This window comes from Coturnix japonica, chromosome W (genome assembly GCF_054131305.1).
Source record: "Coturnix japonica strain WE chromosome W, WE-NBRP24, whole genome shotgun sequence".
NCBI lineage: Eukaryota > Metazoa > Chordata > Aves > Galliformes > Phasianidae > Coturnix > Coturnix japonica.
Window position 1 is genome coordinate 8534963 of NC_140701.1, and position 72089 is coordinate 8607051.

The 72089-nt window shown below is 49.1% G+C and overlaps 1 protein-coding gene across 1 annotated transcript; it reads left to right on the plus strand.

The window, feature by feature from the left end:
* Positions 1-38352: 38352 nt before the first annotated feature.
* On the plus strand, positions 38353-39462 carry LOC146754473 (uncharacterized). Its single transcript, XM_085527580.1, has 2 exons — positions 38353-38645; positions 38703-39462. The coding sequence occupies exons 1-2, from the start codon at positions 38353-38355 to the stop codon at positions 39460-39462; spliced, it is 1053 nt and encodes a 350-aa protein (XP_085383706.1).
* The last annotated feature ends 32627 nt before the right edge of the window (positions 39463-72089 follow it).

The following is a 72089-nucleotide window of genomic DNA, read 5'->3' on the forward strand; positions in this document are numbered from 1 at the left end:
GTGTGGATTCGGTGGCCTGGCACATCCGAACCACAAAAATATAAAGCACTGGTGGATACTGGTGCACAGTGCACTCTGATACCCTCAGGTTTCGAAGGGACAGAACGGATACATATACATGGGGTGACTGGGGGTTCGCAGGAACTGTCTGTACTGGAGGCCGAGATAAGCCTCACTGGTAGAGACTGGCAGAAACATCGTATAGTGACTGGCCAGGGGGCTCCTTGCATACTTGGAATAGATTACCTAAGAAGGGGACATTTCAAGGACCCCAAAGGATACAGATGGGCTTTTGGAATAGCTGCTATAGAAACAGACAATATTAAGCAGCTGTCTGATTTGCCTGGCCTATCAGAGGACCCGTCTGCTGTGGGGTTACTACGGGTGGAAGAACAACGGGTACCAATTGCCACGAGAACAGTACACAGACGACAGTACCGTACTAACAGGGATTCCTTGCTCCCTATCCATAAGCTCATTCAACAACTAGAAAGTCAGGGAGTAATTAGTAAGACCCATTCACCCTTCAATAGCCCCATATGGCCAGTGCGCAAAGCCAGTGGAGAATGGAGGCTGACAGTGGACTATCGTGGCCTTAATGAGGTCACACCCCCATTGAGTGCTGCAGTGCCAGACATGTTGGAACTCCAGTATGAACTGGAATCGAAAGAGGCAAAATGGTATGCCACCATTGATATTGCCAATGCATTTTTCTCTGTCCCTTTGGCCACAGAGTGTAGGCCACAGTTTGCCTTTACTTGGAGGGGTGTTCAGTACACTTGGAATCGTTTGCCCCAGAGGTGGAAACACAGCCCGACCATCTGCCATGGGCTGATCCAAGCCACATTGGAACAGGGCGGTGCTCCAGAGCACCTGCAGTATATAGATGATATCGTTGTGTGGGGTGATACAGCGACGGAGGTTTTTAAAAAAGGAGAACGGATAATCCAGATCCTCCTGTCTGCTGGTTTCGCTATTAAGCGAGACAAAGTGAAGGGCCCTGCCCAAGAAATCCAGTTTCTTGGGGTGAAATGGCAAGATGGGCGTCGCCACATCCCAACTGATGTGATCAACAAAATTACTGCAATGTCTGCGCCCACTGACAAAAAAGAGACACAGTCCTTCCTGGGTGTGGTAGGCTTCTGGAGGATGCATATCCCAAATTATAGCCTCATTGTGAGCCCCCTCTATCAGGTGACCCGAAAGAAGAATAGCTTCGCGTGGGGCCCTGAACAGCAGCAGGCCTTTGAGCAAATCAAGCAAGAGATAGCCCGTGCTGTCCCCCTGGGGACAGGATGTGAAGAACATCCTTTACACGGCTGCTGGGGAGAAAGGTCCCACTTGGAGCTTGTGGCAGAGAACCTCAGATGAGACCCGAGGCCGACCCCTAGGATTCTGGAGTAGAGCATACAGGGGGTCGGAAGAGGGCTACACTCCAACTGAGAAGGAGATCCTAGCCGCATATGAAGGGGTCCGGGCTGCCTCTGAGGTAATTGGCACCGAAACACAGCTTCTCTTGGCACCTCGACTTCCAGTGCTGAATTGGATGTTTAAAGGGCAGGTTCCCTCCACTCACCATGCCACAGATGCCACATGGAGTAAGTGGGTTGCACTAATCACACAGCGGGCCCGGATGGGGAACCTCAACCATCCAGGGATCCTAGAAGTGATCATGGACTGGCCCGAAGGTAAAAAGTTTGAAGCACCACCAGCAGAAGAGGTGTCACGTGCCAAAGAGGCTCCCCCGTACAATGAACTTCCGGAAAACGAAAAGAAGTTCGCCCTGTTCACTGATGGATCGTGCCGCATTGTTGGGAAACATCGCAGATGGAAGGCTGCAGTGTGGAGCCCCACACGACAAGTTGCAGAGGCCACGGAAGGAAGAGGAGAATCGAGTCAATTTGCAGAGGTAAAGGCTGTCCAGCTGGCCCTAGACATTGCTGAGCGGGAGAAATGGCCAGTGCTTTACCTCTATACTGACTCATGGATGGTGGCCAATGCCTTATGGGGGTGGTTGCAGCAATGGGAGCAAAACAACTGGCAGCGGAAAGGTAAACCTATTTGGGCCGCTGAACTATGGAAGAACATTGCTGCCCGAATAAAGAACATGGTCCTAAAGGTGCGTCACGTAGATGCCCACGTGCCCAAGAGTCGAGCAACAGAGGAGCAACAAAATAACCACCAGGTAGATCGAGCTGCCAGAATTGAGGTGGCTGAGATAGACCTGGATTGGCAGAATAAGGGAGAGTTATTCCTAGCTCGGTGGGCCCATGAGACCTCAGGCCATCAAGGCAGAGATGGAACACATAAGTGGGCTAGAGACCGAGGGGTGGACATAACTATGGATGCTATTGCGCAGATCATCCATGATTGTGACACCTGTGCCATGATCAAACAGGCCAAGAGGATGAGACCTCTCTGGAGGGAAGGGCGATGGGAAAAGTATAAATATGGGGAGGCATGGCAGATTGATTATATCACCTTGCCAAAGACTCGTAATGGTAAGCATTATGTACTCACCATGGTGGAGGTAACCACCGGGTGGCTTGAGACATATGCAGTACCCCATGCCACTGCCAGAAACACCATATTAGGCCTAGAGACACAAATCCTGTGGCGACATGGCACCCCAGAGAGGATCGAATCAGACAATGGGACTCATTTCAAAAATTCACTGGTGAGCACTTGGGCCAAAGAACATGGCATTGAATGGATCTATCACATCCCCTATCACGCACCAGCTGCTGGTAAGATCGAGCGCCACAACGGTTTGCTGAAAACCACGCTGAAAGCGATGGGTGGTGGAACATTTAAGAACTGGGAGAAACATCTAGCAGAAGCCACCTGGCTGGTAAACACCCGAGGATCAGCCAACCGAGACGGCCCTACACAGTCCAACTCCCTGCGTACCGTGGAGGGAGACAAGGTTCCTGTGGTGCATGTAAAGAATATGTTGGGAAAAGCGGTTTGGGTCCTTCCAGCCTCTGGAAAGGGGAGGCCCCTCCGTGGAACTGTCTTTGCACAGGGACCTGGGTGCACCTGGTGGGTGATGCAGAAGGATGGGGATGTTCAGTGTGTGCCACAGGGAAATTTGATGCTGGGGGAGTGCAGCCTGTGATTCCATGTGTGTGTATATATATATATATATATATATATATATATATATATATATCTGTATGTACATATGTAATTCATGTTAACTACTGTTCTGTTTATATGTTGATAAAAGTTAGGCATGATGTGATGATGTGTAATAAGGGGTGGAATGTTATGGTTTTGCAATTTGGTTGGTGTTGGTATTCCACATCAGAACACCATGCTAATAATGGGAGTAAAGGGGACAAGTATTTTTTTCTGTGGGCTGCCTTGATGGGCATGTGGGGTGGGGCACCGGAAGGGAAGTGAGGAAGGGGACGGCGTTGCTGGACCGGCTCCCTGCGAGGAGACAACGTGGTCAGAGCTTCCTGCCTTCCACAGCTCCATCGGTGAGATTTGGGACTTGGTATTCTCTTTGTTGAAACTCTCTTGTTGTTGTTTAGTGTTATTAGGTTATTAAACTGCCATTCGTTCTCAGATCACCTTTTTCCTCCCTCATTTTTTTTGTTAGACCTAATCGCAATCTCCCTTCCCTTCCCCTCTCCCGAAACGCACGTGGCCGGGCCGGGCCACGCCGCACTTTGCCGTACCGTACCGTGCCGTGAGAGAAAAGGGGGGGGGGCTTTTGTTCCTGCTGCCCTGGGTTTGTGCACACTGTCCCGGAGTGAGCTCTAGAGAGAACCCCGTGACAGAGTTGCACCCATATCTGCCAGAAAACAAATACCTTTGCACTGCTGTGTGCACGTTGCATTCAGACCACTGAAGGTAAAACTCATCTTGGGATCTTCAGGTTCCGCTCCAGTACAGCTGCCACCGTTCCTAACTCCCCCACTACAATTCCCCCTCCATACAATTTCCAAGCTCCATCAACAAGTCCGTCCAAGTCCCCCACCCTAGTTCCCTAAATGTGTATATTATTGAGAGAAAATGAAGACATTCCTGCCCGAACTAGCAGGAGACCTTCAGAGGTGCAAACAGTTCAGCAGACAAGGAGGGAGAAAAACCAAAAGACTGTATCAATTCCTGCCAGACAGACCTTCTTGGCATGATCACGGGACGTCTAGCTTGTGCGCCTGGCATAGGTGTGAGCAGATACTATAAAGACCATTGGCAAGACCCGCCAAAACTGAGGCGGCTTGGAGTGAGTGGCAAGAAACCATGGGTTCATGTATGAGCAAGGAGCAAATGACGAATACAGAAGAGCATACAGCGGATAGCCAAATCGTGGAAGAGGAGCAGAGGGAGCAGACCGCAGATTTTCAAATCACGGACACCCCCATAACCTACGCGTGGAACCCGCTCTATGACATCCCAGCCTGGAGCAGACAAGGAAGACGACCTGTGCAGAGGGAGGTGAACCCCAACATCAATTGGCATCTCACGGAGGAATGGTTCCATGGCAGGATGGGAGCAGGGCGCAGTGGGCGGCACATTGCTGAGCAGCTGATGACGCCGTACTGCACTGTGATGAGGGCTCCCGATGGCTCCTTCCTTGTTAGGGAGAGCGGGACATTCATTGGGGACTATGTCCTGTCCATCTGGAGCAATGGAGAGGTGCAGCACTGACGCATCCAATGGTGGCAGGATGCCAGCAGCCACATAAGTACTTTCTCATTAATAACCGAATATTTGACAGCCTTTACGACCTCATCTCCTATTACCGGGAGACACCGCTGAGGTACAACAACACGGATACGAGACTGACAGAGCCTGTGCCTCGTTCCAATGCTTGTAACAAAGACTGGGTGCCGCAGGACGGCACCGGATGCACGAGCGCAGCTGGGGTCCCACTTATGGGTCACACATATGGGTCTGTGTTCACAGCTATGGGATTGGGGTCACACTTATGGGGCTGGAGATGCAGTTATGGATCTGAAGCCCCACTGATGGGGCTGGGGTCACACTAAGGAACACAGTTATGGGGTTTTAGGTCCCACTTATGGGTCCAGCTCCCCAACTTATGGGCCCAGCCCCCCACTTATGGGTCTGAGTCCCCACTTATGGGTCTGGGCCCCCACTTATGGGTCTGTGGTCCCACTTATGGGTCTGTCCCCCCACTTACAGGTCCCACTTATGTGTCTCAGGTCTCACTTATGGGTCCAGCCCCCCACTTATGGGTTTGATTCCCCCCCAACTTATGGGTCCCACTTATGGGTTCAATCTCCCACCACTAATGGGTCCCACTTATTGGTCCAGCCCCCCACTTATGGGTCTGAGTCCCCACTTATGGGTCTGGGTCCCCACTTATGGGTCTGTGGGCCCACTTATGGGTCTGTCCTCCCACTTACGGGTCCCACTTATGTGTCTCAGGTCTCACTTATGGGTCCAGCCCCCCACTTATGGGTCTGTGGCCCCACTTATGGGTCCAGCCCCCCACTTATGGGTTTGATTCCCCCCCAACTTATGGGTCCCACTTATGGGTTCAATCTCCCACCACTTATGGGTCCCACTTATTGGTCCAGCCCCCCACTTATGGGTCCGATTCCCCTCCAACTTATGGGTCCCGCTTATGGGTTCGAACTGCCACCACTTATGGGCCCCACTTATGGGTCCAGCCCCCCACTTATGGATCATACTTATGGGTCCAAGCTCCCCCCCTCCCACTGTCCCATCCCACTTATGGGTCTCTGGCCCCACTTATGGGTTCGGTCCCCCCCCCCACTTATGGGTCCAGCCCCCCACTTATGGGTCCCACTTATGGGGCTGGACCCCCACTTATGGGGCTGGGGATGCAGTTATGGCTCCGTGGTCTCACTTATGGGGTCTGGCCCCCCACTTATGGGTCCCTCTTATGGGTCCAGCCCCCCAACTTATGGGCACCACTTATGGGTCTTGCCCCACATACCCATTGTTGCCCTCCATGTTGCTCTCTTGCTCCAGCTCCTTTGGGTCTGGACCCCCACTTATGGGTCACACTTATTGGGCTGTGTTCCCACTTATGGGGCTGGGGTCCCCATTGGCCCCTATGGGGTCACACTTATGGGGTCCCCACATATGGGTCCAACCCCCCACTTATGGGTCCCACTTACGGGTCCAGCCCCCCACTTATGGGTCCCACATATGCGTCTGGCCCCACATACCCGTCATTGCCCTTCACGTTGCTCTCCTGCTCCAAAATCCACGTTTTTAAGCCCAAAATCCACCCTCCCCCCCCCCCCGCCCCATATTATTTCCCTTTTGAAGCACAAAAAAAGACCAAAAAATGCCATTTTTAAGCCCAAAATAAGACCCCCCCCCCCATATTACATATGGTGTTTGAAGACCCCAAAAACCTCATTTTTAAGCTCAAAATAAGCCCCCAAATCCTTGTTTTTAAGCCCAAAATCCACCTTCCCTCCCCATATTAAATGACCCATTTTGAAGCACAAAAAAGACCCCAAAGCCCCGTTTTCCCGTTTTTAAGCCCAAAATCCACCCTCAGCCCTCATCGTGTTGTACCTCTAATACCCTACAAAAAAAAAAACCCAAAAGCACTCCCCAAATGACCCAAAATCCCCCATTTTAAGCCCCAAATCCACTACCCCCTATATTATATACCCCCTTTTGAAGCACGAAAGAAGACCCAAAAATGCTGTTTTTAAGCCCAAAATCCATCCCCCCCCCCCCCCCCCCATATTACATAGGGTGTTTGAAGACCAAAAAACCCCATTTTTTAGCCCAAAATGACCTAAAATCCCCGTTTTTAAGCCCAAAACCCACCCTCCCCCGCCGCTATATTATATACCCCCTTTTGAAGCACAAAAAAAGACCCAAAAATGCTGTTTTTAAGCCCAAAATAAGACCCCCCCCCCGTATTACATAAGGTGTTTGAAGACCAAAAAACCCCGTTTTTAAGCACAAAAAAGCCCCCAAATCCACGTTTTTAAGCCCAAAATCCACTGCCCCCCCACCCATTTATTATATAATCCCTTTTGAAGCACAAAAAAAGACCCAAAAATGCCATTTTTAAGCCCAAAATCCACCCTCCACCCCCATATTAAAAACCAGAATTGAAGCCCCCCAAAAGCCCCCCAAACCTTGTTTTTAAGCCCAAAATACACCCCCCCCCCCCCGCCAACTGTCACGGGTTACTTAGATTTACCTATGCCCGTGACAGGGGAAGCCACCCCACGGCCCCCCCCCCGGGGCCCGGAAAGGAGGGGGAAAAGGGGAGTGGGATAAAACAGCGACAATCTAAGGAGGAAAAGCTTATTTTACTAAATATGATATCGAAATACAAGTGTCATGGTTTTGTAATTTTGTAATTTTGCTATCAGTATTCCACATCATAACATCATGTCAAGTATGGATACTTCTGTTGAATGTGCAGTCCACAGAAGAAGACTACATATCCCAGAGAACAACAGGAGTAACAATAAGTCACGGGACCAGGACTCTATATAATCTCGTTCCCAGGCTGGAGTGCCCTCCTTCTTCTCTCGAACTTCTCGGAGAGTGGGAAGCGTTCCAGCCGTGTCGCCTAGAGTTCACAGTAGGCCTCTCGGTTTTCGGAGACTCTCTCTCTCTCTGTTTCGTTCGATTTTGTTAGCCTTAATTATATTATATTGTGTTATCTTGTATTTCGATATCATATTTAGTAAAATAAGTTTTTCCTCCTTAGATTGTCGCTGTTTTATCCCACTCCCCTTTTCCCTTTCCTTTCCGGGCCCCGGGGGGGGGGGCGTGGGGTGGCTTCCCCTGTCACGGGCATAGGTAAATCTAAGTAACCCGTGACAGATTTTTTGGTGGAGAATGCGGGCATAGAGCTTTTTAGCTTTTAGAACAACTCTCTCTTTGCTCTTAAAGAGCTTCATTACGGGAGTGTTGGGAGTGTTATCTTTCCGTAGCTGCTCACGGAGAACGTGACCTTGAAATACCAGACAAATTGTCAACATTAAGGGCTGCTGCACATTCTCAGCACTGCTATCTAACTTTTGTGTAGAAAACAAAGGGATTTCTTTCTCCCTTAGAGCAAAGCTAGCTAGCTCTGACTTTTACAGAGCCTGCCAGCTATGAATCCACTCTTCATCCCAGTTGCTCTGTTTAAGGGATTGAAAGCAATTATGATCTTCTTAAAGTATTGGTCAACTATTAACACCATAATTTGGTGTTGTGGAATTGTGCAGATATATAGCCTAATAAGGTGGATACTGATGGAGACACCTGCCTGGTACTTTTACGAGATGTGGTATGGTCAGAATTTTGGCATCTACACCCCAGATGGAATTGTGAATCTTACAAACACTTGCATCCCAGATGGAACAGGCAATTTTACAAATACTTGCATCCCAGATGGAACAGGCAATTTTACAAACACCACCATGTTTAATTCATTGTACAGGCTAAAAAAACCCTTTCTATTTAGGTTGTACTCTCAGATTTCCACACGCTTTTCAATAACTGAGATAGGGTTCATACTTGCATTCATGTTATCACTATCAATGCATGCATATATGTTCCTATGCATTCGTTCTATGCGGAAGTCTCCTCCAGAACCAGAGAATGATGACTGGCAGGGAATATGGAAAGGTTTAGGAAAAGTCTTAGAAGCATGGGGACCCGCAGTGTCATGGGATTTCACTCTTGAACACCTAAGGGGCCCTAAGAAATTAAGTGAGTATTTGGGTCAGAGATCTAAGGAGGTAAACCTTATGTGGGGTTTGGCTTATGCATACCGTGCTTTGTATCATACTATTCTGGAGAGAGAGAGTTTCCGATCTGAGATTCAAGCCCAAGTTAATTCTGATCAGTCACAGGAGGCATCAGTAGCAATATCAGTTGCCCCTGTGGAAGGCAAGAAATGGAAACGGGTGTCCATGCGTCTAGAACGAAAAGAAGGAGAAGCACAGGGGGGGGCAGCAGAAGACCCAGGTGCCGGGCATGGAGCAGTACCGAAAAAAGCAAAGGCAAAAACCAAGAGGCATGAAGAAGAGACTGATGATGAGGAGGAAATCACCTATTGTCGACCTCTGAAGCTGACTGAAATCCAAGGCTCAAGAAAGGAGTTCACACGGCGTCAAGATGAAGGTATCCTTGCTTGGTTGCTTCGCTGCTGGGACAACGGGGCCAACAGCTTGTCTCTAGATGGTAATGAAGCTCGCCAACTAGGAAGCATTGCCCAAGATGCAGGTATCGACAGAGGGATTAGCAGATGTTCGGATGGAGCTGCCACTCTCTGGTTGCGGCTGTTAGAAGCCGTGAGAGAAAGGTACCCCTATAAGGATGCTTTGAAGCCTAAATTTGATAGTTGGAATACCGTCCAAAAAGGTATTCAGCGCCTGAGGGAATTGGCCATGGCGAAAATGTTGTACAGCCCTGATCCAAGCGAAGTTGACCCTGAGTGAGGGCCGATCCTGACATGTGGCAGAAAATCACAAGTACAGCACCAGAGAGAATTGCACAGTCATTGGTATCAGGATCTAAAGGATTCGTGGACAGATGGCCCCGAGTTGTTGAGCTGATTATAATGCTTCAAACCACCGATCAGCAGCTCCCCCAACTGCATGCCGCTGTTTCTGCCATCTCACGGCTAGAAAACCGAGTAGATGAAATGTGCAAGAAATTGTTTCCATCAACTAATTGTAATGATCCCGTAATAGTATCAGAAACAACTGATGAAGGTCAATCCTCGTACGTGCCACCAGGTCTAATGAAGGATCTGATCAAACTAGTCCAGTCCTACTCCCCACCTGCATCATCAAAAGTCTCAGCTGTTAAACGCACACGCTTCCCAGCTCGAGCAAAGAACAACAGTACGATTGCACCGCGTGTTTCCATGTGGCGCTACCTACGTGACTGTGGAGAAGACATGAGGAAGTGGCATGATCAGCCCACGTCTGCACTACGAGCACGGGTGAAAGAACTACTAGACATACCAACCACCAGTGGAGTTGCTCCAGTCATCACAGGTAACCAATAGAGGGGCCCTGCCCTCAGTCAGGGGAGGGAAAGGGATAATAGAGTTTATTGGACTGTGTGGATTCGATGGCCTGGCACATCAGAACCACAGGAATATAAGGCGCTGGTGGATACCGGTGCACAGTGCACCCTAATGCCCTCCAGTCATGAAGGGACAGAATCAATCCATATTTCTGGAGTGACTGGGGGCTCTCAAGAATTGACTGTGCTGGAGGCTGAAATAAGCCTCACTGGCAAAGACTAGCAAAAACATCCTATTGTGACTGGCCCAGGGGCTCCATGTATACTGGGTATTGATTACCTCAGAAGGGGGCATTTCAAGGATCCTAAGGGGTATCGATGGGCCTTTGGGATAGCTGCTGTAGACATGGACAACATTAAGCAGCTGTCTGTTTTGCCCGGCCTGTCAGAGGACCCGTCTGTTGTGGGGCTGTTACGAGTAAAAGAGCAGCAGGTACCGATTGCTACAAAGACAGTGCACAGACGACAGTATCGCACCAACAGGGATTCCTTGCTTCCCATTCATGATTTGATTCGCCAGTTGGAGAATCAGGGAGTGATCAGTAAAACTCACTCACCTTTTAACAGCCCCATATGGCCAGTGCGTAAAGCCAGTGGAGAATGGAGGCTGACAGTAGACTACCGTGGCCTGAATGAGGTCACACCCCCATTGAGCGCTGCTGTGCCGGACATGTTGGAACTCCAGTACGAGCTGGAGTCAAAAGCAGCCAAATGGTATACCACCATTGACATTGCCAATGCCTTCTTTTCTATTCCTTTGGCCGCAGAATGTAAGCCACAGTTTGCCTTCACCTGGAGGGGCATTCAGTATACTTGGAACCGTTTGCCCCAGGGGTGGAAACACAGCCCAACCATTTGCCATGGGTTGGTCCAAACTGTACTGGAACAGGGTGGTGCTCCTGAACACCTGCAGTACATTGATGACATTGTTGTGTGGGGCGATACAGCAGAAGAAGTTTTCACAAAAGGAGAGCAGATAATCCGGATTCTTCTACAAGCTGGCTTTGCTATTAAGCGAAGCAAAGTAAAAGGACCTGCCCAGGAAATTCAGTTCTTAGGTATAAAGTGGCAGGATGGACGTCGTCACATCCCAGCAGATGTGATCGACAAAATCACTGCCATGTCTCCACCAACTAGCAAGAAAGAGACACAATCTTTCCTGGGTGCAGTGGGCTTTTGGAGGATGCACATTCCAAACTACAGCCTCATTGTAAGCCCCCTTTATCAGGTAACGCGGAAGAAGAATTATTTTGCATGGGGCCCTCAGCAGCAGCAGGCTTTTTAACAGATTAAACAAGAAATAGCCCGTGCCGTGGCCCTGGGGCCAGTACGGACTGGACAGGATGTAAAGAACATCCTCTATACTGCTGCTGGAGAGAAAGGCCCCACTTGGAGTTTGTGGCAAAGAGCCTCAGGAGAGACCCGAGGCCGACCCCTGGGATTCTGGAGTCGATCATATAAGGGGTCTGAAGAGTGCTACACTCCAACTGAGAAGGAGATCTTAGCCGCGTATGAGGGGGTTCGGGCTGCTTCCGAAGTAGTCGGGACTGAAACACAGCTCCTTTTGGCACCTCGACTGCCAGTGCTGAACTGGATGTTCAAAGGACAGGTTCCCTCCACCCATCATGCTACCGATGTCACCTGGAGCAAGTGGATTACGCTGATTACACAGCGAGCGCGAATGGGAAACCTCAATCGTCCAGGAATCCTAGAGGTAATCATGGACTGGCCTGAAGATAAAAAGTTTGGAACATCACCAGCAGAAGAGGTATCACGTGCTAAAGAGGCCCTACCATACAACGAATTACCAGAAAATGAAAAGAAATATGCCCTATTCACTGACGGATCATGTCGCATTGTAGGGAAGCATCGCAAATGGAAAGCTGCTGTGTGGAGCCCCACACGACAGGTTGCAGAGGCCACTGAAGGTAAGGGAGAATCAAGTCAGTTTGCAGAGGTAAAGGCTGTCCAGCTGGCCTAAGAAGATCATAATTGCTTTCAATCCCTTAAACAGAGCAACTGGGATGAAGAGTGGATTCATAGCTGGCAGGCTCTGTAAAAGTCAGAGCTAGCTAGCTTTGCTCTAAGGGAGAAAGAAATCCCTTTGTTTTCTACACAAAAGTTAGATAGCAGTGCTGAGAATGTGCAGCAGCCCTTAATGTTGACAATTTGTCTGGTATTTCAAGGTCACGTTCTCCGTGAGCAGCTACGGAAAGATAACACTCCCAACACTCCCGTAACGAAGCTCTTTAAGAGCAAAGAGAGAGTTGTTCTAAAAGCTAAAAAGCTCTATGCCCGCATTCTCCACCAAAAAATCTGTCACGAGTTACTTAGATTTACCTATGCCCGTGACAGGGGAAGCCACCCCACGCCCCCCCCCCCCGGGGCCCGGAAAGGAGGGGGAAAAGGGGAGTGGGATAAAACAGCGACAATCTAAGGAGGAAAAACTTATTTTACTAAATATGATATCGAAATACAAGATAACACAATATAATATAATTAAGGCTAACAAATCGAACGAAACAGAGAGAGAGAGAGTCTCCGAAAACCGAGAGGCCTACTGTGAACTCTAGGCGACACGGCTGGAACGCTTCCCACTCTCCGAGAAGTTCGAGAGAAGAAGGAGGGCACTCCAGCCTGGGAACGAGATTATATAGAGTCCTGGTCCCGTGACTTATTGTTACTCCTGTTGTTCTCTGGGATATGTAGTCTTCTTCTGTGGACTGCACATTCAACAGAAGTATCCATACTTGACATGATGTTATGATGTGGAATACTGATAGCAAAATTACAAAATTACAAAACCATGACACCCCCATATTAAATTCTATATTTGAAGACTGTCAAAACTAATTTTGGAGCCCAAAAGAAGACCCAAAATCCGCGTTTTTCAGCGCAAAATCCTCCCACCCCCGCTGCTATGTTATATACCCCCTTTTGAAGCACAAAAAGTGTTACCTCCGATCTGGTAACCTGGAAAGTCAAGTCCCTTTGTGAATGTGTATCGACGGCCCCGACCAAGTCACAGCTGTTTGTTACACCATTATGGTGAGCTGTAAAATGGCGTTTATTGGAATGTGAGGGTCCCTTATATAGGTATCCAGTTTCATCCTTATCTTTTATACATATGCATGACCCAGCAGGGGAGGGCCTATCACGTTACATCCCGAGGGTCCGATTTCGCCTAATACAACATCTCCCTCTCCCCATGCTTAACAAAACCATGCCCCGTTACAACGCAAGCGCCAATCCTAATCCTAGTATATAAAAGTGTTAGTACTTATATAAATTTTTGTGGTGAGTTATTTAAAAAGTGACGTAAACATGCAGAGGTATGTGGTGCAGTGTGTAATAATGTTAGTGTTTCTTTAGTTAGTATTTTCAAGGCATCTTGGGCTATATTATACAGTTCATCCTTCTGCTCAAAGCTTCTCATATATCTGCTGGAACTCCATTTTCTCATTCAAAGTCCTTGCACCTGTGCCTCTTGAGCCAGCAGCAGGAAATCTATTGCAGCTCTTTTCTGTAAAACAGCATGCCTGAAAGAAAAGTACTCAGCTTTCGATTAGTTTTCTGTTTCTCCCAGACCGCCCTTTTGGGTGATCACTGCATCAGGTTTTACTTTTCTCGATGGGACCCATAAAATTTTTCCTGATTCTCTGTCCTTTACTGCGGCATAACCTCTTCGTTCAAAATGATTGATTGCATAATGTGCTGTGCCAATACTTCTGCCTGCTGGGCTATTGGGATCCTACCACTGTTACCTTTCCCTCCCCAAGGACACGTATCTTGTCCTTCAGGAGACGGTTGGCCCTTTCCACAATGCTTGTCCCTGGGAATTCCCAGCGATGCCCGTCGAGTGAGATATTCCCCAATGCTCCTTGAGTAGATCTTGAGATGAAGCACGAGCCATTGTCTGTCTTGATGTGTCGCAGCACACCAAGGACCATGATGGCAGTGGCCCAGTGTCGCTGAGCTGCAGGGGACTTAAATGTTAACATAACCATCACTCAATCAAAACCTTCACTGGTAATACACTAAACAGAAGATTACATGTAACGTCATAATTTTTTGAGTTGACATATACACACTCATTCCAGCATTCATTTTAGACAATTCTATAAATGAAAATTTCTAAGCTAATGTATTATTACTTATCGACAACTATGAGGTGGCAAACCACCAAAAGGAGAGAGAAGGAACACAGTAGTGGTGGATGCGATAGGCAGTGCCTGCAGGGCGTCCCCTGCTTCAAAGTGCACTTGCCTTTCTCACCCATCACAGATTCTCTCCTGTGCAGGGCTTTTTTCACATGTACTCCATATATGCATGGCCAGTGCATGATACAGAGCCCAGGTGGAACACCTGCTCTTAAAAGATAACAAACCACTATATTAGATCTCTCTACAATACAAACTACTCAGAAAAGTTATTAACAGGTATAGTCACTTATTTCTATTGTTACTTGCTTCACCCTTAGCTTTCTTCTTTTTTCTTTTAATTGGTAAGCTTTTTCTTGTTGACCTACTCCTACTATAGTTACAAAAATCATCTATGGGTAGTATAGTAATTCTTGATGCAGTACAGAGTGAGATGCACCTGAAACTGTCAGAAAACAAATATCTTTGCACTGCTGTGAGCACATTGCATTCAGCCCACTACGGGCAAAACTCATCCTGGGATCTTCAGGACCTGCTCTAGTACAGCTGCCACCGTTCCATCCAACTCCACCACCAGAATTCCCCCTTGGAAATTCCCCACAATTTCCAAGCTCAATCAACAAATTTGTCCAAGTACCCTGCCCTAGTTCCCTAAATGTGTATATTATTGGGAGAAAATGAAGACATTCTTGCTCCGACTAGCAAGAGATTTGCTTTTGTCCCATTCGGAAGTAACGATTGGTTTACTTTCACAAGCGGCGGAGCCGAGGGGCGGGGGGGGGGGGGGGGGGGGGGGGGGCGGGCTAAGCAGTGAGGGAAGGGCAGCGCGGGGGTTTGCGTTCTCTTGCTGGCACTTAAACTTCTCTGGCTAGAGCAGATCACATTCAATATTTTAACTCACTGTTCTTCTGTAACCTTTTGCTGTTTTTTGTTTTTCATAATTCCACTACTCGAACCCTCAATTACACTTCCATGTAACATTAATAATTCCACTTCCATATAGCATTCATGTTTACACATCCCTATAACATTAACAGTTCCATATACCATTTGCATTTATACTTTCATATACCATAAACATTTAACAATCACAAAGACAGTGACAATAATCAATACAGTTTATCCTAAGCATTCTTCCTCTCCTCCAAGTTATCAGCAGGAGTTTAACCGACTCCAACTCGGGCTGCCGTGGCTCGCTCGTCAGCTGGTCTTGTTTCTGCTTCAGAGGCTCCACTCGAGCCCGGGGCCCCCTGACCGGGCCCCCAATTAACGATAAAAAGGAATGCCTCCCTTATCTTTGACCAATCCGAGACTTGGTCGCTCTTGTTCTCCCCTCTCCCTCCCCCCAGGTAGAGCTGGACCAGTAGCCCACCCTCTTGGGGAAGGGTTATGATGATTAGGAACGCCTCTGCCTCCGCCCCCGCTGATGCGGATTGGCTTCCATCTTGGTTAGTCTTATCCACCCCGCCCCCCGGGGCGGAACCACACCCACAACACATCCCATCTCGAGGAAGGGACCCATCCTCCCGCCCCTGCTCACTCCCCTTCCCCACCCCCAAGGATGGGCGAAGGAACGCAGGTTGCTTTGGATACCGTGATGGGGCCTCCGAGGAAGGCTTCTGCTGGTCAAGAGATAAGGATGTGGAATGTGTGGAATGCTGCTGGACGGGGCCGCACACTCACCTCCAGGACTTTTCCTCACACGGGGCACCATTTGTTACCTCCGATCTGGTAACCTGGAAAGTCAAGTCCCTTTGTGAATGTGTATCGACGGCCCCACCAAGTCACAGCTGTTTGTTACACCATTATGGTGAGCTGTAAAATGGCGTTTATTGGAATGTGAGGGTCCCTTATATAGGTATCCAGTTTCATCCTTATCTTTTATACATATGCATGACCCAGCAGGGGAGGGCCTATCACGTTACATCCCGAGGGTCTGATTTCGCCTAATACAACAAAAAAGAGACCCAAAATGCCGTTTTTAAGCCCAAAATAAGACCACCCACCCCCATATTACATACGGTGTTTGAAGACCCCAAAAACCCCATTTTTGAGCCCAAAATAAGCCCCCAAATCCACGTTTTTAAGCCCAAAATCCACTGCCCCCCCACCCCTATATTATATATCCTTTTTTGAAGCACAAAAAAAGACCCAAAAATGCAATTTTTAAGCCCAAAATCCACCCTCCCCCTTCATATTAAATACCATATTGGACGACCCCAAAAACCCCATTTTGGAGTACAAAAAAAGACCCCAAATCCACGTTTTTCAGCCTAAAATCCACCCTCCCCCCACCCATATTAAATACCCCATTTTGAAGCCCCCAAAATGACCCAAAATCCCTGTTTTTAAGCTCTAAATCCACCCTCCCCCCCTCCCCCCCATATTATATACCGTATTTGAAGACCCCCAAAATGACACAAATTCCCTGTTTTTAAGCCCCAAATCCACCCTCCACCCCCCATATTAAATACCATTTTTGAAGCCCCTAAAAACCGTATTTTTGAGCCAAAAAACCTCCAAAACCCCATTTTTCAGCCCCAAATCCACCCCATATTTTATATCATATTTTATGACCCCAAGATGACCCAAAATCGCCATATTTCAGCCCAAAAATACCATGTTTGAAGACCCCGATGAGGAGAGACTTGTCGGCCTCTGTGTCCCACCAGGACGTGGGGGGCTCCAGTTGATCCAGCAACGGGAACGAGATGGACACGGCGCTGTGGGGCACAGTGTGGGGCACAGTGTGAGGCAGGAGGGATCTATGGGGCTGGAAGGGCTTAATATGGGAATCTATGGGGCTGGAGGACCGGAATATGGGAATCTATGGGGCTGGAGGACCGGAATATGGGAATCTATGGGGCTGGAGGAGCTTCATGTGGGGCTGGAGGACCTTAATATGGGAATCTATGGGGCTGGAGGAATTTAATATGGGAATCTATGGGGCTGGAGGAGCTTCATCTGGGGCTGGAGGACATTAATATGGGGCTGGAGGGGCTTAATGTGGGGCAGAGGGGGGATCGATGGGGCTGGAGGATCCCAATATGGTGCTGGAGGACAAGAGGGTGGGAATCTAAGGGGCTGGAGGACAAGAGGGTGGGAATCTATGAGGCTGGAGGACCTTCATATGGGGATCTATGGGGTTGGAGGGGCTTAATGTGGGGCTGGAGGGGATTAATATGGTGCTGGAGGGGCTCAATGTGGGGCAGGGGGGGAATCTATGGGGCTGGAGGACCCTAATATGGGAATCTATGGGGCTGGAGGACCTTAATATGGGGCAGGATGGGCTTAAAGTGGGGCGGGGGGGGGGGGGGAATCTATGGGGCTGGGGTGGGAATCTATGGGACTGGAGTGTGAATCTATGGGGCTGGAGGACCCTAATATGGGAATCTATGGGGCTGGAGGAGCTTAATGTGGGGCGGGGGGGGGGATCTATGGGGCTGGAGGGGCTCTATATGGGGCTGGAGGGTCTTAATGTGGGGCTGGAGGGGCTTAATATGGGACTAAAGGGGCTTAATATGGGAATCTATGGGGCTGGAGGTGCTTCATGTGGGGCTGAGGTGGGAATCTATGGGGCTGGGGTGGGAATCTATGGGGGACTCCAGTTGATCCAGCAACAGGAACAAGATGGACACGGTGCTGTGGGGCACAGTGTGGGGCAGAAAGATCTATGGGGCTGGAGTGGGGATCTATAGGGCTGGAGGGGCTTAATGTGGGGCTGGAGGATCTTAATATGAAGCAGGGGGGCATCTATGGGGCTGGAGGACCTTAATATGGGGCTGGAGGGCCTTAATATGGGGCTGGGGTGGGAATCTATGGGGCTGGAGGAGCTTAATATAGGGCAGGAGGACCTCACTATGGGGCTGGAGGACCCTAATATGGGAATCTATGGGGCTGGAGAACCTCAATATGGGGCTGGAGGACCATAGAGTGGCAATCTATGGGGCTGGAGGACCTTCATATGGGGATGGAGGACCTCATAGACCCCTATATCGGGTCTGGGGGATCCCAAATGACCCCAATGTGGGGCTGGAGGACCGAAGGGAGGGAATCTATGGGGCTGGAGGACCCCAAAGGACTCAAATATGGGGCTGGAGGACCTTAATATGGGGCTGGAGGGAGGACCAGATGGTGGGAATCTATGGGGCTGGAGGACATTAATATGGGGCTGGAGGACCACAAAATGGGTCTAAATTGGTCTAGAAGACCCCCAATATGGGGCTGGGGACACCAATATGGGGCTGGAGGACCTTCATATGGGGCTGGAGGACCCTAATATGAGAATCTGTGGGGCTGGAGGACCTCGCTATGGGGCTGGAGGACCCTAATATGAGAATCTAGGGGGCTGGAGGACCTCGCTATGGGGCTGGAGGACCCCAATATGGGTCTGGGGTCCCCAGTATAAGTCTGAAGGACCCCAATATTGGGCTAAAGGGGCTCAATGTGGGGCTGGAGGACCCTAATGTGAGAATCTATGGGGCTGGAGGGCATTAATATGGGGCTCGAGGACCCTAATATGGCAATCTATGGGGCTGGAGGACCTCACTATGGGGCAGGAGGACCTTAATATGGGGCTGGAGATCTCCAATATGGGGCAGGGGTCCTCAATATGGGGCTGGAGGACCCTAATGTGAGAATCTAAGGGGCTGGAGGACCTCGCTATGGGGCTGGAGGACCCAAATATAGGTCTGGGTTCCCAATATGGGGCTGGAGGACCCTAATATGGGTCTGGGGTCCAGATATTGGGCTGGAGGACCATAATATGGGAATCTATGGGGCTGGAGGACCTCAATATGGGGCTGCAGGAACCTAATATAGGAATCTATGTGGATGGAGGACCTCAATATGGGGCGGGAGGACCTTAATATGAGGCTGGGGGATCCCAAATGACCCCAGTATGGGGCTGGGGTCCCCAATATGGAGCTGGAGGACCCTAATATGGCAATCTATGGGGATGGAGGACCTCGCTATGGGGCTGGAGGACATAGTTGTGGGGCAGGAGGACTCACCTGGCCATGGCTCCAGCCAGCACCTTGTCGGCCTGGTCCCCGATCACCTCCAGCCTCAGGTAATACAGCATGCGGACCCGGAGCAGAACCCTATGGGACCCATAAGTTGCGGGGCAGGAATGGATGGGGCCTCATAGGAAACCCCATAAGTTGTGGGTCAGAAATGAGGGACCACATAGGAAACCCCATAAGTTGGGCCCCATAAGTTATGGGTCAGAAATGAGGGACCCCATAGGAAACCCCATAAGTTGGGCCCCATAAGTTATGGGTCAGAAATGAAGGGACCCCTAGGAAACCCCATAAGTTGGGCCCCATAAGTTGGGCCCAATAAGTTGGGGGTCAGAAATGAAGGGACCGCATAGGAAACCCCATAAGTTGGGCCCCGTAAATTGGGCCCCATAACTTATGGGTAAGAAATGAGGGGACCCCATAGGAAACCCCATAAGTTGGGACCCGTATGTTATGGGTCAGAAAGGAAGGGACCCCATAGGAAACCCCATAAGCTTGGCCCCATAAGTAACCCCATAAGTTGGGCCCCATAATTTATGGGTAAGAAATGAAGGGACCCCATAGGAAACCCCATAAACTGGGGGTCAGAAATGAGAGACCCCATAGGAAACCCCAGAAGTTGGGGGTCAGAAATGAAGGGACCACATCGGGAACCCCATCAGTTGGGCCCCATAGAAAACCCCATAAGTAGGGACCCATAAGTTATGGGTCAGAAAAGAAAGGACCCCATAGGAAACCCAATAAGTTGGGCCCCGTATGTAAACCCATAAATTGGGCCCCATAAGTTGGTTGTCAGAAATGAGAGACCCCATAGGAAACCCCATAAGTTGGGAGTCAGAAATGAGGGACCCCATAGGAAACCCCATATGTTGGGCTCCATAAGTTATGGGTCAGAAAGGAAGGGACCCCATAGGAAACCCCATAAGTTGGGCACCATAAATAACCCCATAAGTTGGGCCCCATAAGTTGGGGGTCAGAAATGAAGGGACCCCATAGGAAACCCCATAAGTTGGGACCCATAAATTATGGGTCAGAAATGAGGGGACCCCATAGGAAACCCCATATGTTGCGCCCCGTAAGTAACCCCATAAGTTGGGTCCCATAAGTTATGGGTCAGAAATGAGGGACCACATAGGAAACCACATAAGTTGGGGGTCAGAAATGAGGGATCCCATAGGAAACCCCATAAGTTGGGCCCCATAAGTTATGGGTCAGAAAGGAAGGGACCCCATAGGAAACCCCATAAGTTATGGGTCACTTATGGGGCAATTTGTGTCCCCCAAACTCACTTATGGGGCGATTCTGACCCACTTGTGGGGCTGGAGGTCACTTATGGGACCATTTGGGACCCCAACCCATAAGAAATTGAGTCAATGGGGGGATTTGGGACCCCCAAACCCACTTATGGGGCAATTTGGGACCCACTTATGGGGGGATTTGGGACCCCAAAGACCCCAACCCTTAAGAAATGGGGTTTATCGGGGGATTTGTGCCCCACTTATGGGGCTGGAGGTCACTTATGGGGCAATTTTGACCCACTTATGGGTCTGGAGGTCACTTATGGGGCGATCTGTGCCCCCCAACTCACTTATGGGACCCATTAGGACCCCCAAGCCAACTTATGGGGCCATTTGGGACCCACTTATGGGGCTGGATGTCACTTAGGGGGCCGTGCCCCCCAACTCACTTGTTGCTCTGATGTTTGAGGTGTTTCTTGTAGGTCTCGTCCTGGAACAAGCTTTCCGGGTTGTACTTGTGGCTCCAGTCGTTTCTATGGGGCTCGAAGCCGCCGTGGGGCTTCACCTTCTTCCCTTTGCGACCCCGAGAAATGGGGACAGAAAGGCCTGAATTGGGTTAAAGGAAAGAAAACTTATTATTATTGTTACTTATGGGGCTGGGGAGGCACTTATGGGGCTGGGGACATCTCCAAGTCTATAGTTATGGGGTTTTGGGTCACACTTATGGGTCTGTGTTCCCACTTATGGGGCTGCGGTCCCCATTGACCCCTTTGGGGTCACACTTATGGGGCTGGGGACATCTCAAAGTTTTATAGGGTCTCGGTTATGCGGTTTTGGGTGACACTTATGGGGCTGTGGTCCCCATTGGACCCTATGGGGTCACACTTGTGGGTCTGGAGCCTCACTTATGGGTCACACTTATGGGGCTGGGGTGGCACTTATAGGGTTTGGGGTGTTACTTATGGGGCTAGAATCATACTTTTGGGTTTGGGGTCACACTTATGGGTCTGTGTTCCTACTTATGGGGCTGGGGTCCCCATTGACCCCTATGGGGTCCCACTTATGGGTCCCACTTATGGGGTCTTAGGCCCCACTTATGGATCTCTGGTCCCACTTATTGGTCCGGGCTCCCCCCACTTATGGGTCTGTGTTCCCACTTATGGGGCTGGGGTCCCCATTGACCCCTATGGGGTCCCACTTATGGGTCGCACTCACCTTGTTGCTTGCCGGCCTTCCCGTTGTCATTGGGATGAATGAGGTCCCATATAAATGGGGTTTGGGGTCACACTTATGGGGCTAGAATCATACTTTTGGGTTTGGGGTCACACTTATGGGTCTGTGTTCACACTTATGGGTTTAGGGACCTACTTATGGGTCTAGAGCCTCACTTATGGGTCTGGAGACCTCTCCAAGTCTATAGTTATGGGGCTGGGGCCACACTTATGGGTCTGAGGACCCACTTATGGGGCTGGAGCTTCACTTATGGGTCACACTTATGGGTCTGGGGCCCCCATTGCCCCCTATGGGGTCACACTTACGGGGCTAGAATCATAGTTATGGGGTTTTGGGTCCCACTTATGGGTCTGGGGTCCCACTTATGGGTCTGGATCCTCACTTATGGGTCCCACTTATGGGTCTGTGTTCCCACTTATGGGGCTGGGGTCCCCATTGACCTCTATGGGGTCCCACTTATGGGTCCGGGTACTTACCTTGTGTCACGGTTTGAACTAAAAATCCACCTGCGTCCGTGACAGGGGCTGTGGGCCCCGGAGGGGCCCTAGGCCGAAAGGAAAAAGTTAATTAGGAAAAGAAAACAGCGGCAACGATCTAAGGAGGCACACTTATTTACTAAATACTATATCGAAATACAGGATAACACAATATAATACAATATAATTGAAAATTGAGCTAACGAATCAAGCAAAATAGGAGAGAGAATGAGTCCCGTAACCGAGAGGCCTACTGTGAATCTAGGCGAACGGCTGAAGGCTCCCACACACTCCCCTGGACGCCAGAACTCGAAAGACGTCAGTCTGTTCTGTGACCAAGTTAATATAGAGTCCAGGTCCCGTGACCTATCGTGTTGCTCTCTGGGAGATGTAGTCTTCTTCTGTAAGTTGCAGATTCAGTAAAATTATTCATGCTTTATATGATGTTATGATGTGGAATACTGATAGCAAAATTACAAAATTGTTAAACCATGACACCTTGTTGCTTGCCGGCCTTCCCATTGTCATTGGGATGAATGAGGTCCCATATAAATGGGGTTTGGGGTCGCACTTATAGGTCTGTGTTCCCACTTATGGGGTTTGGGGTCACAGTTATGGGGCTGGAGACTCACTTATGGGGCTGGGGATGCAGTTATGGGTCACACTTATGGGTCTGTATTCCCACATATGGGTCTGAGGACCCACTTATGGGTCTGGAGCCTCACTTATTGGTCCCACTTATGGGTCTGGAGCCTCACTTATGGGTCACACTTATGGGGCTAGGGTCCCCATTGGCCCCTATGGGGTCACACTTATGGGTCTCCAGCCTCTCTTACAGGGCTGGAGACCCACTTATACGGCTGGGGACATCTCCAAGTCTATAGTTATGGGGTTTGGGGACCCACTTATGGGTCTGTGTTCCCATTTAGAGGGCTGGGGTCCCCATTGGCCCCTATGGGGTCCCACTTATGGGGTTTGGGGTTACACATATGGGGCTGGGGACACAGTTATAGGGCTGGGGAGGCACTTATGGGGCTAGAATCATAAGGTTTGGGGTCTCACTTATGGAGCTGGGGTCATACTTATGGGTCTAGGGACCCACTTATGGGGCTGGAGCCTCACTTATGGGGCTTGGGGTCCCCATTGGCCCCTATGGGGTCACACTTATGGGGCTGGGGGCACCTCCAACGCTTTAGGGTCACACTTATGGGGCTGGAGACTCACTTATGGGGCTGGGGGTCCCCATTGGCCCCTATGGGGTCACACTTAAGGGTCTGTGTTCCCACTTATGGGTCTAGTGACCCGCTTATGGGTCTGTGTTCCCACTTATGGGTGACACTTATGGGGTTTTGGGTTCACAGCTATGGGGCTGGAGCCTCACTTATGGGTCCCACTTATGGGGCTGTGTTCACACTTATGGGGCTTGGGGTCCCAATTGGCACCTATGGGGTCACACTTATGGGTCTGAGGACTCGCTTACGAGTCTGTGTTCCCACTTATGGGTCTGTGTTCCCACTTATGGGTCTGGAGCCTCACTTGTGGGTCACACTTATGGGGCTGGAGCCTCACTTACGGGTCTGGAGCCTCACTTATGGGGCTTGGGGTCCCCATTGGCACCTATGGGGCCTCACTTATGGGTCCCACTTATGGGGCTGTGTTCACACTTATGGGGCTTGGGGTCCCGATTGGCACCTATGGGGTCACACTTATGGGTCTGAGGACTCGCTTACGAGTCTGTGTTCCCACTTATGGGTCTGTGTTCCCACTTATGGGTCTGGAGCCTCACTTGTGGGTCACACTTATGGGGCTGGAGCCTCACTTACGGGTCTGGAGCCTCACTTATGGGGCTTGGGGTCCCCATTGGCACCTATGGGGTCACACTTATGCACACTTGTTGCCTGCCAGTCTTCCCGTTGTCATTGGGATGAATGAGGTCCCATATAAAGGCCTTGATGGACTTATCACCCCGATAATGGAGCAGGCAATAGAGCAGGATGGCCCTAGAGATGGTGACTTGCGGAATCAAACTCCATAACCACGAAGTAGTTATAAAGCAGGTATGTTTAATGAGTGATGCGCATACACCCTGGTGCAAGGGGGATAGCTCCACCTCACCTGCACAACGTCAGGAGAAAGTGTACAACAGATATAGGCTGAACTAATACATCATCAATAGTTTGCAGGAATTTGGATACATATTCATTACATTCCTGAGACCCCATTAGCATGCAGTCCCTCCCCCCTTGCGCATGCGTAGTGATTTGTGGGGGTGGTCGTGGGATGAAGGCTCATCATCTTCCTCACCATAAACTTTCGACCCTGTGGGAGGGGCACCCCCCAAACTGGTTCCAGCTTGCTCTGTGGACATCTAATCCCCACACTGTTCTCGGGCTGTTCCACCCTGATCTTCATGGCCTTCATCCCCTTGTTTTCTCAAACTTAGCATCTGCAGTTCCCCCTCTCTCTGACCCCCTTAACATAAACTATCTATATGTAACAACACTCTGCCTTAGTGAGGCCCCCTTTCCCTTTCTGTAGCAAAGTGTTCCCTTTTCATCTACTATGGGGTCCTTTTTCACTATTCACTGACACTTCATGACGGATGGGCAAGAAGATGAGGAAAGGCTGCTGCCCTTTGTGAGAGTGCACTGAGCTCTGCCTGGGGATGGCAGAGGAGCAAGCTGAGAACTGATGGAAAAGGCACAAAGAGGAGAGCAGCAGATTCTGTTCCTCGCTTCCTGATAAGGAAGAACAAGAGGAGGAGAACAGGCAGGAATCTGAGTTACAGCTCAGATGGAATTATTTTCTTCAGACTGCCTGCTATGGTGCAGTGTTTTGGTTCTAGGAGAAAAACATTGATAACACTCTGATGTTTACAGATGCTGCTAAGCAGTGTTGTACGGAGCCAAGGCCATGGTCAGTGGAGGGCACATGGAGCTGGGAGGGAACAGACTGCGCACAGCTGACTGGAAGTGGCCTAAGGGACGTTCACTATCACCTGACAGGAAGCAGAAATTGTATTGAATGGGCTGGGAGTTCATCTCACTCTCTTCACTGCCCAGGGCCCAGCTGAGCATCAGTCTGGTGGTGCTGAGCAAGTGTTTGTGCATCAGTTGATACATACAATTCCAAATCAACGGATATATAGTGATAACTATTACTCCTCTCCTTTTATCTCTCTTAGTAAATAGCTTTGTTACAACCCACAAGTTGTACTTTTTTTTCCCAGTTCTCTTCCCCATCCCACTGGGAATGGGGAACTGCACAAAGAACTGTGTGCTGCTGAGCCACATGTTGGGTTCAACAACCACAGTCATTTTGGTGCCAAATGTGAGGCTACAAGGGTTGAGATAACATTACATACACCCCTTATAAAGAGCTCTGCAGTCACTCCTGCTACAGGTCCTGTAGCTGTTCCAAGTATTGTGATAAGAAAATGAAACAAATGCCTCCCAGGTGAGGTGCACTGTGCCAGGAGCTAACGCCCTGTGGTCACTCCAATCCCTCCAATGAGCACAGTGGCTGCTAAAACTTTAATCCCAGGTCCTGCAGTGATTCCTGCTCTGGCAATGAGCTCTGCAGTTGCTCCAACGCCTGCAATAGTATAACAGCCTCTCCAGTTCCTACAGTGAACCTTGTGGCTGTTAAAACGCCTGCAACAGGTCCTTGACTTGCAAACAGATATGCATAGAAACTATTATCATCTATATATGATATGTATATGTATTACTACATGCACATATGTTAGCAACTGCCTATATTGTATATATGTGAAAATATACTATATATATATGTATATATGCATTTATCATATTTATAATCATTTTCTTTTTATCTTGACCTTAAACCACAGATTCTAATCCTCAGGACTGACTTGAGTTCCTTACAGATCTCCTTGGGACTTCTGAAACTAACCCTGCCAGTCAGTGAAATGCACCAGAATATCTTGAAGTCTTCTCTTGAAGTCTTCTCAGGGAGCAGCTCCTGAGGTATATTCCTTACACCAGCTTTGGAAGAGGCCTCCAGTTCTCTGGGCCTGCTCTAAGGGGGCCCTCTTGTTATGGCAGTGACAGCAAGGAGACCAGCCCTGACACAGGCGTTCGTATTGCGGGCTACTGACTGCTGTCCCGGAGTACTGCTGTAGAGACAACAGGACTGTTGTGAGAAAAACCAGACCTTCAGCCTGCACAAATGAGAGGACTTGAGAGCACTGTGGTGGTGTAAAGAGATCAGAAATGAAAAGAACACAGTGAGCTTCTGTCTGCGGCTGCACCTCCCCAAATCCAGACAAAGTAGGAAGAAAGAAAAGCTTAGCAAATGTCTATTTTGATACCTTTTTCAGTATCTTATAACGTATTCAGGGAATCTGGTTATATGTTTCCATGAGCTCTTGGATAGAGAAAATGGAAATTAGGTAGGAAAGATGTGAAATACATTTTTATTTATTTGTTCAATAACATTTTATTTGCACATTGCTATATCTCACATAATCAAACAATCAAAGATGCATAAAACATAAAGAACCATCACTGGGAATCGTGCGAGGAAGATGTGCACAATATTGACACTGCAATAGTGCTTATTGCAACACCTTCCTGAGAGCCTGCTTGATCTCCCTGTTCCTCATGCTGTAGATAATAGGGTTCAGTGTTGGAGGAACCACTGAGTACAGAAGAGGCACTGTCAGATCCAGGAGTGGGGAGGAAATGGAGGGGGGCTTCAGGTAGGTAAAAAAGCCAGTGCTGAGAAACAGGGAGACCACGGCCAGGTGAGGGAGGCATGTGGAGAAGGCTTTGTGCCGTCCCTGCTCAGAGGGCATCCTCAGCACGGCAAGGAAGATCTGCACATATGACAGCACTATGAAAATGAAGCACCCAAAATCTAAACTGGCACTAAAATTGAGAAACACAACTTCCCCGAGATTTGATTCTGAGCAGGAGAGCATGAGGATCTGGGGGATTTCACAGAAAAACTGGTTCACAGCATTGCCTCAGCAGAGAGGCAGTGAAAATGTACTGGCAGTGTGCAGCAGGGAATTGAGAACCCCAGCGCCCCAGGCAGCTGCTGCCATGGTGGCACAAGCTCTGCTGTCCATCAAGGTCTCGTAGTGCAGGGGCTTGCAGATGGCAACGTAGCGGTCATAGGACATGATGGTGAGAAGGGAATACTCTGCTGAGATGAAGAAGAAAAAGAAAGAATAAGATCTGTGCAGCACATCCTGTGTAGGAGATGGCCCTGGTATCCCAGAGGGTGTTGGCCATGGCTTTGGGAAGAGTGGTGGAGATGCTGCCCAAGTCGAAGAGGGCCAGATTGAGGAGGAAGAAGTACATGGGGGTGTGCAGGCGGTGGTCACAGGCTACGGCTGTGCTGATGAGGCTGTTGTCCAGGAGGGCAGCCAGGTAGATGCCCAGGAAAAGCCAGAAGTGCTGGAGCTGCAGCTGCTGCGTGTCTGCCAACGGCAGCAAGAGGAACTCGCTGATGTAGCTGCTGTTGGGCATCTGCTGTTCCTGGGCTTGGAATCCTGTTCAGAGTGAAGAAGGTAATGACCAGCCCTGACCATTCTCAGAGACACTCCTACTGTATTATGTAATGTTTTCATTCTCCTACAACAGTTTACATTTAGCACCATTACTTGCATTTAATTTCATTTTGTTCAGCATTCCTTAGGCAGAAGCAGCATTTGAATTTCTAACCATTCCTCTTAGTTTCTTACCTTTTCCCATCTCCCTGGATATTTTCATCTGTTTCCTGTCTCATATCTTTACCCCAACTGCTCTTAGCGCCCCAAAAGCAGCCTCTGTGCCATTCAACTTCAGTAAGAAAAACCTGCCTGTTTGCAGCAAAAGTGAATTATTCATACCTACAGAAAATGATGATAATTAAAATTGTTTCCATCCTTCAAAAAATTGGAGACTGGAAGCACATCACTTGTGACTGTTCACAAAACAAACAACTGACTGATGAAAAATTCTCAGAAGTGTGACTGCCACTTTCTGCCTCCAATTCGTTTTGCCTCAGAACAGGAAATGGGAATCCCCTGCCTTGGATCTCCTCTTCCAAGGTCCCTAGAAAACAGAGTTGTGCAATGGATCTGTGATCCCACTGCCCCAGGCAGCTGCTGTGGCAGCACAAGCCCTGCCGAAGGGCTCCTTCCCCCCTCACGTCTCCCCGCAGCGCCCTGGGCAGCTCCCCGGGCAGCTCCCCGGGCAGGCTGAGTGCTGAGCCTGGCAGGCGGCAGAGTCCCATACCCGGCACACAGCCCCTGGAGCACAGCAGGGACCCTGCTCTTCAGGACAGCTCTGGGCACCCGCCTGCAGACCCAACTGCACAGCCTGAAGCCGTGCTGGGACATGCAGCCCTCAGGGCTGTGCTCTGACACTGTAGCACAGAAGCCCTCAGTTGGAGCAGAAGGTCTTTTTCCACAGTAAAGAAACATGCAGTGCCTGCAGCTGGATCTGCTATGGGGTTTCCCAGATTGTTAGCCCTCTATGAAAAGCAGCTCACGGTCTGCAGAGAGACTTAATGTGTCATGGTCTGTGAGCAAAGCTCCTACTGTGAGCTCACAGCCCACTCACACCACACACATCCTGTAAGCTCTCTCCAATTTCTCTCCTCTTCTTCTGTCACCTGCAGGCTGTGCTGTGCACAAGAGCTGCTCCTCAGCACAGCTGTCTCTCTATATCTCTGCCCACTTTTATGAGCTCCCTGTGTCCCAGGAGCCCGGACAAGCAAGGAGCAGATGATGTCATTTTTATCCTTCCAACTCATCTCCCCTGACACATCCTTGGGTCCTCATAGCCAACAGCTCATGAAAGAAAACAGTGTCATAACTGTGCTTTGAAATCCGCTCAGTTAACCACCACATGTCCAGTGGTCAGTGACTGATTGGAGACATATAGCAAGTACTAATAGAGTTTGTTCGATGAAGCACAAAGGACAACCAGACAAGGACGGGGAGGTTTGGACTTTCCATGTGCAGGACAGTGATCCAGCTGAGGCAGTGCAGGAGTCTCATCCCTTGACAGAAATCCTGGTGCTGAAATGGGATTCCGCACCCTACACACCCACAGGAGCTGGGATTCCTCTGGTTCAGTTCAGAAGTGCACAAGGAGTTGCCTGCATGTGAGCACCTGCTCTGAGTCCTCGGTCCTTCAGCTGGGAGGCAGCTGCTTACACAAAGATACTGGGTGATGTCTAAGGTGCCTGGACTACTCCTGATGTGTGCCAGTGCTTGTAAACCGTGTGAGAAGTCCCTGAGATAGACACCTCCTTCCTGGGCATCAGCTGAGGGCCAGAGAAGGGATAGCACCGGCTGTCTGGTGAGTTCACTCGCAGCTGCAAGAGCAGCACAGGGCCTTCAGGAGAGCCATGCCCTAGGAGTGTCCGTGTTGCTACGTCATCTCCAGGACCCACGATCGCTCTAATGTCTGTGTGCCACCTTCTGCACACTGATACCATATATGAGCTGCAGGCCTGTGCTCCTGTTTGGACCATAGGGACACAGTTGAATGGCTTCCACAACTGCTCTGTAACGGAAGGGGAATACAGAGTCTTTACAATGGTTGGGCGAGGAGTCAAAGAAGGGTGCATGCCCTCTGTGAGAGTGCACTGAGCTCTGCCTGGGGATGGAAGAGCAGGTCAGAGCTAATGGAAATGGCAAACAGAGGATTCCCGCAGTGCCTGTTCCTGGCTTCTTGATCATGGAGAGCAAGTGGAAGGTGCCCTCTCCAGACAGATGGGAGCCTGATGTTGTCAGGCCATTGTCCCCTTTGGGAGCATTTTTCACTCCAGTATCTGCTGCAGGGACAGCACAGCAGGGCATGTGCCATCCAGCAGATCCGTGGAGAGCACAGATGGCAGCTTCTTGACCAAGCCATGGAGGAACCAAAGAGGAGAAGTTCTCTGCTGGATCTCATACTGTCCGCCAATGAAAGTCTGGTGGGAACAGTGAAGGTCAAAGGGGCATGAGGCCAATTACAAGATGCAAATGGATCTCTTTTTATTTAATTAATTATTTATTTGTTTATTTATTTATACTTAGGCCGTAAGCTTAAAAGATGTTCAAAAATGTCAATAAAATTGAGACAAAGAATTGAAAACAAAGATCAAAATCAATGAAAATGTGTTTACCCTTCTCAACATGAGAAATTCTCATGAGTCTTCTTCCATTTTAAGTTGTTAATACGAATCTTTCAGTTGATTTGATTTTTTTAATTGTTTTTTTATTGTTTATTTATTTTCTTTTTCTGAAACTATGATGTTTTTCCAGAATTGTGTTTGCTGGACACAGATGCCTTCAGGTTCAGGGACACAGACTGTGGTGCCAGTGCCAGTGCCCTGTGACTAAATCCCGGCGTCACCGCTGCTCTTCCCTGCTGCCTATTTGATGTCCCTCAACCTCCAGGTGTCTCCAGCTCTCCTAAATAAATGGCTGTGGTTAAGGGCATGTTTTCAGCAGGCCATTTAGACACACGCTCCTGCCACAGCCTGCCAGATTTCCCCATCCCTTGCTCTTTGTTCAGTCAGATACCTCCCAATTATCTGTCTGATTTCTGACTTTTAGAGGGATGACTCAAATTTGCTCCATCTCGCCAAAGTCTGATGGACTGTGTTGTCAACTCCTTAACTGTGATTCTATCTAGCCCTTCCTGTCTTTTTTTTTCTCTTTCTTTTTCTTTTTCTTTCATTTTCTTCTCCATTTCCTTTTCATAGTTTCATAGTTTCATAGTTTCGTGCGGGTTGGAAGGGACCTTAGAGATCATCGAGTCCAGCCCCCGGGATTCGAGCCTCTGTGTAGCAGAGCGGCACTTCTACCACTTGCGCCACAGGGGGGATTCGAACTCCGGGCCCCAGTGTTGCAAGGCGGCGTCTTTAACCACTGCGCCACCGGGTTCCTTTTCCTTTTTCTCTTTATCTTCCTTTTGTTTTCTCTTTCATCTTTCATCTTTCTCTTTTTCTTTCTCTTTCTCTTTCTCTTTCTCTTTCTCTTTCTCTTTCTTTCTCTCTTTTTAATTTTTCATACCTTAAAAAGCATGAATTATGAAAGATGTTCATTAATGTCAGTAAAAGTGAAAAAAAGAGCTGAAGACAAAGATAGAAATCAATAAGAATGTGTTAACCAGTCTCAATGTGTGAAATACTCACGAGTCTTGTTTAGTTTTAAGTTGATACCTCCCAAATCCCTGGCTGATCTATCCCAGGGAGATTACTGGAATTTGCTCCATTCCTCAAAAGTCTGTTGTTAGATCCTTCACCGTGATTCTATCTATCCCATCCTATCTGTTTCTAACTCATTTCTTGTGCAAATATTCCCTATGAAAGATAAACATCAATAGAAGCAGCTTGGACATGGCATGCAGTTGATCACTGTTTTACTGTTCATTCAATTGCATCACCTTTCCTTCTGTTTGTTGGCCATAAATAAAGAGAATTCTTTCTTTTTCTGTGTGCAGCTGGTTCTCTGTGGAAAGCCAGTGGGAGTTGGTGCAAAGACGGTTTAGCACTGTGCGGGTGACAACAGAGGAGAAGAGTGATGTGAGGAAAAGTGATGCAAATACCATGGGGCCAATGTGAGTAGAAATGTGGTGGGGATGTTGAGGAGCTTTGTCAACACATTAACAGAACAGAAGTCATTGGGACATCCTGGATCACTATCAGTTGCTCAGTGCTGCTTTAATGACTTGTTTTAACCCAACTATAAATAAATAGACTATAAGTGTTTGCTGGATTCTTCCTCCTTAAGCTCTCTCTAGATATCTCTCCATTTTGCTGAACAAGTTCTGAAAACCTAGAAAACAGGAAGGCACAAGGAACAAGATGCTCGTTAGGTTATAATGGGCCCCAGGGCGCATTTGATGCCGAATCGATCAATCTCCAGTGCAGAGTGAAGTTTTCACAGAGTACTCAGCAAGACAAAGGCAGAAGTAACAATGAAGATTCTTGGAGTATTAATGGGCCCACTGAGGGCCATTAGCAAGCAAGCTTCCCAAAGCACTAGTTAGAGCCGATAATTGGAAGCCATGACTCCAGTCAGGCAAAGGCACTGGCATGGTGGCTCTGATGCTAAGAAAATCCTTCTTTGCCTTAAGAAGCAAACAGGACAAGCCCTGATTCCCAGACCCTTGGCAGGGAGATCCTGTCCCTCATGTTGGCTCTGGGCCCTTCCTGGGGCAGTGGGATGGAGGTCTGTATGATGTTAAATGAAAGACATGGGGACAGAAGATCCCAGGCTCTGCATGGGGTGCAAGGACGGTGTGAAGTTCATGTCCCATATGTGCCATGTGTTTCATCGCAGGTTGCAGGTTGTGAGAAGGGCCCCGTCTGAACAAGTAGTCAATCCCAATGTAACTGAACTTCAGATCTCTCAGTTCCAGTGCCCTCCTGTGCACACTCTGCCATAGTTTGATGTCCTTTCTATTCTGCATTGCCCAGAAATGCACCTAGTGCTCCAGGTGATGCTGGAGCAGCGCAGAGCAGAGGGTGACAATCCTTTCCCTTACCCAGATAGCAATAAATTGCTTGATGCACTTTAGGGGACCATTGGCCTTCCTGGCTGTCTGGGCACACTGCTGACTAACATTCAATTTGATGCTGACCAGGACCCTCAATCCTTTTCAGTCAGACCACCCTCCAATTTCCCGTATCCAGTCAGTGTTTATGTCCAGGGTAGCCCCTACCGAGATGCCCAATCAGGCACTTGTTCTTGTTATGCTTTATGCACTTGGTGCTTAGTACCAACTGGTACCCACTTCTCTGTCTAGTCCACATCTCTCTGCAAGTCCTCTCCACCCTCAGTGGAGGCAACAGCACATCCTCATCTGGTCTCATCAGCAAACTTGCTCAGAACATCTTCTAGTCCTGCATGCAAGTCATCCACAAAAACATGAAAGAGAAGTGGCCCTAAAATGGAGCCCTGGGGAACCCTGACAATGACCATCTACCTGCCCGATGAAACACAATGACTATAGTCTGTTTGGCCTGACATACTGGCCAACTGTTTACCCACCACATTCTGTTTCTGTCTAGCCGTATGCAGAACATTCTGCCCAGAAGGGTGCTGTGAGTAGTCTCAAAAACTCTAATGAATCCTCTGGGATAACATCAGCTGGCTTCCCTTGGTCAGCTAAATGGATAATCGTGTCATAAAAAGATCAGAAGTTAAACAGGACCTTTCCCTCGGGAACTTGAGATGGCTGCAACCAATGACAGAATTGTCCTTCAGCTGTTTTTTTCACCATCATTTTCTCCAGAATTTTACCAGGCACTGGAGTGAGACTGACAGGTCCATAGTTGCTCGTGTCATCTTTCTTGCTCTTCCTTACCATAAGACTACATTTGCCAGCTTTCCATCAACTGGTATGACCCTAGGCTTATTTAGATGCAATTGAAATGAGAGCCCAGAGCATACTAAGGTGTCATCATTGCAAGAACGTAGATGAGCCATAGCTTTGCAGTGCCTTGAATTCTAGAGTATGCCACAGATGGAGCATAGAGAAAGACTGGCCTCATCTGTTGTTAAGCAGAATAACACTACATGATACATGGGGACTGTGTCTCTGCTCTGCTATGCTCTGCTCACAGGGGAAAGGTGCAGGGGGTTGCTCTCATGTCAGTGCTCATATCTGAGGTGTGCGGTCAAAGAGGAGAGACCAGGCTCTTTTCAGCAGTGTGTGGAGACAAGACAAGGGGAAACTGGAGCATAGGAAGTTCTGCACGAATGTGTGCAAGAACATCTTTACAGTGAGGGTGACGGAGCCCTGGAACAGGCTACCCAAGGGGTTGGGGAGTCCCTTTCTCCGGAGATATTCCAGACCCTCCTGGATGCCTACCTGTGTGCCTACCTGGTGTTCCCCAGGGGTCTGTGCTGAGGCCTGTCCTCCTCAGTATCTTTATTGATGACCTGGATAAGGGCATTGAGTGCATCCTGTGTAAGTTTGTAAATTACACCAAATTGGCTGGGAGTGTGGATCTCCCTGAAGTTAGCAAGGCCCTACTGAGGGATCTGGACAGGCTGGAGAGCTGGGCTGAAGCCAATGGGATGAGGTTAACCAAGACTAAATGCCACGTCCTGAACTTTGGGACCTGGAATGGACTGCCCAGGGGGGTGGTGGATTCACCGACCCTGGAGGCGTTCAAGGAATGATTGGATGTTGTGTTGAGGGACATGGTTTAGTGGGAGCTATTGGTGATAGGTGAACAGCTGGACTGGATGCACCATTACTTGCATTTAATTTCATATCGTTCAGCATTCCTTAAGCAAAAGCAGCACATGGAACTTTAACCTTCCTCTTCTTTTCTTATCCTGCCTCCCTGGATATTTTCATGTGTTTCCCATGTTCCCATATTTTCAAAGGGAAGAAGGTGAAGCCCCACGGCGGCTTCGAGCCCCATAGAAACGACTGGAGCCTCAAGTACAACCTGGAAAGCTTTTTCCAGGACAAGACCTACAAGAAACATGTCAAACATCAGAGCAACAAGTGAGTTGGGGGGCACGGCCCCATAAGTGACAGCCAGCCCCATAAGTGACAAACTGCCCCATAAGTGGGTCCCAAATCACCCCATAAACCCCATTTCTTATGTGTTGGGGTCCCAAATTGCCCCATAAGTGGGTCCCAAATTGCCCCATAAGTGAGTCAGAATTGCCTCATAAGTGACAAATTGCCCCATAAGTGGGTTCAAAATTGCCCCATAAGTGAGTCAGAATCGCCTCATAAGTGACAAATTGCCCCATAAGTGGGTTCAAAATTGCCCCATAAATGAGTTGGGGGGCACCCAGCCCCATAAGTGACCTCCAGCCCCATAAGTGGGTCAAAATCACCCCATAAGTGGGTCCCAAATCCCCCAAAAACCCCATTTCTTAAGGTTTGGGGACTTTGGGATTCCAAATCACCCCATAAGTGGGTTTGGGGGACACAGATTGCCCCATAAGTGATTTCTGAGGGTCCCAAATCGCCCCATAAGTAAGTTTGGGGTGCACACAGCGCCCCATATGTGACCTCCAACCCCATAAGTGGGTCCCAAATCGCCCCATAAGTGGGAGAGAATCGCCCCATAAGTGACAAATTGCCCCATAAGTGGATCCCAAATTGCCCCGTAAGTGACCCATAACTTATGGGGTTTCCTATGGGGTCCCTTTCTTTATGACCCCCAACTTATGGGGCCCAACTTATGGGGTTTCCTATGGGGTCCCTTCCTTTCTAACCCATAATTTATGGGGCCCAACTTATGGGGTTACTTATGGGGCCCAACTTATGGGGTTTCCTATGGGGTCCCTTCATTTCTGACTCATAACTTATGGGGCCCAACTTATGGGGATACTTATGGGGCCCAACTTATGGGGTTTCCTATGGGGTCCCTTCATTTCTGACTCATAACTTATGGGGCCCAACTTATGGGGATACTTATGGGGCCCAACTTATGGGGTTTCCTATGGGGTCCCTTCATTTCTGACCCATAACTTATGGGACCCAACTTATGGGGTTTCCTATGGGGTCCCTTCATTTCTGACCCATAACTTATGGGGCCCAACTTATGGGGTTTCCTATGGGGTCTCTCATTTCTGACCCCCAACTTATAGGGTTTCCTATGGGGTCCCTTAATTTCTGACCCATAAATTATGGGGCACAACTTACGGGGTTTCTTATGGAACAGATCCTCCTGGACAACATGCTTGATCACATAAAGAACGAGCACGTGATCCGAGACAGCCAGCATGGCTTCACCAGGGGAAGGTCATGCTTAACTAATCTTGTGGCCTTCTATGATGGAGTGACGGTGTTAGTGGACGAAGGGAAGGTGACCGATGTCATTTACCTGGACCTGAGCAAGGCCTTTGACATGGTCCCTCATCACATCCTCATCTCCAAATTGGAGGGAAGTGGATTTGATGGGTGGACAACTAGATGGATAAGCAATTGGTTGAAAGGCCGCAGACAGAGGGTGGTGGTCAATGGCTCTATGTCCAGGTGGAGGCCGGTAACGAGTGGTGTCCCTCAAGGGTCTGTCTTGGGACCGGTGCTCTTTAACATCTTTATTAATGACATCGATGAGGGAATGGAGTGCACCCTCAGCAAGTTTGCTGATGACACCAAGCTGAGTGGTGCAGTCGATACGGTGGAGGGAACGGATGCCATTCAGAGGGACCTCGACAGGCTGGAAAGCTGGGCTCGGGTGAACCTAATGAGGTTCAACACGGCAAAGTGCAAGGTTTTGCACTTGGGCAGGAAGAACCCCAGGCACCTGTACAGCCTGGGAGGAGTTGTCCTTGAGAGCAGCTCGGCAGAAAAAGACCTAGGGGTCCTGATAGATGAGAAACTTAACATGAGCCAGCAGTGCGCTCTGGCAGCCCGGAAAGCAAATGGGATCCTGGGCTCCATCAGGAGAGGGGTGGTCAGCAGGGATAGGGAGGTGATTGTCCCTCTCTACTCGGCTCTTGTGAGGCACCATCTGTTGTACTGTGTCCAGGTGTGGAGCCCTCAGTACAAGAAAGACATGGAGATTTTGGAAAGGGTCCAGAGGAGGGCCACAAAGATGATCAGGGGGCTGGAGCACCTCCCCTATGAGGACAGGCTGAGGGAGTTGGGTTTGTTCAGCCTGGAGAAGAGAAGGTTGCGGGGTGACCTCATTGCAGCCTTTCAATAACTGAAGGGAACATATTCCCAGGAGGGGAGTAAACTCTTCCAAAGGGCTGACAATAGCAGGACTAGGGGAAATGGTTTTAAGTTAAAAGAGGGAAGATTTAGGTTGGACATTAGGGGGAAGTTCTTTACTAAGAGAGTGGTTAGGTCCTGGAACAGGCTGCCCGGGGAGGTTGTGGATGCCCCGTCCTTGGAGGTGTTCAAGACCAGGTTGGACAGGGCCCTGGGCAACCTGATCTAGTAAAGGTGTATGTTTGGTGGCCCTGCTAGGCAGGGGGGTTGGAACTACATGATCCTTGAGGTCCCTTCCAACCCGGGTCATTCTGTGATTCTGTGATTCTGGGTCCCCTCATTTCTGACCCATAACTTATGGGGCCCAACTTATGGGGTTATATATGGGGCCCAACTTATGGGGTTTCCTATAGGGTCCCTTCATTTCTGTCCCCCAACTTATGGGGTTACTTATGGGGCCAACTTATGGGGTTCCCTATGGGGTCCCTTCATTTCTGACCCAAAAATTATGGGGCCCAACTTATGGGGTTTCCTATGGGGTCCCCTCATTTCTGACCCATAACATATGGGGCCCAACATATGGGGCCCAACTTATGGGGTTTCCTATGGGGTCCCTCATTTCTGACCCATAACTTATGGGGCCCAACTTATGGGGTTTCCTATGGGATCCCTTAATTTTTGACCCATAAATTATGGGACCCAACTTATGGGGTTTCCTATGGGGTCCCCTCATTTCTTACCCATAAAATATGGGGCCGAACATATGGGGCCCAACTTATGGGGTTTCCTATGGGGTCCCTCATTTCTGACCCATAACTTATGGGGCCCAATTTATGGGGTTTCCTATGGGGTCCCTTCCTTTCTGACCCCAAACTTATGGGGTTTCCTATAGGGCCCCTCATTTCTGACCCCCAACTTATGGGGTTTCCTATGAGGCCCCATCCATTCCTGCCCCACAACTTATGGGTCCCATAGGGTTCTGCTCTGGGTCCGTATTTTGTATTACCTGAGGCAGGAGGTGATTGGGGTCCAGGCCGACAAGGTGCTGGCTGGAGCCATGGCCAGGTGAGTTCTCCTGCCCCACAACTTTTTTGCCCCACAGCAAAAGTCTGCCCAACAGCCTTTTTATTGCCGAAGTCGCCTGACTCGGAGCCGTCCCAGACCGATCAGCAGCGACTGAGCGCGTGGTTCAAGGGGGATTTCGGGCGTTTCATTCAAGCAGGGAACCCCCGGCCAGAGGAGAAGCCTGGCAGCTCTCAGGGGAGCAGCTGACGCAGCCGCTGACGAAGCGTGTGGGCGTTCCCCGGCAATGGCAAGAGATTTAAACGGGCACAAGGAGACGGGCAGGAGGAGTCAGGTTTTTGTACTGCGTGACTTCCTGTTTCAGTGCTGGTGAGTCTTCTGCTTTGACATGGTTGCTCCCCGGTGGAAGGTGCTGCCAGAAATACTGAGGAGGCCCAGACAACGGTCCCAATCTCTCAGAAATGGGTGGCAGCAAACAAGAAGACTGCAGAGACCCAGACTGAGGTCCTGCACATCCTGATAGGAAGGCTGCTGCCAAAATGTCTGAGGAGAGTGAGAATGAGCCCCCAACCCGAGATGCTAGTGTGCAGGTCTCTGACTGTACTGAGTGCCTGAGCCTGGCCCTTGCAGTGCTCGGTGAGGGAGGCAGTGATTGTGTTCGCTGCGACCAGGTGAACTACTTGTTTAGCCTCGTAGTTGACCTGAAGGAGGAAGTGGAGAAGCTGAGGACTATAAAAGAGTGTGAGAGGGAGATTGACTGGTGTTGTCAGTCCCTCTCAGCCTCAGGTTCTCAGCACACAGATGAGGCTACTAATGGAGCGTGTCAGCCCCTGCCACCTTACAAACAAGTGGCAAAGGGGAACCAGCCAGCTGACAGCACTGCAGCGAGACCCCTGTCCTCTCTTCCCCCTAGCAACAATTTGAGAAAGGAGGAGGAGTGGAAACAGGTACCTGCTCGGCGGAGGGGTCATCCCCCATCCCAACCATCCCCAGCTCCACAGGTGCCTCTGCGTAACAGATTTGAGGCCCTGGAACTTGAGGGGGGGACTAGTGAGAGGGTGGAGACAGGTTCACTCATGAGGTTGCCTCAGGCGAAGCGGTCACCCCCAAGCTTCAAGACTGCTTCTACCAATAAGGACAGAAGGGTGATTGTCGTAGGTGACTCCCTTCTGCAAGGAACAGAAGGCCCTATATGCCGGCCCGACCCTACCCACAGAGAGGTGTGCTGCCTTCCTGGGGCACGGGTCAGGGACATTTCAAAGATAATTCCTGGGTTGATTCAGCCTTCAGATTACTACCCACTTTTAATAATTCAGGCTGGCGGCGAGCAAGTTGGCAAGGAAAGCCTGAGGTCTATCAAGAAAGACTTCAGGGGAATGGAGCGAATACTTGAAGGAGCTGGGGTGCAGGTGGTCTTTTCTTCTATGCCTGTGGTGTCAGGGAAAGGTACAGGGAGGATCCGAAAAACCCAACTCTTAAATAGATGGCTTAAGAGCTGGTGCAGACACAAGAATTTTGGCTTTTTTGACCATGGGGCAATGTACACTGCACCTGGCATGATGGCTGCTGATGCAAGCAGCCTGTCCCTGAGGGGTAAGAGGGTATTAGCTGAAGAATTAGCGGGACTCATTGACAGGTCTTTAAACTAGGAAAGAAGGGGGAAGGGGGCAAAATAAGGGCTACTGGGGTTGAACGCGTCATTCGAGGGATTGTACCAAACTCCGTTGGCAATGACGGCAGAGTGCAAAGGGAGGGAGTAGGGCAGGGGGATGCTGGGGATGCTGCTGTTCTAGCGGATCCTGGATCCCTTATAAAGGTGGCGAGACGGACAGCCCGGCTGAAGTGCCTTTATAGCAATGCACGCCGGCTGAGTAACAAGCAGGAGGAACTGGAAACTGTGATGCACTCGGAAAGTTATGACCTTGTTGCTATCACAGAAACATGGTGGGATGACTCCCACAATTGTGATACTGCCATCGACGGCTATAGACTCTTTAGGAGAGACAGGCGAGGTAGGAAGGGTGGGGGAGTTTCTCTCTATGTCAGAGATTGGATAAACTGTGAGGAGCTCCTTATGAGAAACAGTCAGGAACAGGTTGAGAGCCTGTGGGTTAGGATTAGAGATGGGACTAATAAAGGTCAGCTGGTATTTGGGGTATACTACAGGCCACCTGATCAAGGGGAGGCTGCTGATGAGGCTTTCTTGCTCCAGATGCGTGAGGCGTCTGGCTCACGGGCTCTTGTCCTGGTGGGGGACTTCAACCATCCGGACATCTGTTGGGAAAACCACATGGCGAGCTGCAAGAGCTCCAGAAGGCTCTTGGAATCCATTGATGATAGCTTTCTGGTTCAGGTATTGGACAGACCGACCAGAGGTGAAGCGTTGCTGGACCTGCTGCTCACCAACGCTGAGGAGATCATCAAAGGCGTCAAGGTTGGAGGCTGCCTGGGCTCCAGTGACCATGCCCTGGTTGAGTTTGTGATCTCAAGCGATGTGGGCCTGGCAAAGAGACACAGATGAAAAGGAAGAGAGATGAGAAGGTCTACCATTAGAAACAAAAACCCACACCATATCCTAAGACTGATATTCACAAGCCATTTCCCCCACCCTCTGCATCCCAATGATTTCAGCAGGGATGTGATCCATGGCCAGCGGATCAGTCCATCAAATCAGTCATTTTGCTGCATCACTCGAAAAAGATCTCCAGTCTTTTTGGTGATTGCTTTTGTGTTTTGATGGGCCTCGGTTATGGTAGTGGTGACACTGTGGATGATGATACAGCATTCTCCTTCAGCTCAGTTCAACGTCCCTCACACCCCATGTTCTTTTAACAGCAATATGTCTAGAACCAGTTGGTTTTGCAAGGCCACCTTGGGTACTTGTTGAACCTGCCTGTTTGACTCTCCAAAAACATGTTCTGTCCAGCTCCTTAGCACATGGACCTGCCAAGGTAGATTCTCCAGGGCAAGCTGGTGTCATCCAGGTGGGGTCTGATGATGAGTTTGGTCCCCCAGTCCCTATCTTGAAACCAATGCTCTTCAGCATCTTTATCAGTGAGGCAGACAGCGAGACTCAGTGTTTACTGATGGTATCATGCTTAGCGGTGCAGCTAGTAGAAGGAAGGGATGCCACCCAAAAGGACCAGGCCAGGCTCCAAAATGTCGCCCACATAAACCAAATGAAGCTCAGTGAGAAGAGAGGACTGCAGGGCGATCTCACTGTAATTTTTCAGTACTCGAATGACTGTAAAAGCTTATAAGCTTTATCTCCCATCTCCTCTGAATCACTGGAAACAACCCCACAGTGCAGGGAGGGATCATGGGTCCAGAGCTGTTTAAATCACACGGAGCAGCAGCCTCGGTGTCTGTGGGCAATGCCTGTCCCTGCCCGGTGGGGCAGATTCTGGGGGAAAGAGAGAAAGGGAGAAACCAACCAACCAACCAACCAACCAATCACCAACAAAAACACATTGCGTTCATTTGACACTTCCTTGAAGCACGCATCTTTGCCAGCAGACTAGTACCAGAAGAGGCTTAGACCAGACATAAGAAGGAACTTTTTTTCTCAGTGCGGTCAGGCACTGGAATGGCTGCCGAGGGAAGTGGTGGAGTCATCATCCCTGGCAGTGTTCAAGAGGTGTTTGGATGAGGAGCTATAAGATATGGTTTAATGCTTTGTTGTAGCTACAGTAATGGGAGGATTACTGTTGGACTAGGTGATCTTGTGGGTCCTTTCCAACCTCGTGATTCCATGATTCTATGAGAGGAAATGAACTGATGAGGAGAACTGTGGATGATGGGTTTCCATTCTGTGCAACCCCAGATCCAACTGTACATTCAGAATCTGAAAGGCTGAGGCTGGTAGCTCATATGCATATCGGAAGCATAGATTATAATCCACTTAAGCAGATATAAACATAGGATCATAGAATCACAAGGTTGGAAAGGACATAGAAGGCCATCCTGTTCAGCTGTCCTTACATCATCATTACTGCTATTGAGCTACTGAAACATATCTCATAGCACCTCATCCCAGTGCCTCGAAAACCAGCAGGGACAGTGACCCCACTACTTCCCTGGGAGAAGAAGAGGACAAGCAGGGCACCACCCCTGGTAGGCTCCCCATCTTAAAATCATGCACTGGATGGGACCTCAATGTGGCACTTTGTATGGAGAGACCATAGGAGATGGCTCCCTAACCCTAACCCTAACCCTAACTTTAACTATAACTCTAACAATTACCTCTGTGGGTAATTATTTCTCATTACAATCTGATTCTAATGGCAAAACACAACTCCATCCCAAAGACCACCCACCTCTCAGGGGCAGCGAGCCCTCACTGAGCCCCAGATCTGAGTCATTACGGCAGCAAAAGAACTTCAAGCGATCCCCTTATCCAACCACCCACTGCCCACCAGCACTGCTCGCTGCCCCACACTGGTAGAACACCTCCAGGGATGGTGACTCCACCGCTCCATGGGTGGAAGCCTCAACTGCAATGCAAAGGGGCTTTGATTTTCTATCGTTTTCTAACCAGCTTTTCTTTACCCATGAATGCAATGCCCAGATGAGATTCATGTAAGGCAAAATAAAAGATAACAATAAGTATTAATGAACAGTTGCTATCAGACAAACATCTGACGACTTTTATTAAGGCCCACAGGAATCAGAGCTGTCAGCACAGCTGCGTGCCGTAATTATAAACCACCGCCACTGGAGCCAAACAAACACTGCAGTCTCAGTAATCCCTTAAAGTGATAAAGGATCTCAAGAGAGAACAATAGGAGGATATCTCCATCCTCTGCCACGCAGTGATCCGCCCCTATCAGTGGGCAGTGTCGGCTGTGTGTAGTGAGTGTTTTTTACAGCTAGTTAGCTGAGAAGGGTCGTAAACACTGTGCAGCTAGACAAGCAGCCGTATCACCTGCAAGGGCAGTTAGAATAACAAGATGTCCTGGGATGGTGAGAAACTAGCCATGGTTCTGGGAACTCAGGAAGGGAGTAGCTTTCAGTTGATAACAACAAGCTGTTAAGATACTCGGGGATGGTATGTAATTGGGAACCAATGATGAGCTCCACTTTTGCAATATGTATGAGCTAATTATCCGTATTATAAAGGTACATGCAGCCAAGGAATAAATGAGAATAGCTGATCATATGTCAATGACAGGTGTGGTCGTCTGCTTTTCTCCCGCCATTCTGCAACAATTGGTGACCCTCGACGTGGCCTACCAGGTAGGATAGCAGCGGTGAAGGTGTTCGGATCCTTAAGCAGCGGGGATAGCATGGGCCAGGAACAGAAGGTACAGGTGCTCTACGTGACCTTATAGAAGGGCCTAGCCGATATGGGCCGCTGACGTCCTTTAAGGCTGCAACAGCATGCTGACAAATAGGTATGGGAAGGCAAGCGGTTTATGAATTATTTTCTTGCTTTTTAAAAAAAAAGTGTCAGGTTAAGGGGACAGACTTGCAAAAGGAACTCCCCGAGTTATTAGTGTATGGGTATGCTAAAGGGTTATTTCAGAATCCACATTTAGTGCATGATCTTGCTGAGTGGCGTAAATTTGGAGATGTAATTTTTCAGGGAATTATAGATGGGGAGAAGATGGCTAAAAAATGCAGGAAGTGGTGACGTGTGGTTTATAATGATTTGCTGCAATATCAGGCAGAAAAGGAAGCAGCAGAGCAAGCTAGTGCTGTGCAGGGGAGGAATAAGAATTATAATGAATGGTCAGATTGCCCGGTGCCCCGTGCTTTGTCCACCGTAAAGTTGCCGCCGGCCGCCGAGCCTGCATTGCCAGTGGCTGCGGAGCCGAGTGCCCCGTCTCCGCCTCCGGCACGTCTGTATCAGACGAGCTGCCTGCATCGACCATGGCGCTACAGCCAGCCCCCTCGACCCCCGTTTGCAATGAGCCGCTCCCTGGGGCACAGAGTGACCTGGCAGAGGCCGTCGCGCAGGAGCGGGGGGGGGCCTGGGCTGCGCTGGCGCAGGCTTGTTTAGAGGCGGGAGACGGTGAGGCGTTGGAAGCGGTGCCACAGATGGTGCTGCCGGGGGGGGGGTATTCGCCTAATGCTGCAGGCGGGACACAGGCTACTATCAGTGCTTTAGATTGGAAGTTGTTGTCACAATTGCGGTCTACGGTCAGTCAGTTTGGAGTAAAAAGTGAGCCAGCGAGACAGATACTGGATTATATCTGGAGTACTCAGGTTTTGTTGCCATCTGATTGTCGGGCTATAGCTAGGTTGGTTTTTTCGCAGCACCAACAACTGCTATTTAATGCTTATTGGGAAGAGATGTGCCAACAGAGCGTTGCGATAGTTAGGCAGCCCAGAGATCCCTTGTATAATGTAACCGTTGAAGAACTTTTAGGGGTGGGTCCTTTCATCCGGACGGAGGCCCAGGCTTTATTAGGACCAGTTAAATGTAGGGAGTCAATGTATCTGGCCAGGCAGGCTATGGATAAGATCAAGGTGCCAGGTGGGCTGCCGTCTTATATGGGAATCCAGCAGGGAAGAAATGAGGATTTTGGAGCGTTTCTAGATAAGGTAGCTGGAGCCATAGAGAAGGCTGGAGTACCAGAGTACATGAAGGAAATAATGCTAAAACATTGTGCACTTCAGAATTGCAATGCTACAGCTCGTGGCATTCTAAGTATTTGAGGAGTAACTGGACAATAGAGGAGGCGTTAGACAGATTATCGAGTGTGCCCACAGGGGCTCAGACTTTCATAGTTGAGGCTATTAAAGAGCTAGGGGCAGGATTAAAGGCACAGGCTGAGGCTTCTCAGAATCAAGTGTTAGCAGCTCTTGCACCCTTAAAAGCGTCTGCGGTAACCAATTCAGGCCCAAGCACCTCTTTTAAATGTGTCCGGTGCGGTGTTAAGGGACATTTGCGACGGAATTGCCAAGCTGTCAGTGTGTGGTGCCAGAACTGCCGCTCGGACAACCACAACACCGTCTGCTGTCTCCAGTCGAGAAACCTCCAGCCCAGCGCACGAAAGAACAGCGGCCGTGCTCCGACACAAGCAGCCGTTCCCAGCCAGCGGCCGCCTGCCGCCCCCCCCACGTTGCTCGCCGCGTTGTCGGTCTCTACGGCCCCCCCGCCCTTCGGTCTGCCTATGTCGTTCGTCGCGCCCCCGCCCTCTGCTTCGCCCACGTCGTTCTCTGCACCTCGCCATGCCGCCCCCCCCTCGTCGTGCGTGGCTGCATCTCTGCAGCCCGTGTGTAACGTGGTTAAAGAAGTGGATGGACCGAAACCAGGGGATCGTTGTGACCCTGGTCCTGTAGATCCAGAAAGCGAATCGGACGCATTTCCTCCTGATGATACTTTGTTTGGAGCAGGAATGACAAATTTCCCTACAGCGTACTGTGATGTCTTAGAGCAGTGCAGAAAAGAAACAATATTAAGGGGTGATGCTGACACGTTGCAAACTTTTCCTCTGTTGTTTCAGCCGAATCAGGCCCCCCGTTGGGAATCCCTGCCTTGTGAGGCAGTGAAGGAGCTAAAGGAGTCAGTGAGAACATACGGAGTTCAGTTAGCCTTTACATACAATCTTTTGGTTGTAAACAGTGACAGTTACGCTATGACCCCTCATGACTGGAAAATTGTGTTAAGAATGATCCTCTCTGCTACGCAGTACACAGTGTTTATGACTGAATACCAGCTACATAATTTGACTGATACCTCTTTGCCTCAAACTGGGACAAATCCATGTGGCACAGCACCTCTTCAACTGTGTCAGACAGATGTCACTCACGTTCCTGAATTTGGCCGTCTAAAATATGCACATGTAACAATAGATACTCATTCTTCTTATGTATTTGCCACAGCACATACAGGTGAACGCAGTCATGACACCCGTAAACACTGGTTATCTGCTTATGCTGCTATGGGAATTCCACATACTACAAAAGCAGATAATGGGCCTGCGTATACCTCTAAGGCCACTCGAACTTTCCTCCAAGAAGGGGGTGTTAAACATACTACAGCAATTGCTCATTCTCCCACTGGACAAGCTATCACTGAGCACATTTATCAAACATTGAAATCCATTCTTATTATTAAACAAAAAAAGGGGGAATATGGGAGACACACTACAAGAAATATTATGCAAGGTTTTGCTTGTTTTGCTTGTGCTGAATTTTTTGAAAATATTATGTAAGGTTTTGCTTGTTTTGTTTGTGCTGAATTTTTTGAATCGTGTTCATAGAGATATAGCTTATGTGGATCGTCATTTTGAGGCTTCCCCAGTGCTGAAGGAACAGCCTATGGTTAATGTTTGGAATATGGCCACAGGACTTTGGGGCTGTCCCCTACCACTGACAACTTGGGGTCGTGAATATGCTCGTATTTCCACAGGGACTGGCCCTACGTGGGTTCCATCATGATATGTTTGGTCTCATCTGAAGGCAGAAAATAGCATCCAGCCTTTATAGTAATTGTAATTGTGTGTTTCTTACTTAGTAGTATTGCTTTGTAACTTGCTGTGTTATAGATAATATTAGTAATAGTTTGACATAGTGTGTGATTTTCTGTTTTACCAATGAAGTCTCAAGAATTAGAGTTTAAGGCATTAGCTAGGATGTTGTGTGTTTCTTCTATTTTAGTAATAGATCAGATGCGTATTAAACAGGATTTGATGTAATCAATGCTAGAATCTACAGGAATAGCTCTTTTAATGTTTTAGTACTGTTTGGTTATGATGTTATTAGCCTATTGATTAGCTTTTCTTAATTTGCAAAGACAAAACCTGGAAAGGAATCCCAGTCAAAGAGATGACCCTGTATCATAGAATAGATACCTCTCTTACATCCAACTAATTGGGATTTTTTAAATATAGCCATGCATCATTTTAGACAAAAGTGCACGCTAATAGAACTAAATTTGATAGTTTATTTTGTTTTCCAAGCAGGTGTTCCACTTGGGCTCTATATCACGCACTGGCCATGCGGATGTGGTGTACAACTGGAAGAAATCCTTCAGACCCTGAATGCAGGAGAGAATCTGTGGTGGGTGAGAGAGGAAAGGTGCACCTTGAAGCAGGGGACGCCTTGCTGGCACTACCTGTCGCATCCACCACCAACATGGCTTGCTGTTTCTCAAGGGTCAATAAGTAATAATGCCCCTAGTGATACTCTAGTACATTTGTCCTCTAAAATTGGTTCTATTTGACATGCTATTCCATTAAATTGTGCGATCATTAATCAATTATTAGCCCAGATAACTCAGTTGGTAGAGCATGGTTATGAACATCTTAAAAGCATTTATTGCACAAATTTTAGTGGTCATTAAAAATCAATATATCAGAGTATATCAAAATTGAAGACTTTTCCTGATCAGTTACAGATTAACACAATGGGACCCTCATGGATTGATTTTCAGGTTGCAGAAACTTAGGTTGCAGTACAAACATGCTTGTTATTTTTAGTAGGTTTAGCAATAATGTTGTTATATTGTATTTGACTTGTTTTTTCTTTCATTTTTAGAATATTGTCAATCGAGGCCTTGATTGAGTTATAATAGTTATGTTATTAATATAAGTAGTGTTGTTATTCTATAGGCAGTATCTTGAAATTGTTGTAATACAAGAAGAGTTTTATGGAGCAGCAGCCATGGATCGAGATAAGGAGTTCACAGAGCAGCAGCTACGGAGCAGGATAAACAGCATGAGAACTAATTGAATAAATGAACTGAATTGTTTGTGAAATATGATTAGTCGGTCGGTAAACTGAGCCTTTTCAGCCAAAAAGAAAACGGGGGAAATGTAGAGAGTGTTTTTTACAGCTAGTTAGCTGAGATGGGTCGTAAACACAGTGCAGCTAGACAAGCAGCCGTATCACCTGCAAGGGCAGTTAGAATAACAAGATGCCCTGGGATGGTGAACAACTAGCCATGGTTTTGGGAACTCAGCAAGGGAGTAGCTTTCAGTTGATAACAACAAGCTGTTAAGATACTCGGGGATGGTATGTAATTGGGAACCAATGATGAGCTCCACTTTTGCAATATGTATGAGCTAATTATCCGTATTATAAAGGTACATGCAGCCAAGGAATAAACGAGAATAGCTGATCATATGTCAATGACAGGTGTGGTCGTCTGCTTTTCTCCCGCCGTTCTGCAACAGGCTGTGGACTGATCCACACATGGAGGGAGATGTGGCTGTGAGTGGGTCCAGAGCTCAGCAGTCATCAACTCTGTGCACAGCACTGCTGAATGCATGAGTGTGTGGGAGAGGAAGAGAGAGAAGGCTTCAGAGCAGGCTGATGGACTGCCCACAAGGTCTTGAAAGAGAGTGTCATGGTTACTTAGATTTACCTATGCCCGTGACAGGGGGGAGCCACCCCATAGGGCCCCCCATGGCCCGGAAAGGAGGGGGAAAAGGGAAATGGGATAAAAACAGCGGCAGTCTAAGGAGGAAAAACTTATTTTACTAAATATGATATCGGAATACAAGATAACACAATATATTATAATAGAGGCTAATAAATCGCACGAAACAGAGAGAGAAAGTCCCCGATAACCGAGAGGCCTACTGTGAACTCTAGGCGACATGGCTGGAATGCTTCCCACTCTTTGAGAAGTCTGAGAGAGATGAACGCTCCAGCCTGGGAACAAGATTATATAGCGTCCTGGTCCCGTGACTGATCACTGACCGTGTTGTTCTCTGGGATATGTAGTCTTCTTCTGTGGTCTGCACATTAAATAAAAGTATCCATGCTTTACATGATGTTATGATGTGGAATACTGATAGCAAAATAACTGAATTACAAAACCATGACACTGCCATATGTCGTCCTCACTCTCTCAGGATCATGTTCTTGGCAAAGGTAGCTAGGATCAAAATTAAAGTTATACAACATTTCCACCATAGCTATTTCCCTCAAGTACTGGATGCCTTTTTCAATTGCATCCCACTTTTTCATCTGAGGCTTCAGAATGTCTTTGAAAGGAAGCTTTGACCACACAGCCACTAACATTCGCTCCCAGATGGTGGCAGCACCATCCATACATCTGTTCATCCCTCTGTCAATAGTTGGGTCTCTGGAAATGCCTCCTAGTTGATGAGATTTGTTACCATGTAGAAACAAGCTACAGGTCCAGCTGTCCCAACAGTGAAGCAACCAGGTAACAAGAGATTCGTTCTGGCGCCATTTAAACTCTTTTTTGTGCTTTGGATTTCAGTCATCTTCAGGGGTCAACAAACAGTAATAGAGATTTCCTCCTCATCACTCTCTTCTTCGTGCTCTTAACTTTACTTTTTGCCTTTCTCTGTGCTGATCCAGACCTGTCACCTGGATCTTCTGTTGCCTCCTTCTCCGCTTCTTTTTTCCGTTCTAGACATGAGGACATCAATTTCCATTTCTTGCCTTCCACATGGTAACTGATATTGTTACTGGTGCCTCCTGTGACTGATCAGAATTGACTTGGGGATTTCCCTTTTTGGCTTGAACCTCTGCTTGGAAACTCTCTTTCCAGAACAGTGTTATATAGAGCATGGTAAGCACAAGCCAAGCCCCAAATAAGTGGTACCCCCTTAGATCTATCTAGGCTGCATCGTCCCTGACGCAAATACTGGCTTAGTTTCTCAGGATCCCACAGGTGTTCAAGAGTAAAATCCCATGACATTGTGGGCCCCCACGTGTTGGTGAACCTGAAGGCAAAAGGTAAGCGTTCTAGGACAAACAGCCACACACCAATACGGTCAAATATGGCTGCTCCAGTTTATGTGGGGTCTGTATGGGGTCTATGGGTCCCCTATGGGGTCTATGGGGCCTATATGGGTTTGTGGGGCCCATATGGGGTTGTGGGTCCTGTATGGGGTCTATGGGGCCTGTATGGAATCTATGGAGCTTGTATGGGGTTGTAGGGCCCTTATGGGGTTGTGGGACCTGTATGGGGTTGTGGGGCTTATATGGGGTCTATGGGGCTTATATGGGGTCTATGGGGCCTATATGGGTTTGTGGGGCCCATATAGTGTTGTGGGGCCTGTATGGAGTCTATGGGGCCCATATAAGGTTGTGGGACCTTTATAGGGTCTATGTGGCTGATATAGGGTCAATGGGGCCTCTATGGGGTTTTAGGGGCTTATATGGGGTCTATGGGGCTCATACGGGGTTGTGGGGCCTATATGGGGTTGTGGGGCCTATATGGGGTTATGGGGCCCATATGTGTTTGTGGGGCCCGTATGGGGTCTATGGGGCCCATATTAGGTTGTGAGGCCTGTATGGGGTTGTGAAGACTGTTTGGGGTCTATGGGGCCCGTATGCATTTGTGGGGCCTGTATGGGGTCTATGGGGCCTGTATGGGGTTTTGGGGCTTGTATGGGGTAAATGGGGCCTCTATGGGGCTTAAGGGGCTTATATGGGGTCTATGGGGCTCATACGGGGTTGTGGGGCCTGACTGGGGTCCATAGGTCCCATATGGGGTTGTGGGGCCTGAATGGGGTTGTGGGGCGTATAAGGGGTTATGGGGTCCATATGTGTTTGTGGGGCCCGTATGGGTTCTATGGGGCCCATATGATGTTGTGAGGCCTGTATGGGGTTGTGAAGACTGTTTGGGGTCTATGGGGCCCGTATGCGTTTGTGGGACCTGTATGGGGTCTATGGGGCCTGTATGGGGTTTTGGGGCTTGTATGGGGTAAATGGGGCCTCTATGGGGCTTAAGGGGCTTATATGGGGTCTATGGGGCTCATACGGGGTTGTGGGGCCCAGATAAAGTTGTGGGGTCTGTATGGGGTCTGTGGGGCCTTATGGGGTTGTGAAGCCTGTATGGAGTCAATGGAGCCTGTATGGGGTTGTGGGGCCTGTATGGAGTCTATGGAGCCTGTATGGGGTTGTGGGGCTTATATGGGTCTATGGGGCCAATATGGGGTTGTGGGGTCTGTATCTGGTCTATGGGGCCCATATGGGTTCTATGGGTCCCATATGGGGTCTATGGGGCCTGTATGGAATCTATGGAGCTTGTATGGGGTTGTGAAGCCTGTATGGACTCTATGGTGCCTGTATGGGGTTGTGAGGCCCTTATGGGGTTGTGGCACCTGTATGGGGTTGTGGGGCTTATATGGGGTCTATGGCTCCCATATGGGGTCTATGGGGCCTGTATGGGGTCTATGGGTCCCCTATGGGGTCTATGGGGCCTATATGGGTTTGTGGGGCCCATATGGGGTTGTGGGTCCCGTATGGGGTCTATGGGGCCTGTATGGAATCTATGGAGCTTGTATAGGGTTGTGAAGCCTGTATAGACTCTATGGTGCCTGTATGGGGTTGTGGGGCTTATATGGGGTCTATGGCTCCCATATGGGGTCTATGGGGCCTGTATGGGGTCTATGGGTCCCCTATGGGGTCTATGGGGCCTATATGAGTTTGTGGGGCCCATATGGGGTTGTGGGTCCTGTATGGGGTCTATGGGGCCTGTATGGAATCTATGGAGCTTGTATGGGGTTGTGGGGCCTTATGGGGTTGTGAAGCCTGTATGGAGTCTATGGTGCCTGTATGGGGTTGTGTGGCCCTTATGGGGTTGTGGTACCTGTATGGGGTTTTGGGGCTTATATGGGGTCTATGGGGCCCATATGGGGTTTTGGGGGCTGTATGGTGTCTATGGGTCCCATATGGGGTCTATGGGGCCTGTATGGGGTTCTGTGGCCTATATGGGGTTGTGTGGCCTGTATAGGGTCTATGGGGCCTGTTTGGGGTTATGGAACCTTTATGGGGTTGTTTGACCAGTATGTTTTCTATGGGGCCTATATGGGGTTGTGGGGCCTTTATGGGGTTGTAGGTCCTATATGGGGTTGTGGGTCCCATTTGGTGTTCTGGGGCCTGTATGGGGTTTTTGGGCCTGTATGCGGTCTATGAAGCCCATATGGGGTTGTGGGGCTTGTATGGGGTCTATGGAGCTTGTATGGGGTTGTGGGGCCCATATGGGGTATTGGGGCCTGTATGTGGTCTACGGGGCCCATATGGGGATGTGGGTTCTGTATGGGGTTTTAGGGCCTGTATGGGGTATACGGGTCTTGTATGGTTTTGTGGGGCCTGTATCGGGTTTTTGGGCCTTTATGAGGTCTATGGGGCCTGTATGAGGTCTATGGGGCCCATATGTGGTTTTGGAGCCTGTATGGGGTATATGGGGCCCGTATGGTATTGTGGGGCCTGTATGGGGTCTATGGACCTATATGGGCTTGTGGGGCCTGTATGGGGCTGTGCGGCATTTATTAGGTCTATGGAGCCCCTATGAGGTCTATGGGCACATATGGGATTTTGGGGCCCATATGGGTTTGTGGGGCCTTTATGGGGTCTATGGGGCCCATATAGGGTTGTGGGGCCTGTATGGGGTCTATAGAGCCCATATTGTGTTGTGAAGCCTGTATGGGGTTGTGGGGCCTATATGGAGTCTATGGGGCCCATATGGGGTTTTGGGGGCTGTATGGTGTCTATGGGTTCCATATAGGGTCTATGGGGCCTATATGGCTTTGTGGGGCCTGTATGGGGTTGTGTGGCCTGTATGGGATCTATGGGGCGTGTATGGGGTTGTGGGGCTTATATGGCGTCTATGGGGCCCATATGGGCTTGTGGGGACTGTATGGGGTCTATGGGGCCCATGTGGGGTTTTGGGGCCTGTATGAGGTCTATGGGGCCTGTATGGGGTTGTGGAACCTTTATGGGGTTGTGTGACCTGTATGTTTTCTATGGGGCCTATATGGGGTTGTGGGCCTTTATGGGGCTGTAGGTCCTATATGGGGTTGTGGGTCCCATTTGGTGTTCTGGGGCCTGTATGGGGTTTTTGGGCCTGTATGCGGTCTATGAAGCCCATATGGGGTTGTGGGGCTTGTATGGGGTCTATAGAGCTTGTATGGGGTTGTGGGGCCCATATGGGGTATTGGGGCCTGTATGTGGTCTATGGAGCCTGTATGGAGTCTATGGAGCCTGTATGGGGTTGTGGGGCTTATATGGGGTCTATGGGGCCCATATGGGCTTGTGGGGTCTGTATGGGGTCTATGGGGCCTATATGGGTTTGTGGGGCCTGTATGGGGTCTATGGGGCCCGTATGGGGTTTTGGGGCCTGTATGGGGTCTATGGGGCCTGTATGGGGTTGTGGAACTTTTATGGGGTTGTGTGACCTGTATGTTGTCTATGGGGCCTATATGGGGTTTTGGGCCTTTATGGGGTTGTAGGTCCTATATGGGGTTGTGAGGCCCATTTGATGTTGTGGGGCCTGCGTGGGGTTTTTGGGGCTGTATGCGGTCTATGGGGCCCATATGGGGTTGTGGGGCTTTTGTTGGGTCTAGGGGGCATATATGGGGTTGTTTGGCCTGTATGAGGTTGTGGGGCCTATATGTGGTTCTGGGGCCTGTATGGGGTCTATCGGGCCCATATGGGGTTGTGGGGCCTGTCTGGGGTCTGTGGGGCCCATATGGGGTTGTGGGACCTGTATGGGTTCTATGGGGACCATATGGGGTTATGGGGCCTTTATGAGGTTATAGGTCCTATATGGGGTTGTGGGGCCCATTTGGTGTTGAGGGGCCTGTATGGGGTTGTGGGTCCTGTATGGGGTGTATGGGGCCCATACAGTCAGTGTTTGCTGGACAACTGTGAGACCCACACTGGGTCTCGTTCCTGTGTGGCACCTTCTTGAACACCAGTACCACAGTGTAGATGCGAGGCCAAGCCAGGCTAAATCTAATCATGCTTCTGGAAAGGGATGCTTTCTGAAGAGTCTTTACACTAATGAGAGGACCACAAACATTCACTCAGTGAGCTCGAAATCACTGTGCATTTGCTGGCCTATGGTCTTGCTTGTCTCACAGAGACATGGTGGGATGGTTCCCACCTCTGGACTGGAGTACGAACTGTTTATGACGGATGAGCAAGGATAATGAGGAAAGGCTGCTGCCCTCTGTGAGAGTGCACAGAGCTCTGCCTAGGAATGGCAGAGGAGCCAGCTGAGAACTGAAGAAAGGTTTAAAAGAGAAGAGGGGAAGATTCTGTTCCTTGCTTCCTGATAAGGAAGAACAAGAGGAGGGGGACAGGCAGGAATCTGAGTTACAGCTGGGATGGAATTGTTTTCTTCAGACTGTCTGCACTGTTTTGGCTCTAGGAGAAAACCATTGATAACACTCTGATGTTTTCAGTTGCTGCTAAGCAGTGTTGTACGGAGCCAAGGCCATGGTCAGTGGAGGGCACATGGAGCTGGGAGGGAACAGACTGTGCACAGCTGACTGGAAGTGGCCTAAGGGACGTTCTCTATCACCTGACAGGAAGCAGAAATTGTATTGAAAGGGGTGGGAGTTCATCTCACTCTCTTCACTGCCCAGAGCCAAGCTGAGTATCAGTCTGGTTGTGCTGAGCAAGTGCTTGTGCATCAGTTGTTACATACAATTCCATATCAACGGATATATAGTGATAACTATTACACCTCTCCTTTTATCTCTCTTAGTAAACTGCTTTGTTACAACCCATAAGTTGTACTTTTTTTCCCAGTTCTCATCCCCATCCCACTGGGAATGGGGCAGTGCACAAGCACTGTGTGCTGCTGAGCCACATGTTGGGTTCAACAACCACAGTCATTTTGGTGCCTGATGTGACGCTCCAAGGGTTGAGATAACAGCACATCTGTCCAGAGCGAAATAACACAGGGCTTTGTGGGAGTTGGAGAATGCAGGCCATGATGCTGATTGTTTCCCTGTTTGTGGAGCTTGCTGAGTCTTCTCATGAAGCTGTATTGCACAGCTTCTTGCTTGCTGCTTGTTTTCCCTGCTGCATTATTTGTCAACTCTGGATGCTGGATTAGGGTATTTACTTTGCTATGCTTTTTGACATTGGTTTGTACCAAGATAAAATTGGCAGCTGACAAAGTGAAGTTTTGTGCACATTCAGCTCTGTGGTCATCTTTGGGTTTTAGAAGTAATATTGTTGGTATGATTAGGTATTACACATTTTACATTGTCTTCTCTGGGAGCCCAGGGGTGTTCAAGGAGTGACTGGATGTTGTGTTGAGGGACATGGTTTAGTGGGAGCTATTGTTAATAGGTGAACGGTTGGACTGGATGATCTTTTAGGTTAAACAGTTATTCAGGAATATCAGTGAGAGATCTGCCCCAAGGTGAGAAGGCTCTGCATGGCAGGGGGCGTGGGACGGTCTGGGCAGCTGCCTGTAGCAGTGGGCACCCCCAGGGCTTTGGATCTTCATCTCCGTGCAACTGCAGGATCCTGAGAAACTGGTAGAATATTGGGGGCAGGTCTGATGAAACCCTGGAGATCTCAAACAGGCACAAATAACTGCATTGTTCCAGGGCCTGGCCCAGACCTACTGAGCTGTGTTTAACATTCCTCAGCATCATCAGTGGGAAGAGAGCTGGATCTGCTGACAGATCCCACTGCCACTCCACCCCTTGTAAAGACCTCTGCAGTCACTCCTGCTACAGGTACTGTAGCTGTTCCAAGTATTGTGGTAAGAAAATGAAACAAATGCCTCCCAGGTGAGGTGCACTGTGCCAGGAGGTACAGCACTGTGGTCACTCCAATCCCTCCGATGAGCACAGTGGCTGCTAAAACTTTAATCCCAGGTCCTGCGGTGATTCCAGCTCTGGCAATGAGCTCTGCAGTTGCTCCAACTCCTGCAGTAGGAAAACAACCTCTCCATTTCCTACAGTGAACCTTGAGGCTGTTAAAACCCCTGCAACAGATGCTAGACGTGCAAACAGATATGCATATAAACTATTATCATCTATGTATGATATGTATATGTATTAATACATGCACATAAGTTAGCAACTGCCTATATTGTATATATGTGAAAATATACTATATATATATGTATATATGCATTTATCATATTTATAATCGTTTTCTTTTTTTCTTGACCTTAAGCCACAGATTCTAATCCTCAGCACTGCCTTGAGTCCCTTACAGATCTCCTTGGGACTTCTGAAACTATCCCTGCCAGTCATTGAAATGCACAAGAAGATTTCAAGGTCTTCTCAGGGAGCAGCTCCTGAGGTATATTCCTTAAACGAGCTTTGGAAGAGGCCTCCAGTTCTCTGGGCCTGCTCTAAATGGGCCCTCTTGTTATGGCAGTGCCAGCAAGGAGACCAGCCCTGACACAGCCATTCATATTGCTGGCTACTGACTGCAGCCCCAGAGTGCTGCTGTAGAGACAACAGGACTGTTGTGAGAAAAACAAGACCTTCAGCCTGCACAAATGAGAGGACTTGAGAGCACTGTGGCGGTATAAAGAGATCAGAAATGAAAAGAACACGTTGAGCTGCTGTCTGCGGCTGCACCTCCCTAAATCCAGACAAAGTAGGAAGAAAGAAATATTAAGCAAATGTCTATTTTGAAATCTTTTTAGGTATCTTATAATGTATTCAAGGAATCTGGTTACATGTTTTTATGAGCTCTTGGATAGAGAAAATGGAAATTAGGTAGGAAAAATGTGAAACACATTTTTATTTATTTGTTCAATAACATTTTATTAGCACATTGCTATATCTCACATAATCAAACAATCAAAGATGCATAAAACATAAAGTACCATCACTGGGAATCGTGCGAAAAAGATGTGCACTATATTGTAGCTGGAATAGTGCGTATTGCAACACCTTCCTGAGAGCGTGCTTGATCTCCCTGTTCCTCATGCTGTAGATAATAGGGTTCAGTATTGGAGGAACCACTGCATACAGAAGTGCCACTGTCAGATCCAGGAGTGGGGTGGAAATGGACGGGGACTTCAGGTAGGCAAAAAAGACAGTGCTGAGAAACAGGGAGACCACAACCAGGTGAGGGAGGCACGTGTAGAAGGCTTTGTGCCGTCTCTGCTCAGAGGGCATCCTTAGCACAGCCATGAAGATCTGCGCATAGGACACCACTATGACAATAAAGCAGCCAACGCCTAAACATACACTAAAAATGAGAAACACAACTTCCCTGATAATTGATTCTGAGCAGGAGAGCTTGAGGATCTGGGGGATTTCACAGAAAAACTGATTCAATACATTGCCTTGGCAGAGAGGCAGTGAAAACGTACTGGCAGTGTGCAGCAGGGAATGGAGAACCCCAGTGCCCCAGGCAGCTGCTGCCATGGTGGCACAAGCTCTGCTGTCCATCACGGTCCCATAGTGCAGGGGCTTGCAGATGGCAACGTAGCGGTCATAGGACATGATGGTGAGAAGGGAATACTCTGCTGAGAGGGAGAAGAACATGAAGAACACCTGCGCAGCACATCCTGTGTAGGAGATGGCCCTGGTGTCCCAGAGGGCGTTGGCCATGGCTTTGGGGAGAGTGGTGGAGATGCAGCCCAGGTCGAGGAGGGCCAGGTTGAGGAGGAAGAAGTACATGGGGGTGTGCAGGCGGCGGTTGCAGGCTACGGCTGTGCTGATGAGGCCGTTGCCCAGGAGGGCAGCCAGGTAGATGCCCAGGAAGAGCCAGAAGTGAAGGAGCTGCAGCTGCCGTGTGTCTGCCAATGACATCAGGAGGAACACGCTGATGGAGCTGCTGTTGGGCATCTGCTGCTGGTGGGCTTGGAGTCCTGTTCAGAGTGCAGAAGATAATGACAAGTCCAGACGATTCTCATAGACACTCCTCCTACTATACTATGAAATGCTTTCATTCTCCTATGAAAATATTCATTTAACAACACTAATTGAATTTAACTTCATTAAGTTCACCATTCTATAAGCAGAAGAAGACATGGAGCTTTCACCTTCCTTTCGTCTTCTAATCTTATCCCATCTCCCTAGACTTTTTCATCTGTTTCACGTCTCATATCTTGACCTTCACTGCTGTTAAAATCCTCAGTCCCAACCTTTGTTCCCTTCACTTTCTTTTCAGGAAACATGCCTATTTGCAATATAAGTGCATTATTCTTGTCAACAAAATTGACAATTTTAACTAGTTCCACCCTTGGAAAGGATCCTTTTCATGAAAGGGGAGGCTGAATACACTTCACGTGTGACAGTTCACAAAACTAGCAATTGACTGAAGAAGAATTGGGAATCCCAGAGCTGCGTTTATATTTGACAGACTCTTAGATTTCTGCTTCCAATCCTTTCCTCTTCCATCCAAACAAGAAATAGAAAATTGCTACCTTGGCTCTCCTCTTGCAAAGGGCCTTCACAAACATTCAGTTGTGCACTGGAGCTGTGATCCTTCTGGCCCAGGCAGCAGCTGTGGCAGCACAAGCCCTGCTGGGGGGCTCCTTCCCCCCACACGTCTCCCCGCAGCGCCCTGGGCAGCTCCCCAGGCAGGCTGAGTGCTGAGCCTGGCAGGCGGCAGAGTCCCATACCCAGCACACAGCCCCTGGGGCACAGCAGGGACCCTTCTCTGAAGGACAGCCCTGGGCACCCACCTGCAGCCCCAGCTGCACAGCCTGCAGCCATGCTGGGACATGCAGCCCTCAGGTCTGTGCTCTGACGCTGCAGCAAGGAAGCCCTCAGCTGGAGAAGAAGGATTTAACACTGTAAAGAAGCATGCAGTGCCTGAAGCCTGATCTGCTACAGGATGTCCCAGATTAAATTAACCCTCTATGAATAGCAGCTGCAATACCTACTGCAAGGGACTTACTGTGTCATGGTCTGTGAGCAATGTGCCTGCAGTGAGCTCACAGCCCACTCACACTGCATACATCCTGTAAGCTCTCTCCAATTTCTCTCTTCTTTTTCTGTCACCTGCAGGCTGTGCTGTGCACAAGAGCTGCTCCTGGGCACAGCTGTGTCTCTACAGCACCATCCACTTTTATGAGCTCCCTTTGTTCCAGGAGCGCGGCCCAGCTGAGCAGCAGAGAATGTCAGTTTTATCCTTCCCACTCATCTCTTCTGAGATGTCCCTGTGTCCTCATGGCCATCAGCTCCTGAGAGGAAACAGTATCATAACTGTTCTTTAAAATCTGCTCCATTATCCACCAGTCAATTTTTAACATGAGATGAGTCCTACCAGAGGGTTTTTGATGAAACAAAAAGGGCAACCAGAAAAGGACAGGGAGGGTTAAGACAACTTCCCTGTGCAGGGCAGTGATCCAGCAGAGGCAGTGCAGGTGCCTCATCCCTAGATGGAAACCATGGGGCTGAAATGGGATTCAGCTCCCCACAGACCCACAGGAGCTGGGATTCCTCTGGTTCAGCTCAGATGTGCACAAGGAGTTGTACAGTGCTGCTTTAATATCTTCTCTAAACCCAACTATAAATAAACAGACAATAAATGTCTGCTGGATTCTTCCTCTTTAAGCTCTCCCCAAATACCTCTCCATTTTGCTGAACAAATACTGAAAACCCGAAGAAGATAACAGGAAGGCACAAAGAGGCTCTTTAGGTTATAATGGGCCCCAGGGCGCATTTGATGCTGATTCGATCAGTCTCCAGTGCAGAGAGAAGTTTGCACAAAGTACTCAGCAAGACAAAGTCAGAAGTAACAGTGTAGTTTCATGGAGTATTAATGAGCCCACTGAGGGCCATTAACAAGCAATCTTCCCAAGGGACTTGTTAGAGAAGATAATTGGAAGCCACGACTACAGGCAGGCAAAGGCACTGGCATGGTGACTCTGATGCTGAGAAACCCCTCTTTTGCCTTATGAAGCAGAAAGGCCAAGCCCTGATCCCCAGGCCCTTGGCAGGGAAGACCTCATGCTGACTAAGGATCTTTCCTGAAACAGTGAGTTGGAAGTTTGTATGATGTTAAATGAAAGACATGGGGACAGAAGATCCCAGGCTCTGCGTGGGGTGCAAGGATGCTGTGAGGTTCATGTCCCTTAAGCTCTATGTGTCTCATCACAGGTTGTGGGTTGTGAGAAGGGCCCAGTCTGAACAAGCAGTCAGTTCCAATGAAACTCTGAACTTCAGATCTCTCAGTTCCAGTGCCCTCCTGTGCACACTCTCCCCTAGTTTGATGTCCTTTATGTTCTGCATTGCCCAGAAGTGCACCCAGTGCTCCAGGTGAGGCTGCAGCAGCGCAGAGCAGACAGGGACGATCCTTTCCATCACCCACCTAGCAAGAACTTGTTCCTGTGCTCCAGGGGACCGTTGGCCTTCCTGGTTGCCTGGGTGCCCTGCTGACTCACATTCAACGTGATGTTGACCATGACCCCCAAACCTTTCCAGTCAGACTTCTCTCCAGTGTCCCATATCCAGTCAGTGTGTATGTCCAGGGTTGCCCCTACCCAGATGCACAATCAGGCACTTGTTCATGTTATACTTTATGGACCATCTGGTACTCATTTCTCTCTGCAAGTCCTCTCCACCCTCGGTGGAGGAAACAGTTCCTCCTAAACTGGAATCATCAGCAAACTTGCTCAGAACTTCTTCTTATCCTTGTCATGGTTTTGTCATCTTTGCTATTGGTATTCCGCATCATAACATCATGTGGAGTGCAGAGAAGAAGAACTACACGTCCCAGAGGACCTCACGGTCAGAGAGGGAAACACGTCACAGAAGTGACGCTAGCTCTCTCTCTCTCTCACTGCCTGGCAGTGAGTGGGAAACCTCTCTTTCTCTTTTATTTCACTTGATTGATTAGTCTCAATTTCAAATAGATTGTAATTAGTCAAAAAAGTTTTCCTCCTTAGATTGTTGCCACTTCTCTGTTTGTTTCCCTGAGCCGAGTTCCCATCTCTCTACCCCTTTCCCTTATTTCCTTCCCATTTGCCAGGGGTCGGGGAGGCAAAGACCTATTGCCCCCCTGTCATAGACAGAGACTTATCTAGATAACACCGTGACACCATGCAGTGTTCTCAAAGGTGATTCAGTGTCTCGAGAACTTTCCACTCGAGCATTTCCTAACCAGTTCAAATGCTGAGAAATGCTGGTTTGGAAGTTCAAGAAGTGTGGTAGTCTGCTGAACTTCTCACAGGGCAGTGTGTAGGATACCCCACAGTAAGAACCATCAGGGGGTAATCCCATAAACTGATGTGACACAGAACAGCATCAGTGCCAAGGGCTTTATGAAGCATTTCTTTTCTGAGAACACCTAACAGATATCAGGTGGGTCCCTTGGCTCATTTCCCAGTTGGTTGGCAATTTGGATGCACTGTGGAGGGTTTCCATGCAAATCATCACCAGTTTGACCAAAAGGGGTGACAGAAGGGATCAGAAGGGGTGGTGTCACTGTGCAGGGAGCACCCGAAAGACAGGATGAGCTGAAAACACCCTGAGCCCAATGGTGGAGTTGAGCAGATCCAAGGACTGATATCAATCACAACCCACAAACACAACAAACCAAGACATAATACTATGACACCAGAACATGTGACACAGAGGTATATTCAGGATTCCGGCACGGTCACATCTTCGGTTTTTCTGTCACAAAACACAAATGGGTAAAGGCAGCTCTCAGCCATTCTGTGTTCAGTCAAGGTCCCATGGGGATCTTCTGTGAAATAGAACAAGACCCCAACTCGCCCTCTGGGGGCTTTGTTCATATGGTTAAAATGAGGGAGTAACCCAGCAAGTGTTAATTTTAGATTCCTTTTTGGGGGTGTCCTTAGCCTTCCAAGGGTATTTCATAAGGGATTTCATTAAGGTGAGGGAAGCTGGCCTCAGGTTGGCTGGATCGATCCACACAGGCTGGCCAGGGAGAGAAGTGTTTCCCTGGCTTCTCGGCAACTGGATGGTGACTCACAGGGGCAAATGGCAAGGATGGGGCAGAAGGTGTTAAATCGAGGATCTTCTCCTTTTGTTGTAAGCTTTCTGATACATCCACCCTTCGCTGCCCTCCCCCACCTCCTGCCCACCTTGCGCTGGAGGGGGCAAAGGCAGCAGCTTTCCTTGAGCTTTTTGAGCTTTTCTTCTGGCCACCAGTTAACTGATTTCTCTAACCTGACCGTGGGTAATCCACCCGTCCAATCTTGTGGAATGCCCTCTTGTCAGCCAAGTGTCCAGAGACAATTACGTTTCTAGTTCACCTACCTTTTCTTACTGCCAATGAGACCCCTCCAGCCCCACTGAGCTTTGGGCTGGGTGGCCCAGGGGCAAGGCTGACTGCTGCAAGCCTCACTACCCTTGGCTCAGATTTACTGTTGGAAGAAATCACCGTCCCATATTTTCACACAGCGTGTAGCTTTGCTGAGGGATTTCTTGATCATCACGGGACGTCACTGGCCATCAGGGTCTTCACTGGGCAGCAGAGGGCAGCACTGGCAAGGAGGAGCCTTGTCCCTGCAGGGTTCGTCCCCAAGGACTCAGGGCAGGAGAAGGACTGGCAGCAGCCAAGAGACCCAGGGCAGGACGTGGGTCCCCTGGGGACAGAAGCCATAGCCCCTGTCCCAGCTGCATGGGGACTCTAGCCATCCATAGGGCACCCTGAGCCTGCCCCCTCCAGATCCATTCCTCTGCACAGCTCCACAGCAACACATCCCAGCCCCATCCTCTCCCCAGTGTCACCCCTCAACTCACAGCTCCAGGAGAGGGAGAAAGCAGAGATGGGTCAGCATTGCCAGGTGGGGCAGGCAGCAGTGCCAGCATCATCATGGGCAGCTGGCCACGTTTGTGACACGGCCACCTGGGAGGGGGGTGAAGGCAGAGCATGGAGGAGGGTCCTGCATCCTGAAGGAGCATCTGGTACAGAGCAGACACATCTGAAGGATGAGCTCCAGCATGGCCTGCGCCAACAAGGAGCAACCCGGGATGAGCGAGGACGGCCCCATGGTGGAGGGAACGGGTGCCATTCAGAGGGACCTCGACAGGCTGGAAAGCTGGGCTCGGGTGAACCTAATGAGGTTCAACACGGCAAAGTGCAAGGTTTTGCACTTGGGCCAGAAGAACCCCAGGCACCTGTACAGCCTGGGAGGAGTTGTCCTTGAGAGCAGCTCAGCAGAGAAGGACCTAGGGGTCCTGATAGATGAAAGACTCAACATGAGCCAGCAGTGCGCTCTGGCAGCCCAGAAAGCAAATGGGATCCTGGGCTCCATCAGGAGAGGGGTGGTCAGCAAGGATATGGAGGTGATTGTCCCTCTCTATTCTGTTCTTGTGAGGCCCCATCTGGTGTACTGTGTCCAGGTGTGGAGCCCTCAGTACAAAAAAGACATGGAGATTTTGGAAAGGGTCCAGAGGAGGGCTACGAAGATGATCAGGGGGCTGGAGCACCTCCCCTATGAGGACAGGCTGAGGGAGTTGGGTTTGTTCAGCCTGGAGAAGAGAAGGTTGCGGGGTGACCTCATTGCAGCCTTTCAATACCTGAAGGGAACATATTCCCAGGAGGGGAGTAAACTCTTCAAAAGGGCTGACAATAGCAGGACAAGGGGAAATGGTTTTAAGTTAAAAGAGGGAAGATTTAGGTTGGATGTTAGGGGGAAGTTCTTCACTAGGAGAGTGGTTAGGTCCTGGAACAGGCTGCCCAGGGAGGTTGTGGATGCCCCGTCCTTGGAGGTGTTCAAGACCAGGTTGGACAGGTCCCTGGGAAACCTGGTCTAGTAAATATGTATGTTTGGTGGCCCTGCTAGGCAGGGGAGTTGGAACTACATGATCCTTGAGGTCCCTTCCAACCCGGGTCATTCTGTGATTCTGTGATTCTTTGATGGTGAGCCGTGCCTCTGGACAGACATGCAGTGATACTGAAGGTACACCTGCCCACAGCCACCATGGGAGCGGTGCTGCAGCCAGTCTTGGGATGGAGATGGCACTTTCCATCTGCCACCTCCATTCCACCCAGCAGTGGGAGGGGTGCCGGGAAGCGGCAGATGCAGAGTGTGACCTGCTTTTCCTTTAATCTCCAGAATGAGTTGCCATCTGGGATGCGGTGGCCGCCTTCGTACGAGAGCAGCTCCTGGTGCACAAGTGTTGGAGACGGCGGGAGAAAAGCAAACGACCAGACCTGTCGTTGACATATGATCAGCTCATCTCCTTTATTGCTTTGGCTATGTGTACATTTCTAGTGCAGATCATTAGCTCATACACAGTGCAAAAGCAGAGCTCATCATTGGTTCCCAATTCCATGTCACCCAATACAATATCTTTGTAACTTGCAGTTATCATCCTGATAGCTACTCCCTTGCTGAGTTCCCAAAACCACGGCCAACTTCTCACCACCATCACACATCCCATTGCTCTCGTTGTCCTTGCAGATGGCACGGCTGCTTGGTCAGCTGCACAGTGTCTACGTGACCCTTCCCAGCTAGCCATTTGTCAATAAAACTCTCCACACACAAGGTGCATTTGTTGGCTGTCGGGTTCCTCCTCGCCCTGTCCGGCTCATCCTGGACTTCCTCTGAGTCTTCCCCTGCACACACAGCAGGAAGCTCACCCTATCTTTCCCTGCTGAGCTGCGTTTGGGAGGGAGGGCGAGGGGAAGGAGAGGGCTGTGCAGCCCCAAAGCCGTCCCCGCTGCCCTGGTTTGTGCCTCTCAACAGCAGGAGGGGGCTCCTGAGCTCTGTCCCCACACAGGACCACCTCCAGCTCTTCCTCCAGCCAGCCCGTAATGTGTCCGCCCTTTCTACCTCCTCCACTCGCAGGGGGTCTGGATTCCTACCTTTGGCTCCTTCATCATCCATCATCTCCAAGGAGATCAGGATGGAGGACAGTACCGTGACCCTGTGCTGGCCCGTGTTTCACCTGGCCAGCAACCTCACAGCTGTGCACCACCTCAAGTCCCTTATAGCAGGGAGTCCCTGCCAGGTAGGAGGGGGGATTCAAGCTCTGCTGGCTTTGTGGATGGGGCAAAGAGGGCCACCACATCCCTTCTCAGAAGCAGACCTCCCCCTGGCAGGAGCCCATCCAAACGCGGGGCCGTTCTGTTTGATGTCCCTTAGAACCAGTTCTAGGTGGAACAGCAACCGTATCATCAACACTGTCCCAGGTATTTTCTCAGCCCACAGGATGGTGGAGCCCCTGAAGTGCAGCTGCTACAGTGTGCTTTAAATAATAGTAGCAGTAGTCATGCTAAGGCTTGTAGTTAGGCCTAGTCTGTGTTTCTCACGTATCTAGGAATGCAAGTTGTGTTTCTTATGAACCCGAGCACAGATCTAAGTAATAAATCTTGCTTAGGAACAAAGCACAATGTATGTTAAAAATTAGGTTTAGATTTATGGTGTGATGGTAGAGCGGTTAAGCGTTTTAGAGATAATGAATAGTAAACAGAAAGGGGGCCTCTAACAGGAACATCCTGTAATGTCACAGATTGAAGGATGAGAAGAATGTACAACACATTTCCTCAGGTCTTTGTGGGATAGTCTTAACTGATTGTAACCAAGGAAACATAACAGATGAGGACGAAGCAATCCTGAAGAAAATGTATATAAACCCTGTGATTTCTTTATAGTGCGGGACTCTGACTTTGGACACTAGTCCTCAGGCTCCTGGGCCCTCAATAAAGCACGGCATAAAATGACTCAGGTTGTTTTGTGCTCTTTAACTACAGGCAACAGAGCCAGGTGGTCGCAGCAGCCTCTGTGAGCAGGTGGAGAGTGCGGGCTTGTATCCAAAGCACCGTATCGCTCTCTCCGGCTGCCTGCAGAATGGGGAGAACATGGCCATGGTCCTGAAGGACGTTGGAGTGATCTTCACTGATGGGCTGACCTTCAAAATAAAGTTTTATTATGTCTTCATAGAGAAGCTGCCAGGGAAAAAGAACTTAAGGAGAGCCGTTCGCAAGGTGAGCCGTAGGTTTCTCCATGGTCCGGGGCAGTCCTGTCAGCCTTGCTTGAGTTGGTCCCTCAGCTCAACTCCCTGCCAGAGAATCACGGAAAGATTGGAGCAGGAAGGAACCCCAAAAGGGCACCCGGTCCCACCGCCCTGCGGGGAATAGGGCACCTACCTCCAGATGAGGTTGCTCTGAGCCTGGTCCAGCCAGGCCTTGAATGCATGTCTGGGCACCCAGCACCTCTCTGGGCAAGACATCCCAGTGCCTCACCACCCTCCAGCCAAATCCTTCTTCCTCCCATCCAAAGCCAGTCTTCCCTCTTTCCGCCTGAAACTGTTTCCCCTCCTCCTATCCCAAGTGATCTTGCTAATGGTTTTAGAAAGCCTTCATGAAGCATGAAAATGTGCCTGTGAGCAAACAAGTAGAGAGAGCAGTGTCAAGGAGTTCACTCTAGAGCTCACTCCATGACAGTGGGAACAAACCCAGCGGAGCAGGAACAAATGTGCCTCCCTTCTCTGACACCGCGGTGTGGCACGGTACGGTGCGGCCCGGCCCGACCACGTGAGCTTCAGGAGAGGGGAAGGTGTCATGGGTTACCTAGATTTACCTATGCCCGTGACAGGGGAAGCCACCCCGTGGGGGCCCCCCCGGGGCCCGGAAAGGAGGGGGAAAAGGGGAATGGGATAAAAACAGCGGCAATCTAAGGAAGAAAAACTTATTTTACTAAATATGATATCGGAATACAAGATAACACATATTATATTAATTGAGGATAATAAATCGAACGAAACAGAGAGAGAGTCCCCGAAAACCGAGAGGCCTACTATGAACTTCAGGCGACATGGCTGAAACGCTTCCTACTCTCCGAGAGTCCGAGAGAGAAAGAACTCCAGCCTGGGAATGAGATTATATAGCGTCCTGGTCCCGTGACTTATCACTGACCGTGATGTTCTCTAGGATATGTAGTCTTCTTTTGTGAACTGCACATTAGATAAAAGTATCCATGCTTAACATGATGTTATGATGTGGAATACTGATAGCAAAATTACAAAATTACAAAACCATGACATTCCACCCCTTATTCTACATTATTACATCATGGTTAATATATATACATAGATACACTTATGTAAAACTATGATAGCTAAATAGTGCAATTAAAAGTAACATAACTAAATGTATAACTATAATTACTAAAATACACTACACATGCAAATATATACATAGATACATTAAATTATTGACTGCACTCCCCCAGCATCAAATTCCCTTGTGGTACACATTGGACATTCCCATTTTTGTCCATTACCCACCACGTGCACCCAGGTCCCTGAGCAAAGACAGTACCCCGAAGAGGTTTGCCCTTTACAAACTCTGGAAGGACCCAAACAGCTTTTCCCAACACGCTCTTTATGTGTACTACAGGAACCTTAGCTCCCTCTATGGTATGTAGGGAGCTGGACTGGTTAGGACCATTACGATTACTAGATCCTTGAGTGTTGACAGACCAGGTGGCTTCTGCTAAATGGTTATCCCAATTTTTATATGTTCCGCCATCCATTGCTTTCAACATAGTTTTCAACAACCCGTTGAATCATTCAATCATACCAGAAGCTGGTGCATGGTAGACAATATGGTAAATCCACTCAATGCCATGATTTTTGGCCCAAGTATTTATAAGGGAATTTTTGAAATGTGTCCCATTATCAGATTCAGTTCTTTCTGGGGTGCCATGTCACCACAGGATTTGTTTCTCAAGACCCAATATGGTGTTTCGGACAGTAGAATTACAGAATTACAGAATTACCCGGGTTGGAAGGGACCTCTAGGATCATGTAGTTCCAACCCCCCTGCCTAGCAGGGCCACCAAACATACACATTTACTAGATCAGGTTGCCCAGGGCCCCGTCCAACCTGGTCTTGAACACCTCCAAGGACGGGGCATCCACAACCTCACTGGGCAGCCTGTTCCAGGACCTAACCACCCTTCTAGTAAAGAACTTACCCCTAACATCCAACCTAAATCTTCCCTCCTTCAACTTAAAACCATTTCCCCTAGTCCTGCTATTATCAGCCCTTTCGAAGAGTTTACTCCCCTCCTGGATGTAAGTTCCCTTCAGGTACTGAAAGGCTGCAATGAGGTCACCCCGCAACCTTCTCTTCTCCAGGCTGAACAAACCCAACTCCCTCAGCCTGTCCTCATAGGGGAGGTGCTCCAGCCCCCTGATCATCTTTGTGGCCCTCCTCTGGACCCTTTCCAAAATTTCCATATCTTTTTTGTACTGAGGGCTCCACACCTGGACACAGTACTCCAGATGGGGCCTCACAAGAGCAGAGTAGAGAGGGACGATCACCTCCCTATCCCTGCTGACCACCCCTCTCCTGATGGAGCCCAGGATCCCATTTGCTTTCTGGGCTGCCAGAGCGCACTGCTGGCTCATGTTAAGTTTCTCATCTATCAGGACCCCTAGGTCTTTTTCAGCTGAGCTGCTCTCAAGGACAACTCCTCCCAGCCTGTACAGGTGCCTGGGGTTCTTCCGGCCCAAGTGCAAAACCTTGCACTTTGCCGTGTTGAATAGTACCCCAGTAGCATGGGGTACTGCATATGTTTCAAGCCACCCAGTGGTTGGCTCTACCATTGTAAGCACATAACACTTACCACTGCGAGATCGTGGCAAGGTGATATAATCAACCTGCCGTACCTCCCCATATTTATACTTCTGCCATCTCCCTTCCCTCCGGAGTGTTTTCGTCCTCTTGGCTTGTTTAATTATGGCACATGTTTCACAGTCATGAATAATCTGAGCAATAGCGTCCATAGTTAAGTTCACCCCTTGGTCTCTGGCCCACTTATATGTCGTGTCTCTTCCTTGATGGCCTGAGGTCTCATGGACCCAAAGGGCTAGAAATAGCTCTCCCTTGTTCTGCCAGTCCAAGTCTCTTTGAGCCACCTCAGTTCTGGCAGATCAATCTACCTGATTGTTATTCTGCTGATCTTCAGTAGCCCAACTCTCGGGTGCATGGGCATCTATATCAAGACTTCCTTGATCGTTCTGCTCTTCATTGAACGTTTCTGATACTTGTACTTGTTTGTCACGATTTCTTGTGCATTTTATCCAGTTGGTTTTCTACTTGTGAGATGGCAGAAATTGTAGGGTGCAGTGGGGGGAGCTGCTGTTCGTAGTTTTGAAGTGTCGTAATCAGTTCAAAAACTTGTGGTCTTCTCTGTTGGTCCTCGTATCTTCTGTCTTCTTTATGCCTCTTAGTTGTTTTTGTTTTTTTTTTTGCCTTTCTCGGTGCTGATACAGACCTCTCACCTGGATCTTCTGCTGCCTCTTCCTCTGCTTCTCCTTCTTTTCATACTAGACTCGAGGACACAGAATCACAGAATCACAGAATTGTAGGGGTTGGAAGGGACTTCTAGGGATCATGGAGTCCAACCCCCTTGCCAAAGCAGGTTCCCTATACCACGTTGCACAGCTCAGCGTCCAGGCAGGTCTTGAATATCTCCAGAGAAGGAGACTCCACCACCTCCCTGGGCTGCCTGTTCCAGTGCTCCGTCACCCTCACTGTAAAGAAGTTCTTGTGCACATTCATGTGAAACTTCCTATGCTGTTTCAGCCCATTTTCCCTAGTCCTGTCCCCACGCATTACTGAAAAGAGACCAGCCTTGCCACTATTGCCCTCACACCTCAGGTATTTATAAACCTGGATCAAATCCCCTCTCAGCCTTCTCTTCTCAAGGCTAAACAGACCCAGTTCGCTTAGTCTCTCCTCATAGGGGAGATGCTCCAGACCCTTCACCATCTTTGTGGTCCTCTGCTGGACTCTTTCCAAGAGATCCCTGTCTTTTTTGTACTGGGGAGCCCAGAACTGGACACAGTATTCCAGATGAGGCCTCACCAGGGCAGAGTAGAGGGGGAGGATCACCTCCCTTGACCTGCTGGACACGCTCTTTTTAATGCACCCCAGTATGCCATTGGCTTTTTTGGCTACAGGGGCACACTGCTGGCTCAGGGCCAACCTGTCATCCACCAGGACGCCCAGGTCCCTCTCAGCAGAGCTCCTCTGCAGCAGCTCTTCCCTCAGCCTGTACTGGTGCATGCAATTATTTCTTCCTAGGAGCAAGACTCTACTCTTGCATTTGTTAAACCTCAACCGTTGAATGGACATCCGTTTCCATTTCTTGCCTTCACAGGGGCAACTGATATTGTTACTGGTGCCTCCTGTGACTGATCAGAGTTGACTTGGGGATTTTCATTTTTGGCTTGAACCTCAGATTGGAAACTCTCTCTCTCCAGAATAGTATTATACAGGACACGGTATGCATAAGCCAAACCACAAGTAAGGTTTACCTCCTTAGATCTCTGTATGCCGCACCATCTCTGACTCAAATACTCTCTTAATTTCTCAGTATCCCTCAGGTGTTCAGGAGTGAAATACCACAACACTGAGGGTCCCCACGCTTCTAAGAATTATCCTAAACTTTTCTATATACCCTGCCATTCAGCACTCTCTGATTTTGAAGGAGACTTCTGCATAGAACGAATAGAGAAAAGTACTGTCACAGTTTGAATGAAAATCCACCTGCGTCTGTGACAGGGGGCCGTGGGCCCCAGAGGGGCCCTAGGCCGAAAGGAAAAAAAGTTAATTAGGAAAACAGTGGCAACGATCTAAGGAGGCATACTTATTTACTAAATACTATATCGAAATACAGGATAACACAATATAATACAATATAATTGAAAATTGAGCTAATGAATCAAGCAAAGTAGGAGAGAGAATGAGTCCCGTAACCGAGAGGCCTACTGTGAATCTAGGCGAAACGGTGAAGGCTCCCACACACTCCCCTGAATGCCAGAACTCGAAAGACCTCAGTCCAGCCTGGCAGTGAGATAATATAGTGTACAGGTCCCGTGACAAATCTCTGACCGTTTTGTTCACTGGGAGATGTAGTCTTCTTCTGTAAGTTGCAGATTCAGTAAAATTATTCATGCTTCATATGAGACAGTACCCCGGAGAGGTTTGCCCTTTCCAGACGCTGGAAGGACCCAAACTGTTTTTCCCAACACGCTCTTTATGTGTACTACAGGAACCTTATCTCCCTCCACGGTACGTAGGGAGCTGGATTGGTTAGGACCATTACGATTACTAGATCCTCGAGTGTTGACCAACCAGGTGGCTTCAGCTAAATGGTTCTCCCAATTTTTATATGTTCCGCCACCCATTGCTTTCAACATAGTTTTCAACAACCCATTGAATCGTTCAGTCTTACCAGAAGCTGGTGCATGATAGGGAATATGGTAAATCCACTCAATGCCATGATTTTTGGCCCAAGTGGTTACAAGAGAATTTTTGAAATGGGTCCCATTATCTGATTCAGTTCTTTCCGGAGTGCCATGCCGCCACAGGATTTGATTTTCCAAACCTAATATGGTGTTTCGGACAGTAGCATGGGGTACTGCGTATGTTTTGAGCCACCCAGTGGTTGCCTCCACCATGGTGAGTACATAACGCTTACCATTGCGAGATTGTGGCAAGGTGATATAATCAACCTGCCATGCCTCTCCATATTTATACTTTTGCCATCGCCCTCCCCCCCAAAAAGGTTTCATCCTCTTGGCTTGTTTAATTATGGCGCATGTTTCACAGTCATGAATAACCTGAGCCATAGCGTCCATAGTTAAGTCCACCCCTCGGTCTCTGGCCCACTTATATGTTGCATCCCTTCCTTGATGACCTGAAGTCTCGTGGGCCCACCGAGCTAGGAATAATTCACCCTTGTTCTGCCAGTCCAAGTCTATTTGAGCCACCTCAGTTTTGGCATCTCCATCAACCTGATGGTTATTTTTATGTTCTTCAGTAGCCTTACTTTTAGGCACATGAGCATCTACATGGCGCACCTTTACAACAATGTTCCTTATTCGAGCAGCAATGTCTTTCCACAGTTCAGTAGCCCAAACAGGTTTACCCTTTCGTTGCCAATTATCATCCTCCCACTGTTGCAACCACCCCCATAAGGCATTTGCCACCATCCATGAATCAGTATAAAGATGAAGCATTGGCCACCTCTCCCGTTCAGCCACATCTAAAGCCAGCTGAACAGCCTTTACCTCTGCGAATTGACTTGATTCTCCTTTACCTTCAGTGGCCTCTGCAACTTGTCGTGTGGGGCTCCATACAGCAGCTTTCCATCTGCGATGCTTCCCTACAATACGACATGATCCATCTGTGAATAGGGCAAATTTCTTTTCGTTTTCTGGTAGCTCATTGTATGGTGGTGCCTCTTTAGCACGTGATACCTCTTCTGTAGGTGGTGTTTCAATTTTTTTACTCTCAGGCCAGTCCATGATCACTTCTAGAATTCCAGGACGGCTGAGTTTTCCCATTCGAGCTCACTGAGTAATTAATGAAATCCACTTACTCCAAGTGGCATCAGTAGCATGATGGGTGGAGGGAACCTGTCCTTTAAACATCCAGTTTATTACTGGCAAGCGAGGTGCTAGAAGAAGCTGAACCTCTGTCCCAACTACTTCGGAAGCAGCCCGAACCCCCTCATACACGGCTAAGATCTCCTTCTAGGTTGGAGTGTAGCGCTCCTCAGACCCTTTATACGCTCGACTCCAAAATACTAGGGGTTGGCCTCGGGTCTCTCCTGAGGCTCTTTGCCACAAACTCCAGGTGGGACCTTTCTCTCCAGCAGCAGTGTAGAGGATGTTCTTCA

Bases quoted from the DNA above. Each gene is read 5' to 3' on its own strand.
- LOC146754473 (XM_085527580.1), top strand. From the start codon at position 38,353: ATGTCTGAGGAGAGTGAGAATGAGCCCCCAACCCGAGATGCTAGTGTG. The intron at 38,646-38,702 runs GCCACCTTACAA...CACTGCAGCGAG, and splicing joins AATGGAGCGTGTCAGCCCCT to ACCCCTGTCCTCTCTTCCCC.